This window comes from Neoarius graeffei, chromosome 24, assembly GCF_027579695.1.
Source record: "Neoarius graeffei isolate fNeoGra1 chromosome 24, fNeoGra1.pri, whole genome shotgun sequence".
Lineage (NCBI taxonomy): Eukaryota > Metazoa > Chordata > Actinopteri > Siluriformes > Ariidae > Neoarius > Neoarius graeffei.
Window position 1 is genome coordinate 3,671,001 of NC_083592.1, and position 72,089 is coordinate 3,743,089.

At 42.9% G+C, this 72,089-nt stretch overlaps 1 protein-coding gene across 3 annotated transcripts; it reads left to right on the forward strand.

Moving 5' to 3' along the window:
• Positions 1-4,076: 4,076 nt before the first annotated feature.
• LOC132872765 (major histocompatibility complex class I-related gene protein-like) lies at positions 4,077-54,854 on the forward strand. 3 transcript variants are annotated; one of them, XR_009651486.1, is made up of 8 exons: positions 4,077-4,260; positions 49,017-49,280; positions 51,914-52,189; positions 53,112-53,396; positions 53,480-53,602; positions 53,812-53,838; positions 53,938-54,051; positions 54,145-54,854. XR_009651486.1 is itself a non-coding variant. In XM_060907829.1 (8 exons), the coding sequence occupies exons 1-7, from the start codon at positions 4,200-4,202 to the stop codon at positions 53,970-53,972; spliced, it is 1,071 nt and encodes a 356-aa protein (XP_060763812.1). In that variant the 5' UTR covers positions 4,077-4,199; the 3' UTR covers positions 53,973-54,007; positions 54,145-54,854. The 3 variants fall into 3 exon arrangements, 2 of the variants coding, with proteins under 2 accessions (XP_060763812.1, XP_060763813.1); XM_060907829.1 differs by having other exon boundaries at positions 53,938-54,007; XM_060907830.1 differs by lacking the exon at positions 54,145-54,854 and having other exon boundaries at positions 53,492-53,602; positions 53,938-54,138.
• Positions 54,855-72,089: the final 17,235 nt, after the last annotated feature.

Sequence of the window (72,089 nt, forward strand, 5' to 3'; positions counted from 1 at the left end):
CCAATTTTTAAAATTTGACGTGACGAGATGCATTGCTTAATCAATGGTGGAACTATTGTTATGTCACGTGAGCCATCCTTGGCCAATCCCTGCATGGGAAATTTTTGATGAGGGATATAATTCTCGATAATCACCTCGAGCGACTCGGCAAAATGGCGGCCGATCGCTTCGTCACCGTAAGTGAGGAAGAATTACAAATGATGAAAGAAAATGCTGATCCTAAAAGCACGAAAGATGCTATGAAGTTTGGTCTAAAACAATTCAATGGTAAGGTGGGATTGTGATTTGTTTTATTGATTTCAAAAGTATTTTGTCACTCGGCGTAGATAAGTGACATGTCTGCGCTGTTATTACATCTGCATACCGCTTTTGAAGTTTGAAATAATTTTTTTTAATAAAACATGATTTTTTAATTTCTTTTGAAAATCACCTGTGTATTTATACTAAAACAATTATCCACCTCAGGCTTGGTGAATAATAACTTAATAATTTCATCTCGGTTATTATTCAACGATATTCACTTCACCTTTGGTGAATAATTGTTAAATATAAACTCTTTGTAGAAAGAATAAATGTTTGCCAATTGAGACTGTATCTTCCATTATGTAATTACGAAGATAAAATATGCTAATTGCTTTTTTCACCTGTTTGTCCAGATTAAAGAAAATTTTTCTCACCCTCTTCAATCCATTTATCTTTGAACTGTATCACTGCACCATTGGCCCTTTTAGTACAAGTCATCCAGTTCTGATTGCAGCTAATGAAATTATTTTACATCACCTTGATTTATTTGATGAACTATTTGAACACCTTGTTCTCCTTTCATTAGCTTTTTTTACTCACCTTTACAGCACTTTTCTGACATTGTATTGAAACCATTCTGAACCTGGAGAGCTGCCTCGTGAATATTAAATGTAATAATATTAATAATAAATATATTATTAAGTGGGGGCGGCACGGTGGTGTAGTGGTTAGCGCTGTCGCCTCACAGCAAGAAGGTTCGGGTTCGAGCCCAGTGGCCGGTGAGGGCCTTTCTGTGTGGAGTTTGCATGTTCTCCCCGTGCCCGCGTGGGTTTCCTCTGGGTGCTCTGGTTTCCCCCACAGTCCAAAGACATGCAGGTTAGGTTAACTGGTGACTCTAAATTGACCGTAGGTGTGAATGTGAATGGTTGTCTGTGTCTATGTGTCAGCCCTGTGATGACCTGGCGACTTGTTCAGGGTGTACCCCGCCTCTCGCCCATAGTCAGCTGGGATAGGCTCCAGCTTGCCTGTGACTCTGTAGGACAGGATAAGCGGCTACAGATGATGGATGGATATTATTAAGTGGATTGTTGTTGAGCCAAATATGTACTACTCAGTGGCGGCTCCTGAATTTTTTTTCAGGGGGGGCAATTTTCCCCCGTTATGTCTACACGGACCGTAAATGTCCACAGGACTGAAGTAAATTGACCTAGGTAGCAAATCAATTGGCCGAACTTGTTTTTGCCTGGTAAATTCAGATATCAATAAAGACAATATCTCTTCTCTCCACTAGGTGGCAACACTAAACAAGTTAAAGGTGGCAAACTAAGGTAGCCTAGTAAACTAGACCCACCCGCCTAGCGCCAAAAATATTTTTGCCTACGAGTGGCAAATATTCACATTTAGTCTGGCTTGCCAGGCTAAAACTAAGGAAGATTCATTGTGAAGCCTTCAAAGCAAAACATTTGGCATCACAATCAATTAATATTACATTACTCATTTTCTCATTTTTCCAGTATTCTATAATAAGTAGACACAAATTCTTAATTATAAACATATTCTAATTTCTTCAATTCTAAAGAATGCAATTCAAGTGGCAGGATATAAATCCAAAACAAGTGTTTATTTAAGTTTTGAAAAAGATGAAGAAAAGCATAACCATCAAACAAACATGTGTAGCTTGTGTTTTTTTTTTATATGGAATTGCACCATTTTAACAACAAATAATTCTAAATAAATTCTGCATTTTTTTCCCCAAGAATTCCTCCAGAAAGCCATGCCTTAAAAGGAAATTTAAAGTATTACAAGCATGTCAATGAACACAAAAGGCTTTAGTTATTTAGCTATATACACACAAGGTTACACAAGGTTTTGTAGTCAGTGCAACTTGGCTTAACAAGTTGGAAAAAAGGTAAGGTGCTGCTGGCTCCAATGAACACATATACTGTACAATATATAAAAACTGAAAATATGCTAATTTACACCAAGTCAGAGAGAACTTGAGGCTACTGAAATATTCCAAGCATGGCAATGTTAAACTGCCATTGGTAAAACAAAAACATGGCAATGTTAAACTGCCATTGGTAAAACACACACAAAAACAACTTTTGCCTAGTAAATTCAAATATCAGATATCACTGTACCGTCTGCTGTGCTACTTCCAGGGTGGAAGAGAACGCAACGGTAGCAAAAAAGAGCATTGACTACATCACAGTCAGCTAGCCAAGTTTTCCAGTGGTACCAGTTCTTGTTAAAACCTCTTGAGTAGGTCTTCTCCCCCTTCGTAGACGCTTGATGTTTAAATTCGGTCTAGGAGGTCCTAGCTGTTTGATTGCCGTTTTCTCCTCATTGGTACGACGACTAAAGGGAACTTCTTTCAGAGACACTATCGTATTGTTGCACTCAACACTCGCCGCCATCTTCATAGAATGTTCACACATTTCCTGCGCAAGTTGCGTTTTCCAGCCCAAAATTATGTTCAAAACCCGCCAAAATGCACTTAAAACCAATCTGGCAACACTTGCGCGGCGCAACAGGCGTATGACGTAAGCACGCTGCTTGTGCGAGCACATAAAACCTAAGGCTGCTGGGCCATAGAAGGTTCACGCTGCACGCTACATGCGTGTAAAGAAAAGTGGACAAACGTAGCATGACTTGCTCTGGGCCATAGAACGGCGTTCACGTTGCACGCTGCACGCTGCACACTTCACGCGTGAAGCGTGAAATGAACATGCACACTTTTTTCTAGGCGTGAAGATGGAAATTCCAGTCAATGCATGCGGTCACCGCCGCGCCAGCCAATCAGAACGGGTCTAGGGAGATAACGCTATGCTTTCAGGGGAATACTTCAGAAAAAATATAATTGAATGGTATAATTGAAAAATAGTTCTTCATCGGGATTGTCAAGCAGATTATAGAATGTTCGGTGAAATTCACCACGGGTTTCTCTCAGAAGGAAGTGTTCTCGGCTCCAAATTCTGTTCCTTTTTCTCTTCCTCTGTCTCAGTAAAAGCAGAATGAGGCAATCGTCGTCATCCGAAGAGTCCATATTGTTGGTTACTCGGTCAAAGTAGAACAGACGCAACACGTGAACATCCAAGCATGAAGTTTAATGGCCCAGGGTCCGGTTCTTCACGTGAACGTGTAGCGTGCAGCATGCAGCGTGAACCTTCTATGGCCCAGCAGCCTAATAGAAAATGCATTGGGAGCATGATTTTCGAAAAAAACGTACGTACCATTAGTGTCAATGGGAGATTTTGGGGCAAATCTGAACCTGACAGAAATCGCCCCAAAAGGGCGTGGCTACACCAGGCGCGACCTTAGCCTGACTGGACAATGACATTACTGTTGGTAGTAGGAGTAGATAAAAAAAAAAAAAAAATCTCCCTCCCTGTTTGGGAGTGCGTCGCCCAAATCGCCCCTATTAACGAGCCGCCAGTGGTCCTACTGGTCCTACTAGGTCAAGTGATTGTGTAAATTTCGCAAGTTGGGGATTCAAAGAAAGGAAATCTCATCTGAAAATATATTAAAAACCCATCCAATAATAATCTTATAATAAAGACAATTGCTTTTCCAATCATCAGTCATTCTGCTCAGTCTATATATATATGTTTTGTTTTTAGTTTAGTTCCTGTGGATAAGCCAAGGCCAGTATAGTAGGCTAAATGACAGTAGGCCTACATGTTTCTTGACTCATTGACTCATATATGACTGCGTTGGAGGCACAACAACACTGCTGCTACTTCCCGACTCAAACTGTAATATTCACTTCCTCTTAGCAAATGATGACGCGCCTGAATCCTGGATTCTTATTGGTCCGAATGTGGCTTCCTGTTGGAATGTTTATTTCTGGAGAGCGCCCAATCCCTGCTCCTGTTTAAACGACCGTAAAGAACTTTTTAAAACTAAAACTATTTAAGTTTCTTCCGTCGCTTTCTGCATCAGGATTACAATGTCAGATGGGACACGGACTGGAAGTTTTACTTTTTCTCACAGTTTCTCTTCATCTTTCATCAGCAGGTAAAGTTCAGAAACATAAACTAAAGCTGTGTTGTGTAAATGTTTATTATTTACAGCAGATTATCAGCATGTAAATGATTTATGGAACAGTGCGCTCTGATAAAGTGCACTACCGCCATCTGATAGTACTCTGAATGAATGAATGAATCCTTTATTGTCACTTAGTCACAAGTAGCAGCGAAATTAGCCGTCAACCCGTCCGTACATATACAGATTGTGTTTTAAGTGAAAAGTGTTTATTTTCTGTGATTGTAGGAACTTAACTGTGTTAATCTAAACTCTATTTTTATCTAATCGGTAATTAGAGAAGACCTTTTTAGTTGTAACCAGGCTAGGCTGACCACCGACATGAGTCTGTAAGTTAGGACACTTGTGTCCAAAAGTGAGGACAAAGGCCTTAAAGTTAGGACCCCGTCGCGTTACGGGGGGGGGGGAGAAAAACATAAAAAAAAGTATGAAGTGAATATATATTTATTAACTTGGAACACCTATCAAAAAGAGAAAATGTGGAAAATGATGGTCAAGACCATGTCAACAAGAAACAAAACATCACTGTAAAGTCACTGTAAAGAGTTGTGTCCATCTATAGACACTGAAAAAACAGTCTTTGCCATGCCATAGGCCAACATATTTATTCACTTCTGAAAATGACCATCAAAAAGAAAAAAAAATAAAAAGGAAAAATGAGTCAAGAAACATGTAGGCCTCCTGTCATTTAGCCTCCTATACTGGCCTCGGCTTATCCACAGGAACTAAACTAAAAACAAAACATCGTTGTGTTCATTTATGCTCATCCAAAAAAATATCAAAAAGAAAAACATGAAAAATGACAGTCAACCATGTCATTTACATTTGGCCTATAACCTTACCTGTCAGCTTTTGCAGAGCAGTCTAAACTCCTGTACGAGTGATGGTGTTTAATGGTGTGGAACAGTTTAGTCAGCTCAGCAGCAGTGGGTTTGTCATCGATTGGGGTTGGTAGAGCTGCTGGGGCAAAAAATGATGCTAAAGATGACTGTCCAGCACTGCTGGCATTCTCTCTGTGGCGGTCTGTGTCCGCGTGTCTGTCTATCGCACCTTTACCTCTGCTCCCCACAGCAATGTCAATGCGGCAGAGCTTGCAGAAGGCCAAGTGTTCTCCTTTTTGGCTCTTGCTGACAAAACGATGCTCTAAGCACCAAGCATTTTTAAAGGATGTCTTTCGGTTCGGCATGAGTATTGTTCAACAGCATGCGCGCCAACATTCATAGGTTTTTCTGTACAAACATTCGCACTGCGCGCGCAGCTCGGAGGAGCAAAAATCAGCCAATCGCGTGAGCGCAGCTTCTGAGTGACAGCAGCTTCCAGACAATCAGGGGCTGCAGAGGCTCCATCAGCTGCGTGCGCAGCGCGAATGTTTGTATAGAGATCTTGCAGTCACGTGACCGGAAAGTACACAACCGCCATCTTGTCGGTCAAAAACACAGCTGAATACTGCTGCACTCGTGTACAGAATGGATCAATTTCAACTGACGGACTACACGGCTCATTTTTCTAATGAACAGATAACTAGATATTAGGGGTGTGCAAAAATATCGATACGGCGATATATCGCGATACTTTGTCTTCTGATTCAATATCGATACTCAAAATTTGAATATCGATATTTTTTCAAATAATAAATCATGTTTCAGACGGGTTGTAAATCCAGTATGACCTCCGCTCCGTGAGGTGTCGCTGTGCCGCTCCCTCACTGCAAGGCACTCTTCGTCTTCTCTTTTTTCCCCGGCGGTTGCAGTGAGGAAAAAAAACAAGCAAGCATGGCTGTTAACGTAAACCTAGAGACGCCGCCGAACTTTAAGGCAGATGTTTGGAGGCACTTTGGATTCCAAAGGAAAGGAGAAAAAAAACAGTGAGCCGGTGTTCTGTAAAGTTGTCCTACCAAGCCTACTGCGCATGCGCGAAATCCAGGCGGGTAGGAAAATTCAACAGTAGTTTTGTCCTACCGATCAGCTGGGCTGATAGAAAATCGGTGAGTATTTCACGCATTTGCCGATTTTTATGTTTTGTGCGTATTGGTCGAGTCTTTGGCCGAGTCAAATAATTTGTAATGCCTTGTTTTGAATAATAAACCGGTCTGTATAAGAACTTGCTAATTCATCTGTTCTGCGCATGCGCAGTAGGCTTCGCGCATGCGCAGTAGGAGACTAAGATGCCCACTGCACTTTTCAATGTGTTTCAGACAGTGTGTTGTTCCTGCAAAATAAGCACAAGTTAAATGTTCTCAGGTATATGTTCTCAAGTTTACAAAGAACAAATTGATGTTAGTGTTAGCACTGAAATGTATGTGCAGTCTGCAGTGCAAGTTTTAAGTTTTCATAAAACAATTTGATTCTGCTTGTTAAGCAGCACTGATGTGTCCATGCTTACAGAAAAGTTGATAATACTAGCACAGAAATGGGAATTTTCTGTATGTTGTAGTGAAGCAACTCTTGGTTTTGCCAGCAGTGGAATAGAGACAAATATATGTCTGGCAAGAGTGTGTAGTTATGTATGTGAAATGTAATTTTACAGTGGTCAATAAATTCTGATTTTCTTCAGTGACACAGATATCGTGATGTGGTTGAAATTTCTTGCAATATATCGATTATCGCAGAATCGCTGTACCGTGATATTATCGTTATCGTGGGCAAAATATCGCCATAGTATCGTATCGTGAGGTATCTGGTGATACCCAGCTCTACTAGATATATGTCTAAAATAAACAATCTACAGATTAGTGACCCTTATGGCTTACCGGACGGAGTTTTCACGACCGGATTTTGAACTGCCAGCGGAATACCCGGACGTGTATAATTACCTCATTAACTTTCCTTCGCTGTTCAGTGGTGAAGCACTGCGTGCTTATAAATCTCTGCACAGTTATCTTTACAGAAATTCAGGATTTGTCAGCGACTCAGATGTGGCATCTTGTAAACAAGAATCCTCATTGGATGGGTAAGTCACTTAAGTATTACTAGTACTGATACTAGATGCACTGACCAGCCGATTATAGAATAAGGTAATTCCAGCTGTAATTCCAAATCGTCCGTCTTGTTTACATGGATCTGGCGTTGGAGAGAGAGAGGCTTAGCAGTGGAGGTTTGAGTGGCTGTTTTCTGAGCTTAGTCAACAGGCCAGCTCTGCAGCCTCGCTTTTGCTTCCACTCCCGGCGCTGCCTCCTTCGCTTTGCTTCCAATAACAATCCACGGAGACCCCACTGGTCTCGCTATCTCGTCCGGAATTTTTTTTTTTCTCGTCCGGAATGTTGTGCATGCGATGGAAATCGCTACAAACCGTCATTTTCTGCTGGAAACCAATGTCCAGTAAGTCCATACGGTTGTAGTGGATACTGAAGTCTGATACAGATGAACAACACGCAAAAATACACACAAAAAACATAAAAAATGTGCACAGATAGGGAGAGCTTGTAGCCGCAGCCGTTGTAGTAGAATTGTATATAGTAGGGTTTTCCAGGGGGCGGCACGGTGGTGTAGTGGTTAGCGCTGTCGCCTCACAGCAAGAAGGTCCTGGGTTCGAGCCCCGGGGCCGGCGAGGGCCTTTCTGTGCGGAGTTTGCATGTTCTCCCCGTGTCCGCGTGGGTTTCCTCCGGGTGCTCCGGTTTCCCCCACAGTCCAAAGACATGCAGGTTAGGTTAACTGGTGACTCTAAATTGACCGTAGGTGTGAATGTGAGTGTGAATGGTTGTCTGTGTCTATGTGTCAGCCCTGTGATGACCTGGCAACTTGTCCGGCTAGAGATGATGAGATGAGATGATGAGAGGGTTTTCCAGAAGAAAAGGTAGAAGTAAAAGCAGAAGTAGAACCAGAAGTAGAAGTAGAAGGCAGAATATGGCGTTTGACCGACAAGATGGCGTCTGTCACAATCTGGATCGGCTGTGACGTCACATGCAAGTGCTCCATACGAGAAATCCCTGTAGGCTATCTTTGCCTGTATGTCATCGCAGAATAGCAAGTGTAAATAATGGGCGGGAATTTGTGACGATTGATGCAACGGTGGCGGCTGAGGGTCCAAAATGAGGACAAAATGTACAAAGTGAGGATGCGTGACAGACGTCCGGACAGACGGCTCTAAAACCGGACTGTCCGGACGAAATCCGGACGAATGGTCACCCTAAACCAGGCCCGCCGACGGGGGGGGACAAACGGGTATGTTGTCCCGGGCCCAGGAATGGGGAGGGCCCAGAACTGGGCTCTCATGAAGTTGCGATTATTTTATTTCATTTCAAAATGTGTTGATTTGGGGGAGAAATGTGCTATATTTGCATTCAATAAATGATTTCTAGATCTTTTGCCTTTATTGTCTTTGAAAAAGGCGTCAAGAACCCCCTACTAGTCTGGCTAACGCGACTTCAAAGCTCTACGAGCTATTGGTCTGGCCAAGATATTCAGCCCAACCGTTTCCCAGAGCCCGTGGTTGACCCGCCTCCCTGAAATGCCTCAGTTTGCTACTGGTCGAAGCCAGAAAAGGCTGTGACGAAGCTTAAACCAATCACATCACTCTTTCCTCTGACGGATGTGACGCGACGATAGGATTCTCGCTGAGCCCCATTGATTTGGCTATTAGCGGGGCTAACTGGTAGATTAAACTCTTACCGAAGCCGGTCGGGAGCAAGGAGAAAACGTCCTTCCTTTCAATAAATACCTCCAGGGTTGCTCTTTGCTCCGTTTTCAATGAGAACTTCCCGTTGAATGCTTTCAATACAGCATGATTCTGTAAACAATCTATGGCTTCCAGCCGCAGTTCTACTACGTCACTGCCTTGAACACGCCTCTACCCAGGGCCGTTGGAGATGCTCAAAGTTGATTGGCTCCCGATTTTTCCGGAGCTTGGAAGAGCTGGAGATAGCTTGCCTGGCCAGACTAAGCTCGCAACAGGCCCTCGTGTTGCGTCACGATTAGGATGGGCGGGCCCAGGCTAACCCCCTACCACCCCTAATGCAAAAATGGTTTGGTCTGACTCTTTGATTAAGGGGAAAAACTGACATCGTTCGATCATAGCGCTTCGACAATCAGCGTGCGTGCCATTTGCCAACATGCACAAGTCAGGATAGGGTGACCATTCGTTCGGATTTCGTCCGGACAGTCCGGTTTTAGAGCCGTCTGTCCGGACGTTTGTCACGCGTCCTCACTTTTTACATTTTGTCCTCATTTCGGACCCTCAGCCGCCACCGTTGCATCAATCGTCACAAATTCCCGCCCATTATTTACACTTGCTATTCTGCGATGACATACAGGCAAAGATAGCCTACAGGGATTTCTCGTATACAAACATTCGCGCTGCGCACGCAGCTGATGGAGCCTCTGCAGCCCCTGATTGTCTGGAAGCTGCTGTCACTCAGAAGCTGCGCTCACGCGATTGGCTGATTTTTGCTCCTCCGAGCTGCGCACGCAGTGCGAATGTTTGTACAGAAAAACCTATGAATGTTGGCACGCATGCTGTTGAACAATACTCATGCCGAAACGAAAGACATCCTTTAAAAATGCTTGGTGCTTAGAGCATCGTTTTGTGGGCAAGAGCCAAAAAGGAGAACACTTCGCCTTCTGCAAGCTCTGCCGCATTGACATTGATGTGGGGAGCAGAGGGAAAGGTGCGATAGACAGACACGCAGACACAGACCGCCACAGAGAGAATGCCAGCAGTGCTGGACAGTCATCTTTAGCATCATTTTTTGCCCCAGCAGCTCTACCAACCCCAATCGATGACAAAACCACTGCTGCTGAGCTGACTAAACTGTTCCACACCATTAAACACCATCACTCGTACAGGAGTTTAGACTGCTCTGCAAAAGCTGACAGGTAAGGTTATAGGCCAAATGTAAATGACATGGTTGACTGTCATTTTTCATGTTTTTCTTTTTGATATTTTTTTGGATGAGCATAAATGAACACAACGATGTGTTTTTAGTTTAGTTCCTGTGGATAAGCCAAGGCCAGTATAGTAGGCTAAATGACAGGAGGCCTACATGTTTCTTGACTCATTTTTCGATTTTTCATTTTTTTTTTCTTTTTGATGGTCATTTTCAAGTGAATAAATATGTTGGCCTATGGCATGGCAAAGACTGTTTTTCTTTTTCAGTGTCTATAGATGGACACAACTCTTTACAGTGACTTTACAGTGATGTTTTGTTTCTTGTTGACATGGTCTTGACCATCATTTTCCACATTTCTCTTTTTGATAGGTGTTCCAAGTTAATATCCAATCCAATCCACTTTATTTATATAGCACAATTTTAACAAACACAGGGTTTCCAAAGTGCTGTACACCACAACAGTAAACAGTAGACAAAAATAAATAAATGAATAAAATCAGTAATAAGTAAAATAAGTATAAATATATATTGACTTCATACGTTTTTTTAAATGTTTTTCTCCCCCCCCCCCGTAACACGACGGTGTCCTAACTTTAGGGCCTTTGTCCTCACTTTTGGACACAAGTGTCCTAACTTACAGACTCATGTCGGTGGTCACCCTACAGGAGCACAGAAAAGAAAAGAGAAAAAGAGAGGAAGAAACCAAGAGACTCAGGGGCTCACTGCATAAATATTTTAAAAAAAGATTGGGATGATGCAGCAGGTACTAGCAAAGGCAGTGGGGCAGCTGAGCCAGGTAAGACAGCCAACTTTTTCCAGCCCCGTAAAGTAACCCCAACCAAGGCAGGCGCGGCACGCAATTCATGTTACAAACGAGGGGAGAGCAAGTCACACTGAACACCATATCAAATGCACAGGGCATTGAATCATTTCATAACCACAACGGCTTAATAACATTGTTTCATATATCTGATTGAAGCTAAGAATATTCACATTAGCCCGCAATCATATCCCGCCGTTTCTCGAGCGGTGTGTTCTTCTCTGCTTTTCACACTGGACAGTATGCACGCACAGTATACTGTGTTCGCCCCCAGCCCTGCCCGAAATCCCCCGTCCATCGCTGCTTCTTCAAGAGCACCCCAATCGCGTGATTATAGTAGACTATCCATGAGTTTAGGAAGGCACTGCGGGGGCTGTCGCATGCAGGCTTGGGGCGTAACGGAATACATTTAATGGCGTTCGGTTAAAGGATGTGTGTGTGGGTTGGCCCCCCGGGGGGGGCCCATTCAGAGCATTTTGTCCCGGGCCCAGCCAAAGCTGTCAGCGGCCCTGTGCCCAACATTGGGCCAAGCAAAAGCCAAGGAGAATTAATCTGCTTTAAAGGAGTAGAAAACTTAATTCATTAGTTTGGGTTTGCAGAAAGATTATGTACTTATAAACACTCTCACCAAGTGAAGTTGTCCAAATGTGTCAAATATAGCATAATTTCAAATAATAATCATAAGCATTTTTGGCAGTGTGATGTCACTGGGATCCATTTAACAAAAGGCGGCTCCGGATTATTCTTTTGTTAAAGGCTCACAGTGACATCACACTGCCAAATACGCTTATCATTATTATTATTATTATTCAAAATTATGCTACATTTGACACTTAACAAATTCTCTTCATGAATGTTTTTATAAATACATAATCTTTTTGCAAATTTAAATGTATGAATTAAGTTTTCTTTTCCTTTAAATATATGTTTTAATCTTAATCTAGTCCATTTAATAAAGTGCCAAAATTTAAACTTTATAATATGCAGTTGCCTTACTTTTCTTTTCAGTGCATCTTAGTTATACATATATTATGGTAATTGCATCAGAAAAATTCTAAATCATTAGTTATAGTAATACAGCAACTTATTTTAAGGTGGCAGTTCTTATGTTCAGATCCCTTTGTGATCAACAGGAGGTCATGATGATCGATTCTCTTCACTGGATTGCATAAGATGGAGCAAACCACTGGTCATATTTTCATGCACATTTTTGTTACAACGCTAAGTGCAAGGTATCCCTGTAGATTTTCAAATCTATCGTATACCTCAGTAATCTATAACAAAACAGTTTAACTTGCATGTTGAACTTTTAAGGTGAAATTTCAAATGTGTATAAATTACTATTTAGGTCAGAAATCATTGAAACACTGGTAAAATCTATCCTATAATCATGTATCTAAAACCTCTCAGAGACCCTGAAAATACACCTGAGAGCATCGATTTTCAAAAAATTTTCCAGAGGGGCATGCCCCCGGACCCCCCTAGTTTCGCTTTGCGCCGTTGGTGCTCAGTTGTCTGTGTTTTATCATGCCAGAATTTAGGGCTTTAATTTTTTTCTGGGGAAAACACTGAACTTGATCTAAGTCCTGTTTGGAAAGTTGTAAATTAAATTGTAATGACTGGCTGTTGCTGATGTGGTTTGATGTTGTGACATTTCAGTAAGTTTAGCAAACAATTGATTTGATTGATATAGATTTCAAGGATTCAAGGAGCTTTATTGTCATACCAGCTCACATTCACATGTTTATGGTACGAAATTAGGACTCAGGTCCCGAGAGCAGTAAATGGACTATAAAATATAAAAATATAAAGTACAAAGTAAAACTAACAGAAAATAAAATAAAAGAATATAAAACTAAACATTTAAATAAGCTAAACAAACTTAAATAAGAAGCCGGTTTTAACATATAGCAGCCTAAGTATGCATGTGCAAATGTGTGCAAGTATGAAGTAATACAAAAAGTAGTCCTTACTATTGCACTTGTGAGTCCTTAATATTGCAATTGCACTTATAGGATAAAGTGTTTGTAGTGCGGGGGGGGGGGGGGGGTCCAAGGGTGTGTGTGTGTGTGTGTGTGTGTGTGTGTGTGTGTGTGTGTATGGATATAGGGGGGTGGGGGGGGAACTACAGGGCATGGCTGGAGTTCAGCAGTCTGACCGCTTCGGGGAAGAAGCTGTTCCTGAGCCTGGTGGTCTTGCTCCAGATGCTCCTCAGCTGCCTGCCTGAGGGGAGGGGTTGGAAGAGTCCATGTGCTGGATGGGTGGAGTCCTTCATGATGCGGAGGGCCCTCCCCCTGCATCGTGCTGTGTAGAGGTCTGAGGTGGTGGGGAGGCAGCCCCCCATGGTCCTCTGTGCAGCCTTTACCACCCTCTGCAGAACCTTCCTCTCAGCAGCGGTGCAGCTGCCATGCCACACAGTAATGCAGGTGCAGAGGACGCTCTCCACCACGCAGTGGTAGAAACTCCTCAGGACTGAGCTCCCAAGCCCAGCTCGCCGCAGCTTCCTGAGGAAGTAGAGACACTGGTGGGCCTTCCTGACCAGCCGGAAAGTGTTGGTGTTCCAGGTAAGGTCCTCAGTTAGGTGCACACCAAGGTACCTGTAGCTGGAGACCACTTCCACAGCTACTCCTCCGATGTGCAGGGGAGGGATGGGGCGCCTGTCCTTTCTGAAGTCCACCACCATCTCTTTGGTCTTCGTCACATTGATGCAGAGGTTGTTTTCTCTGCACCACTGCACCAGGTGTTCCACCTCCTCTCTGTATCCCGACTCATCGTTGTTGTTGATGCGTCCCACCACTGCTGTGTCGTCTGCAAACTTCACTACGTGACAGCTGGGATGCCTTGCTGAGCAGTCGTACGTCAGCAGAGTGAACAGGAGGGGGCTCAGCACACAGCCCTGGGGGGAGCCAGTGCTGAGGGTGATGGAGGAGGAGGTGAAGTTGTGGATCCTGACAGTCTGAGGTCTGTTGGTCAGGAAGTCCAGGACCCAGTTCCCAAGTGTGTGACTCAGACCAAGGGTGGAGAGTTTCTGTACCAGGGTCTGTGGGACGATGGTGTTAAAAGCAGAGGAAAAGTCCAGGAAGAGCAGGCGGACGTAGGAGTTTCTGCTCTCCAGGTGGGTGAGGGCTGTATAGGCCACTGATGAGATGGCGTCATCCGTAGAGCGGTTTTTCCTGTAGGCGTACTGGTGGGGGTCCACAGTGACGTCGATAGTCTCTCTGATATGTGCCATGACCAGCCTCTCGAAGCACTTCATGACTACCGGGGTCAGAGCTATGGGTCGGTAGTCATTCAGGCCTGTCACTGTGGAACACTTTGGAACGGGGACAATAGTGGCAGTCTTTAGGCAAGTGGGGACGGACGCCAGTGACAGTGAGGTGTTGAAGATGTCTGTCAGCACCTCAGACAATTGGTGTGCGCATTCCCTCAGTACACGCCCTGGGATGTTGTCTGGGCCAGCAGCTTTGCGGAGGTTGATACCTTTGAGTGTCTTCCTCACATCCGCTGTGGACACACAGAGGGGCGCGTCACCGGGTAGTGGTGTAAGTCTAGTGCGGGGGGGGTCAGGATCCTCAAAGCGAGCGTAGAACCTGTTGAGTTTGTCCGGCAGGGAGGGGTCCCTTGGGCATTATGCATCTCTGATGCTATAGTCCGTGATGCACTTTATGCCCATCCACATGCTCCGGGGGTCGTTGGAGGTGAGGTGCCCCTGAATTTTACGAGCATATGTGGCTTTGGCCCTGTTGATGCCTGCCATCAGTTCTTTTCTCACCACTCTCAGTGCTGATGCCTCACCTGCCCTGAACGCAGCATCCCTAGCTTTCAGGAGAGCTCTCACCTCAGCATTCAGCCAGGGTTTCTGGTTGGGAAAGCAGGTTACTGTCCTGGTGGTGGCGACATCATCAGCGCACTTGGAGATAAAGCCGAGGACGGAGGAGGTGTATTCCTCCAGGTCCACCTCTCCCTCATATGTAGCTGCTTCTCTGAAGACCTGCCAGTCTGTGCACTGGAAGCAGTCCTGAAGCATAGAGGCTGCATCACTAGGCCACACAGTGACAGTCTTCTTTGTTGGCCTGATCCGTCTCAGCAAGGGGCAATAAACTGGCGCCAGCAGGATGGAGATGTGGTCGGAGAGGCCAAGGTGGGGGCGAGGAAGAGCTCTATATGCATCGCGGATGTTGGTGTATACACAGTCCAGAATGTTGTTTCCCCGTGTGGGTACGGTGACATGCTGATAAAACCTGGGCAAAGTGTCCGTCAGTTTCACGTGATTAAAGTCCCCCGCAACCACGTAAAACGCCTCTGGGTGCCTAGTCTGCAGCGAGCTAATAGTTTCATATAGCTCCTGTAGCGCTTCATTAGCATTAGCACCCGATGGGATGTAAACAATGGTGACGAACACCGCGGTGAACTCCCGAGGCAGATAGTGCGGCCGACATTTCACTGTCATAAGTTCTATCGCCTCAGAGCAGTAGGCTTTTATCAGTCCACAATTTGTACACCAACCTTCATTCACGTACACACAGAGCCCTCCTCCTCGTAACTTCCCCGACCGGTGGTCGCGATCCGCCCGGAAGAGCTGCAGGCCGTCAATCTGGAACGCTGAGTCCGGCATGTTGTGATTTAGCCAGGTTTCCATGAGGCAAAGGATAGCACAGTTCCTCATCTCTGTGGAAACACTCAGCCTCAGACGTAACAAGTCCACCTTGTTGTCCAGGGAGTGGACGTTGGCCAGGAAGAGAGTTGGAATTGGTGGCCTGCTAGCTTTCAGCTGGGCAAGCGCGCCTGCCCGTTTTCCTCGCTTTTGTTTTCGGGCACATCGTTTCCTCTTGCCGGCCGCTCCTCGTACTCTTCTGCGCCACTCTGTTGTCCTCAGGAGCCCCTGTCTTCCAAGTGCGGATTTCAGCTTCGGTGAGATCGTAGTAATCGAACTATCTCTGATGAGCATAAGTTCGGTTGGGCTGTACTTCACACGCTGAATTAGCTCTAAACTAGCGCTACAAACGGCCTCTGAGTAGCTAAAAAAGGGCTTAGTCCCGGGAGCTCGAGAAGCTGCTGCTCTACTGTGCGCCGCCATCTTTCACTTATGGTGTGAGATGTAAAAAACTATTGTTAATATGTGAATTGATGGTGTGAGATGTAAACGAGTAATGCAAATAGTGTAGATTGATGAGATGTAAATAACTATTGCTAATATGTGAATTGGTGGTGTATATTGTGAATAAGTTTTACAAATTACAGTGTAGATTGATGGTAAAACATAGGCTAAATAAGTTACCAGTATGTGCATTGATGTGAGATATTAAGTAGGCCATAAGTTGATCAAATATGTATTAAACCAATGGTGCGATAAATAAAAATGTTTTGAGAGATATTGACCACTGTGAGTGAAGAAGGGCTCCCCCTCCTTACAAAAGCCAATTTAACCACTGTATATAACTCTCACGTTCTCCCTGTCAGACTCCTTTAGACCATGAAGTTTCAAAAACCATTTCCAGCCATAACGGCGGGGTTCATCCAGTGCAGTTTTTAGGCTGTGATTTTCCATTTTCAAAGCTTGAACCTCTTTGTCCATTCGATGCAGTTCTTTCTTATTCTCTCCCACATCTACCACAAGTTGTTTCACCGTAACAGAGAGGCTCTCTATTTCTCTCGAGGTAGCATGAGTCATTTTCTCAATTGTGGAAATCTTTTGAAACGTTGCATCATGCTTAACCGAGAGTTCACGGATAGCAGCTAAAATGTCCATATTACTTTCAGTGTTAGTCATAGCCGGCATCCCTGTTTCCTCGCACTTACTTTTCTTACTCGCGGGTTTCACAGGAGTGTCTGGCTCGGTAGCTACAGTAAAATTACAGTCAAATGATTGACTTGAGTCGAACCTAGTTTTACCGTCTTCCTCACCCGAATCCACCAGTGAATGCACAGCACTGGAACTAGCTGATTGCACTATATCCATATCCTGCAGCATCATCATCTTAGATTTTCCCTTCCCTTGTTTCTTTTCTTTTTTGCCCATATACTCAACTATGTGTTAAATACATATTATACACTATTATTACTCAAAATTGTAGTTAAACTAGTTGTCAGTCCACTTCACTTGAAGTTGTTAACGAGCGTAAATTCACGTCTATCCACGACGACGCCATCTTGGCTCGTCGAGGACAGAGGTTGTTCTGCTTATTATGTGAAAATGTTTGATTTGATTAAAAGGTGTCTGGGCCTCGAACAATGTCCACATCACCATCGGGTTGTTGTTGTTTACATGTGTCCTGTTACCCGAACTCGGTCAGGGCTCTGCAGGTCTTAACTGAAGCGCTTCAGATTCAGGGTTAGCGGGCTGCTAAAGTTTGCAGGCACTTCACAAGCAAGACTCGGTTCAATATTAGCCAACATTAGCACAATCTGATAGGATTTAATAATGTCTTTGTGACCCTTAATGAACACCAGTTGTTGTCGGTATTAAGTGGGATTGTTATTTACATGCCACACAAACTTAAACAGTCATATTCGTATGTTGTCATTTTTACACACTGAATCCGAACTGTTGTTAACTGATTAATTTTACGAGTTAATCTAACGCTACATTCCTCAAGGACAGTTTGCTAGCTAGCAGCCGCTCACTGCACTGCAACCGCACTTGCTTGCTGTTTTCATGCTGTTTTTATTCCCCCAGAGCGAATATTCATGAGTGAATTTTGCCTGGTTTTGCCCAGTGGAAACCTACAGTAACCATTTGTGTACCACCCATGGAGCGGGATTTTTTAATTTTTCTTCAATCGGAAATATTGGTAGGGACATGCCCATACCCAATTCGACGCTTATGGTCTGTACAATGGAGCACCGTGTTGTCTTTTCCCCATTCAGTGGATACTCTGGCTGGGTAACTGTTGCATGCTGGGAAGCCCCGCCTCTGACGGAGAGCTGTGTGAGACGACAGAAAACAGCGCGATGTTTTATTCAGTGGGTCAAGCTAATACTCTGGCATCTTCCCTATGTAGATGTACAGCACATAAATGCCAAAATCGCGGAAAAAAGAATTACCGAGTTCATTTTCATTTACCGTATGATAAGTCGGTATATCGAATATCGCAACAGGCCTAGTAACGACTGTACATAGTAACAGCTCACTTGTGACCCCCATGTCTCCAGTGGAGTAAAGTGACCCCGTGTTTATCCCCTTCAGACACAAGGAAGTAAGTAATGGAACTTCAGGTGTACAGTTGTACACATCATGTCTGAAGGGGTTAAGGAAACGCACCATTTCACTTTGACACTATGAAAACCTGCAAGTGGGGCTGATGGGGTGAAAGTGTGTATTTAAAAGCAGGATTGTTGCACTAAATGAGTCTTCAGCAAAATGCACGTGTCTCAAAGAAATTTAAACCCAGAGATCAGTACAGGCTGCATATTGTGTCCTAAACTGTCCAAAGCTGAAATGAAACCAACACCATTTGCATTTTTTAATGTTCGTTTAGACTCACACTTGGCCAAAACACCAGCTTTCTTCTATTTAAGTCATTCTATTACTGGTTTAACACATTTTGGCTCAGTATCTTTTGCATCTTCCAACATCTATTACGCATCAGGCAATGTAGCACTACTCCGATGTTCTGTAAAATTTCTTATTGCTGTATAACCTTAAGCTCATTGTTTCCTTAATGATTTAAGAGCAGTGGTTTCGTCTGTAACGTCATTCCAATAACACCATTCCTGTTCAATGGACATGTTTTAGCAAGTTCTAAACATTTCTGCGGGTTGTTATTTTGTTGTTCTCATGGGGATCTTTTTCACTTTAGCAGTAATTTCAGCACTGGATCCATGCGAGATGTTCCATTCCAGGGTAAAGTAGCAACAGCATGAAATTTCCTCTGTTTGTAGGCAGTTTGTCTTGCTGTCAATGATGTGTTGATAACACACACCTGCACCCTTACTCACAAAATAGTTTTTTTTTTTTGGTGTGTGTGAGTGTGTGTGAGAGAGAGAGAGAGAGCGCGTGCATACCTGGATTCCTGGCTAGGTTTCTGCTTAACGGTACCTGATCCAAGTTAACTGTAGTTAATTTATTAACACTCATTAGGAACTTTGTTTAAAGCTGGCTTGACAGAAAATCAGCCTAGATTTAATCCGTGTGGGTCAAACAAACAATACTGAGAATTTTCTGTCATAGGACAAGAATTCCACCAAAATAAATGTAAACATGTTCAGCAATAATGCCAGCAAGAGCAATCCTCCGTTTGGATGGCTAAGCTGTCTCTTCATAATTTATTCTTTAGTTGCAGTACAAGCAGTGTAAAGCAGTCTAGAATACTACAGTTAATATTTTCTATTCATGTCTTAATTTTATCAGTACTATAAAAATCAGAGCTAATTGCAGTAAATGAAAAGGACTGGGGTAAGTCTGTCTTTTTCATACAGAACATAAAGCTGTGCCTAATAGTGAGTGGTAGTGCAGGCCTTTCAATTACATGAAACCTGCGACAGATAAACTGTGGGTGGTAAAAGAGAGCAACTTGACTTGCTTGAAGATTCTTGAAGACGTTTCACCTCTCATCCGAAAGGCTTCTTCAATTCTGTCTGACTGGTAGGGAGCATCAGGTATTTATCCTCTCATGGATGAAAAGCTCATCTAAGGTGTCGTTGAGTCATCCTGTTGGTGTGGGTCACTGGGGGCTGAATGTGAATGGCCTCGAGAGTCGTTAGGATGATCAATGGATTGCCTGCTAGGGTGATCAATGGAATGCTGATTCTCTCTGTCCTCCTGTGAGTCAGTGACTACGTTTACATGCACGTCCAAATCGAGCTGCTGTTGGTAATCGAGCAAAGGGTCCCAGCAGGGGTGCCAGAGAAATCCAATCCTACATGCACAAGTGAAATCGGGCTATTGTGCAAGGTGCATTGTGCACCCGAGCCACACGTGGCGCTACACGCCCCATCGTGTTGGTACACTTCCGGTTGTCGTCATGAAGAAGAGCTATAGTGTTGCCAGATATTGCTGACGTTTTCCATCCCAAAACATGTTCAAATCCGCTAAAATGCACTTAAAAACCCCAATCTGGCAACACTAGGTTCCGTGCTCAAGCGGTTAGGCTTTCTCTAACAGACTATGGCTACAAACTGTCCGGCACAGACCACTGTTTTGTAAGACAACTTATTTTGCACAATAATATTTTTCTAAAGTCCATTTTTTGCTTACAATTTAACTTATGTCTTAATAAACACACAAAAAGTTCAATTGTTTTGTTTTTATTGACATTCTTCAGATGTTGGACATATATATATATATATATATATATATATATATATATATATATATACACACACACACACACACACACACACACACACACACAAATACAATGACTTGTTTATGTACACAATTCACAGCTGTGCAACAGCTGTACAGATGTATTTGGTGATACAGTAAGTGAGCTAAATTTGAACAGTGCAAACAATGCCACAAAAAGAAAAGATTCATGCCGTTGTCATGATTCGTTGTCATGCCGACCGAGGCTGTTGTGTTTCCCACTTGTGGTCTCGTCACTCGTCACTAGCTCGACAACTAGCTCGATAGGGTATACATGCACAAAATAGCTCGGCAGAAATCGCATAAACTAGGTCGTGTAGCTCGATTCCGAGAAATCAAGTTCGGTTCAATTTCAGCCGAATTAAGGTGTATACATGGCACTTTTGAACTTCGATTTCAGTCGAGCAACGGCAGAAATTCGATTCTCTCTATGTGCATGTAAACGTAGTGACTGAAAACAGCTGGGTTTTGGTGTGCATTCAGGCCAAGTTTACATTAGACCGTATCTGTCTCGTTTTCTTCGCGGATGCACTGTCCGTTTACATTAAACCGCCTGGAAACGCCGGGAAACGGGAATCCGCCAGGGTCCAAGTATTCAATCTAGATCGTGTCTGGTCCGGTGCTGTGTAAACATTGAGGATATGCGGATACGCTTGTGCTGAGCTCTAGCTGGCGTCGTCATTGGACAACGTCACTGTGACCTCCACCTTCCTGATTCGCTGGCGTTGGTCATGTGACGCGACTGCTGAAAAACGGCGCGGACTTCCGCCTTGTATCACCTTTCATTAAAGAGTATAAAAGTATGAAAATACTGCAAATACTGATGCAAATACTGCCCATTGTGTAGTTATGATTGTCTTTAGGCTTGCCATCCTTCCACTTGCAAGTGGTAAGTGATATGCGCTGGGATCACACACACAGCGGCTCAGTCCCGAATCGTGGCTTGTGCGCTTTACTCGCGCGCTCTGTGAGCTGCGCAGGGCCGGAGTGTGCACCCTCCAGAGGGCACTCGCTGTTCAGGGCGGAGTGATTTGGAGCACAGGATGCCTGTGGAGCCGAGTGTATCCGTGTATTGGTGTTGCTGTGTGCACGCGAATCGTGTATTGGTGTTGCTGTGTGCACACTAATCGTTTTAAAAACGTTAATCTGATGATCCGCTGATACGGTCTAATGTAAACTTGGCCTCAGTGGTCTGGGAAGTGTGCCAAGGACTGCATTGTAAGTGGTCGATAAATTATGTCTTAGGCTACATCCACACGACAACGGCAACGAGATTTTTTTTTTTTTTTTAGCAGATAAAAAAAATATCGCGTCCACATGGGCAACGGATCAGTAAAATATCAGGTACATATGGCAACGCAACGCTTGCTGAAAACGATGCAATACATATGCCACACCTCTACGTGCGCTGTAAGACGGTCCCATCAGAGACACCAGAACAATAGAAGTATGGCGCATGCGCATAAGCCCCTTCTTCTACCCGGCGTGAAGCACTCACAGGAACAAACACACAACAACAAGAAGAAGATGGCTGCGACTACGCGAGGAAGTCGTGCCTTCTGTGTGTACAAATTAGTTTTATTAGTGTGCATAGTTTTATATAACTTAATTTTCTTATTGTGTCTTAATGTGTGAACATTTTGAAAAGCAGTCTTATCCAATAAAAAAAGAAATTCAAGAAATTGTTCAGTTACTTGTTTATTTAAAAGAATTTAAAATTATTTAAAAGCCATTGTTGCTGCTGTTGTTACGAATGATGCGCGCGAGAGTGATGCTTGTTCTATGGCCCTTTTCCACTACCCTTTTTCAGCTCACTTCAGCTTGCTTCAGCTCACTTCAGCCCAACACGGCTCGCGTTTCGACTACCTCAGAACAGCACGACTCGGCTCGCTTCAGCCCTGCTTAGCACCCAAAACTCGCACGGTTTTGGAGTGGGGCTGAAGCGAGCCAAACCGAGCTGAGTGAGGCTGGGGGCGTGAGCAGACACTCCCCTGTGCACTGATTAGTGAGGAGGAGTGTCCTCACATGCCCACACGCCCCGCGAGCACTCTGGGATCTGTAAACACCGTAAACACGGAAGAATTACGAATTACGAGAATTTTTGAAGCCTTATGCGCCTCGCCTCATCTATATGCTCTTGCCAGTATCTGTTGGCGTTGTCGGTGACAACAAGCCACAGAACCAAGACCAGCAACACTAACGACTCCATGTCCTCCATGTTTATTGTTTACTATCCGGGTCGTGAGACTACCGCTTAAAAGCTCACTGATGTCACTGTTTGCGCCGGTTAACGACATCACGTGACGTCCACCCACTTTCGCTAACTCCACCCACTTCCAGCCAGCACGGTTCAGCGCGGTTGTAGTCGAAATGCAACTCCAACAGCCCCACTCAGCACGGCACGGCTCAGCCCAACTCAGCCGCGTTGGTAGTGGAAAAGCGGCACTAGTCATGTGGTTGTGACGTCATCGTAAACAAATCCGTTCTACTCATCCAGACGACTTCGCAACGGCGCCGTTGCCAGATTTTTCCACTCTGGAACCCATTCTCAAAAAATATCCCCAAAACGCAGGTGCCGTGTGGACGCCAGGCCGAAACCATGGCCGTAACTACCATTGAGGACACAGAGGTCATGTCCTCTGTATTTTTTTTCAGAAATTTAAGATTGGTCTACGCTGAATTCGAGCAGTGATCAATGTATAATGCAGCGTCCACATCCACATGTCATCTGTATTTCCCCCCCAATAAAATTCACATTTGTCTGTCATCTGAAATCTCTCAGCCTCTATCTCTATCGTTGCCGTGTCTAACGCGACGTAGCCTATACTAGTGTCGGCCGGCGAAGTTGGGTTTTGGATAAAACAGGCAGGGTGTAGTCTACACTCTATCACATATGCCTACCTAACCTAACGTAGGCTAATAGTAGGGCTGCACAATTAATTGAATTTAATCGAAAATCGCGATTTTGGCTGCCACGATTAAATTAAATGAAAATCGTGATTTATTTTCATTTAAAATGCAAGCTCTGCTGCATATCTGATCAAGCACTTTTTGACCAGTACTCCGCCAGACCATTAGGGGGCGAACCAACGCATGTAAGGTTTCATTACTCCGCCTAAATAAGCAAGCAAGCCAAGTGCGCAGAGCTTCAGTGCAGCGGTATCTTCAAGGGGTGATAGCGTGATAGTAGGTAACAGATTGAGGTGAGAGAGAAAAGCTAACTATGTTGGAACAACAGACTATTTAGCACTTTCATTCTGCACTGAAAGCTGTGATGAATGAATATTGTTTGTTTGAATATAGTGAAATAAAATTTAAGTGATTTCCCTAACATCAAGAATAATTGTGATTAATAATCGTGATTACAATTTTGATCAAGATAATCGTGATTATCATTTTTTCCATAATCGTGCAGCCCTAGCTAATAGTCACATCGCATTATAGAGCTTTACCTGAGTGCAAAATGAAAACGTTGCAACAAACTAAATTAAGGTTTGGACAGCTATGAAGGTAGGATAGTGCCATATATCCGAAGAAGAGCAGACTATGATTTGCACTTGTAAAACCCGTAATTCGCAACTTGTGAATGCGCATCTCAGAGTTTGTAAGTGTAACTTCAGATCCACACATCTGCAAAAAGCAAACTGCCAAGCATATTTCACAACTTGTGAAAGCGCATCTTCAAATTTACAACTTGTGAAAGCGCATCTTCGAATTTGCACTTGTAACTTCAGATCTGCAAAGCTGCACAACAGGATTTGCATGTGCAGGTTCCTACTGACAGCCAACAGAAGAGCAGGGAAAGAGAAGGAGGGAAGGTGAGAAAATATCGTCAGTGCAGTGGCAGACCGTTCAGCGGTATCATGCCAACTTTCCAAGGGGAAACGTTTCATTGTCATTGCCTATTACATTTTAGTTAGCATTTCGAGAAACATTCAAAACTACGTTATCACAGGCAGCCCTGTGCAGGGCTGAGTAAACGGGCTTGTTCGAGTAACTCTCTCTCTCTCATAACTCTCTCTTTCTCTCTCACTCACACACACACACACACACACACACACACACACACACACACACACACATAATACGCTCTCACACACTCTCTCTAATACATAGTCTTCACACAGAACTAATAGCCCTACATTCTAATGTAATTTAAGATAATGAAATGTAAATAATGCCAATACTTCAGGTAGCTGAGCAATACACTCAGTTCAGTTTTGACTTTTATGTCAGACAAAACTCCACAGTTCTGATGGCACAGTTTTAGAATTGTTGAAGTAAATGTGTTGTGAGCCAAACTTACATTACAGGCAATGGTGAGAACACTGTGTGTCAGAGAATGCATGCAAATGGATCTCAATTCAAGACAGCCAGATAGACTGATGCCTTTACATTACTGCTCAGAATGTCTCTACACATACAGACACCCACAAATAACACACAAACTCTCTCTCTCTCACTCACACACACACACACACACACACACTATTATTATAAGGTGTAATACTAAAGCTTACAATTCAGCAGTTCACACCCTTTCTGTCATGTGTATGCTGCAATGTAAATAATGCCAATACTTTAGGTAACTGGTACTTTAGGTATGTATACTCGGTTCAAGAGTTCACTACCTTTCTACTTTTATGTCAGATAAAATACCACAGTTATGGTGCCACAGTTGTAGAATTGTTAAAATAAATGTGTCCACCACCAAATCTATCCTTGGTTTGTTATTTATTTATTTAAGTTGTGCCGGGGGGGGGCTTCGGTGCTGTCAGCCATGCTTGACCTCGGTATTTGAAAAATCCTGGTTACGGCCCTGGCCGAAACGATAAAAAATTTTTTTATCAGATTCACCTGAATCCGTTGCCGTGTGGACAGGGCCTTAGACCCCCACCTCTGTTCAGTGATGGCCGTTCCAGGTTGACAAAAATGGCTTCTTTCACTCCTCGCTCATACCAACGATCCTCTCTGGCTAAAACGCGTACGTTGCAATCCTGAAATGAGTATCCTTTGTTGTTAAGATGAAGGTAGACAGCAGAGTCCTGGCCTGAGGAACTGGCTCTCCTGTGTTGAGCCATGCACCTGTGAAGCGGTTGTTTTGTTACCCCAATATACGAGTCGGTGCATTCCTCACTGCACTGAATGGCATACACTACGTTGTCCTGTTTGTGTCTGGGTATTCTGTCCTTAGGGTGGACCATTCCATTGATCACCCTAACGGGCAATCCATTGATCACCCTAACGACTCTCGAGGCCGTTCACAACCAGCCCCCAGTGACCCACACCAACAGGATGACTCAGTGACACCTTAGATGAGCTTTTCATCCATGAGAGGATAAATACCTGATACTCCCTACCAGTCAGACAGAACTGAAGAAGCCTTTCGGATGAGAGGTGAAACGTCTTCAAGAATCTTCAAGCAAGTCCAGTTGCTCTCTTTTACCATCCACAGTTTACCATGACCTGGATGACTGAGAATCTTCACAGACCTGCGACCGATAACGTTGTAGGTGCCCAAATTAAGGTCAAGCGCCCAAAATATGCTACCAAAAGTAGTAAAAAAAAAAAAACCCAAAAATGTTGATTAAATAAACTTGGTTGCATAAAATCCAATGTCTTGACTTTCTTCTTTAAAAACACCGAAATTGGTGAGAAATAGCATGTATTTCTCGTAATTGACGTGAAATCCGCACCATTCCCATGTTTGTTCTGCGTTCATTGAACTAGCTGTAAGCCTTCCGCAGAGCACGGATTCTCCATCAATGGCAATCGACACGCCATGATTTCGTGGAGGAGCGAGACTCGCGTACCAGTGACCAGGATTTCCACATTAGGTAAATCATCTTTCTTCTTATTTTATGGTGGCTGGCAAACATCTTTTAGGTGCATTACCGCCACCTTCTAGACTGGAGTGTGAACCAGAATGTTTACTACCCTATTGTGCGAAATTCGCCTAATAATTCCTGTATCATTTAAAAACCTAAAAATAGCCCGATATCCCACATTATATGACCTCAACTGCAACATCTCTCTGATACTGAGTGTCATATGATTTAAATCAGGTAAAAGACTGAATAAAAGGGAGCTATTCAGGGCACAACTGTGTGTTTGTTTAAGATCCAGCTTGCATCTTAAATCCACATCGTTGTGTAAGTATGGGTGGAATCAGTGACTTGGAGTGTGGTCCTCTTGTTGATGATGGTCTTCGACACTGGCCTTTCATTTAAACTCCGATCTTTAACCGGACTACAGACTGTGAACTGCAGGGCCAATTCTTGTGATGTGACTGAAAAACCTTTTGTGTCGCAGGTCGACTACAGCTTTGTCTCTTTTGGCACTTTTCCACTACCCTTTTTCAGCTCGCTTCAGCTCACTTCAGCCTGACACGGCTCGCGTTTCGACTATCTCAGAACAGCACGACTCAGCTCGCTTCAGCCCTGCTCAGCACCCAAAACTCACACGGTTTTGGAGTAGGGCTGAAGCGAGCCAAACTGAGCTGAGTGGGGCTAGGGGCATGAGCAGACACTCCCCTGTGCACTGATTGGTGAGGAGGAGTGTCCTCACATGCCCACACACGCCCCGCGAGCACGCTGGGATCTGTAAACACCGTAAACCCGGAAGAAGAAGAATTACGAATTACAAGAATTTCTGAAGCCTTGTGTGCCTCGCCTCATCTATACGCGCTTGCCAGTATCTGTTGGCGTTGTCGGTGACAACAAGCCACAGCACCAAGACCAGCAACACTAACGACTCCATGTCCTCCATGTTTATTGTTTACTATCCGGGTCGTGAGACTACCGCTTAAAAGATCACTGATGTCACTGTTTGCGCCGCCTAACGACATCACGTGACGTCCACCCACTTTCACTAACTCCACCTAATGTGTCCACCCACTTCCAGTCAGCACGGTTGTAGTCGAAATGCAACTCCAACAGCCCCGCTCAGCTCGACTCAGCCCGGCACGGCTCAGCCCAACTCAGCCGCGTTGGTAGTGGAAAAGTGGCATTTGATGGTAACAGTGCAGAACTTGCTTTTTCATTCCCAGGCTGCTTTCCTCCAGGCTCTCCTCAGGCCCCCAGGGGCGCCGCTGGGGGGGAAGTTAGGACGATTCTAAGGGCCTGGCACTGACAGGGGGGCCTGTGAGGGATATTAATATTATTTTAATAGTTTTGCCTTGTGTCAGTTTTTGAAATAAAATATTTCATTTCATCTGTTAAAATATCCAAATTATACATGGTTATGATTTTGCTATCACATTTTCTTTGAATTATTTATGATATTGTCATTTCACCCCTCCTCCCTTTTTACTAATGGTACAGTCTGATTGTGGGCGGGGACAGTGAACTGTGTCCAGAAGTTGCTAAGCAGGAGCAGGTGTGATGGTGGTGAGATAAATTATGAAGTCCGGATTTCAAAAACGGAAGGGGAAGCAGCAGAAAGCTGAAAGGGAGAAAAAGGGTCGACAATTGGTGACTCAGTTTTTCCCAGAGAAAGCTCGCCTATTATTCACTGACACTCGATGCCATTACAGCATGCTAGCTAATGACAGACTAGCAGATTTCATTTTAACCGAGTTGGAATATCAAGACAACACTTTTCAATCAGCAGTGCAGTGTCATTTTATCTAAATACTTCACGTTTATTGCCATGGAAGATCAGATGAATGTAATGTAGGTCTGCACAGAACTAGCTAAACTTGTGCAGTAAACTAGCCTACTGGGCTAATACGTGAGGTAAAATATTAGGCTAGCCTACATGATACTGGGGCTAATAACTGGTTTCAAAACTAATGAGGTGCCCTCAACATCCACAGATTCAGCCTCAGGAACAGGACCCCAGCCCTCAACCCAAATCCTAGGAGAGGGAGGTGAGCAATACAATCCATGAATAAAGGATTTAGGGTTAAAAACTATTTTAATTGCTAGGCTATAGTAAGCAGCATTAGACTATTAAGACTTGCATTAAAATGAAAAGACATTTTCTTTTTTTTATGAGCAACTAATTCTTAGGTAACTTAGTATGGAGTTCATTCAATCAAAATGTTCATGTGTTAAATCTCGCTGGGGTACACGCTGCAGGATCAAGTGAGGAAGTGTCAGTTATTTTTGGTTTCATCAATTGTCTTTACAAATTTGTAAGTGCCAGTCCAGAACGATGGGCCATATACAAAGAAACTACCGGCTGCTCTCTCCACAGCTTGTCTGACACTCGCTGGAGTGCAAGAATTGATGCTGTTAAACCGGCAACAGTCTATTCAGTCTAATTCTGACAGTTCTGCATTTAAAATGTTCATATACCAAATAATTGTATCACCTAAACTTGCTCGGCAGCTGATCACATGCATAGTAAAGTAGAAGTGCCAGCCAAAAACAGACTTCAAATTCAGTTGCTTGCGCTTGAAAATTTTACCGGGGGGCCCTAAATTGTAATCTTTCATAGGGCCCAAGATTTCTAGCGGCGATCCTGCAGGCCCCAACACATCTTTTGAATACTAACTAACTGTATTCTCATTATTTTTGTCATGTACATCAAGAGGGATTAATGCTGTAGACATTTTGCAAGAAAGGTAAAAATAATTCATAGATTTCTTTATTTATTCATAACTTTGTAGCTAAAAAAGAGGCAGCAGTAGGTTTAAACCCAGAGCGCTGGGAAAACAGCACTTTGCGCGTGCAGAAAAGCCCAAATTACCCTGTATCACGACGGAAAAAGCCCAAATTTAGAAATACATGGTGTAGCCCGAATTATGTAATTGAAAGCCCTTGTAGTGGTAATATCACAGTGAGGGTGGGCAGTCTCAGTCTCTAGCAGGTCCATATATATATATATATATATATATATATATATATATATATATATATATATATATATGTATGTGTATATATATATATATATATATATATATATATATATATATATATATGTATGTATTTTTTTTTTTTTTTAGGCCTATCAAAAAGAGTTTGCTTCTGGTCATCCACCCACCCTGCATAAATATGCCCAACCCTGAAATTTCTGGTGTTGAAAAAATACAAGCAATCATTTAAGAGAAAATTTCATGTATTGCAAACGATGGAAAATGTTTACCGCTGCTCAAATGATTGTGGCTACAGGCGCAGTCATATTTGATGTGCCACATGACTACAGCGATAACATACAGGAGTTCAACGTGAGTTCAGCAGGAAAGCAGCTCAGCAAAATTACAACAAACGTAACGAAGACACATGCAATATTTAACATCCACTTCACCTGCATGAAAAACTTTTCAGTCACAGCCAATACAAAAACCGATCAAATAATATGAGAATTACACCGTACTCCTCCCTCCAGGCAAAATCCCAGTCAAAATCACACATCAGTGTTCATGTACGCCTGAAATTATACTGTGATTGAAAAAGGCGCTCAAGTCAGTGCAGACATCTGACTTGAAGATCTGCTGGAAAGGTTTGGACATTGATCAAGTAAAACTGTCATGTACAGTAAGTGGCGGTAGAAGGATATGATCGCTGGAAGAGTGTGTTTATTATAAAAACAATAAGCAGGAATAGAAGTCCAAAACATTAGGCAGAATCAAATTCGGAAGACATGCAAGGGTTATGTGATGTCCAGACAGAAGGCAGAGACAAAAGGCAAATCCAAACATTAGTCAAAAACTAGCGTAATGTTAGCGCCGCTCCTAAGTCCGGGTAAACTGGAGAGGGTTGCGTCAGGAAGGACATCTGGTGTAAAACCCTATGCCAAATCAAAGATGCGGAACCGAGCTGCTGTGGTGGCTAGGTGTTCTCTAGAGACCTGTTGACCTGTCTTTCTGACGTCCGATGCTAGAAGTCAACGGGTAATTTTCAGAAGTGACGGGCTTCAAAATTCCCATTCGGGGATCCTTTGGTGCACGTTGTGTGAGTGCTTTAGAGCCAGTCATTATGGGAAACACCTGATGCTGATTTGAGTGCAGTCAGCACATGCATGTAAGGACAATTCACAGATTTTGTGAAGTATTCAGAAGAAGCCGCCTTTTTGTCACATGTACACTCAAGCACAGTGAAATTCATCCTCTGCATTTAACCCATCTGAAACAGTGAACACACACATGCATACCCAGAGCAGTGGGCAGCTATGCTACAGCGTCTGGGGAGCAGTTGGGGGTTAGGGGCCTTGCTCAAGGGCACTTCAGCCCAAGGCTACCCCATGTTAACCTAACCTGCATGTATTTGGACTGTGGGGGAAACCGGAGCACCCGGGGGAAATCCACACAGACATGGGGAGAACATGCAAACTCCGCACAGAAAGGCCCTTGCCGGCCCCGGGGCTCGAACCCAGAAAGTGACACAAGTGGTGGAACAGGTTAGTTGTAGAGCTGAGTTTCACAGCGACAGTTTTTCGGCATATCTTGCATATAGCCATATTTTGACCTACAGTACGTCAGTCTTGTCAAAACTGAACCACTTCCGCGCTAAAGAGGTAGACCCACGTCTCGCCACTAAATCATCTGATGAGGTCGTTGCGGGGGGGGCAGAGATTCCTGCATGTTTCCTCCGAATTAGCATAACCATGCGCTAGTTTAATCTGTGTGTTGCCACCAAGGCTGCTGGTGAATGATCACTAAGCCCATGTGACTGTGAATCCTGCCTGCTGTATGGCTTCTGCAGCACACATTTGGCGAATGAGGAGTTTCAGTGCGCCTTTCATTGTTTATTCCAAAATAATTTAAATACTCGATAATGTCAAATTGCACATCGTCAAAACAACATTTAAGATATTAAGATATATATCGCCCACCTCTATTTAACAATAGACATTGTCGCAGAGCAGCTTTACAGAAAATTGAAGACTTTAAACATGAGCTAATTTGTGCTCCGAGTGTTGCAAGGATTAAGTACTACTGTACCATATGTACCTGTTCCTGATCAGAGTGCAATCTCGGTGCATGCCTATAAGGACTCTCATAGCGTACAGGCTTTGTGAAGTATACACTCTGTACCTTGTGTCTGATGTCACCAAGCCTTGAGTGCTGTTTTGTTACTCTGGTTTTCGACTTTTTCTGTTTTCCCGATCACACCTTGCTGAGTCTATGGGTGTTTTCACACTTGGTCCCTTTCAGCCATCTAACCGAACTCGGATCGATGACTCAGCATTTTTTGCGCATATGTGAACACTCCAACCGTACCCAGACCCCTTTAAAGCGAACCGAACTGAGACCACCTCAGGAGGTGGTCTCAGTACGGTTCGCTAAAAATCAATGGTACGGTTCGCCTAATCTGCACATTGTGAACAAAAAGCGCACCGGGTTCACTTCGCCTTTTTCACTGGAGTTTAACCTTCTTCGTTTGCCGTAGTTGGTCACGTGACTGTAGCAGGGAAACTTAACTTCCTTTTGGAACTTACCACAGCCGCTTTACAGTTCTCTGAACTTACTGACTGATGAGTCGGCCACAATATATATAAAATATTTTTTATATATATATATATATATATATATATATATATATATATATATATATATATATAAAATATATATATATATATATATATATATATATATATATATATATATATATAAAATATATATAATATATATTATTTTATATATATATGTAAGATTGTATGTGTGTTCTCGTGCATAGCTGTACTGAACTTATGACCCTTTCACACCCTGGTAAACGTGCATAATCGCGAGAACATACTCTTTTATTTTCTCTGTACCTTCTAGTTTCGCTGAAACCACATTCCTGGTTCCTCCTGTTCTAGGGGGTGTATGGTCTGCTCTTTCATGTATAATAAAAACGACTCCTTATCTGGCGAGTTGACCTTGTGCCCCCGAGCCCCTTACTTATCTTGTCACGCAAGCTTCTGATGTATATAAACCCTGCTCTCTGTGTGTATCACTGAGCAGTGCCTGAATAAACCAGATTGATTTAACTCGTGTGGTTTGCTTTAACCCTGCTCCAGAGCGCTCTTACGTCAACGCATCTGAACTGAGACAGACACAGGTTCTAACAATTTGGTGACCCCGACGTGATACTCTCAATCAGGTAAGACATGTTTGATTGACTACCTGGTTGGCAGTAGTTTCGTAGTGTCCTACGGAGGACAGTTTTCCCTGGTTCGAGTCCAGGAAGAGCGCGCTATACAAATTTGTACTATATTTGTTGTCTGTTCCTCTTCAGATCCGTTTGTTGTCATTGTACGATGGGAAGCTCGTTCCCTAAGCCTGCGCCAGGGGAAACCCCGGCCGAATGGATGACTAGGTGCGGTTTTGCTTATTATGTTTCTCCCTGGCTCGATAATTTGGCAGGTTGGACCGAGGCCAACCCTCAAATTCCTTCATATCCTCGCCGAGGTACTTTCGATCCTGGTTATCTTGCATCGGCCCATCGCATGATTTATGAGGGATTAGGGGACCCCGGATGGGATCGCCCGTATATGCGGGAAGGATATGCCAAATGGTATGATATGAAGAAGATTTGGGATAATTTTAAACAGGCTTATACTCCCCGTTCAGTCCTGAAATCCATCCCGAAGCCTCGGGCTGCACCTGTCACCAAGGAAACGGAGGAGGCGGCGCTAGGAAAATCCAAATCTCATTCTGCTCCTCCAGCCTCGTTAGACAGTAAACCTCCGCCTTATAGTAAGGCTGGAAAAATTACTGGTAAATCGTCGTCATCTGTAAAAACAATTCCTAAAATTTATCCGTCCTTGGCTGCTGTGTCTGCGTGCCCCCCCCCCCCCACGGTTGACAGAGGGCAGCGTCCCGGAGGGATAAAGGGTGCGCCTGCATCAGCCAAGAACGGCAAAGACGAAGAAAGTAGTGACGATACCGATGATGACACTGATGATGACGATTGGGATAATCCCGACGATGTGGGACCAGACGCCGGCTCGCGTCCTTATCCGCCACAAAACGCTGCTTGTGTATGGGTTGCAAAGCGCAGTGGTATTGATATAACTCCTCCGTCCCCGTCGGCTCTTAAGGACATCATCTCGCTTCTTCCGTCACCCGATAAGCCCTTGCTTTTTGTTGATCAGTTAATTAATGTTTCTCGTAATTGTCAGCTTACGGGAGCTGATTACCGGTTTATTCTGCAAAATAAATTAGGAGGCGCATATGATGAGACAGCCCTGTTAGAAAACGTTCAGGTTCTCGCCCCCGTCAATGATCAAGCTGAAAATATTAAGGAAGAGTATGAAGGGGATGACGGTCGCCCGCGTCGGCGCACCGTGACTACCTTCTTTTGGAAGGACACGCCGAACGCACTGCAGCAGCTTCGTGAGCAATTGACGCGATACCTGCTCGCCTTAAAACAAGCAAATAGAGACCTGTCACAGGTCACTAATTGCAAACAGGAGCGTTCTGAGCTGACGTCGGCTTTCTGGAAGCGCTTTGGGGAAGTTTGGCAACATTTGGGAGGTCTTGAACTTAATTTGGCAAACCCGAACCCAATGTTCTTGTCCACCTTTCTGTCTAATTGTCGCCCCGAAATACAGAGCGTTTTAAAACATCACTGGAGTGACCGGAATAATCTGGTCCTCCGTCAGGCCGGGGAGCGGGTGCGCACGCTGGAGAGCGATGGTCTTTTAGACTGTAAAACGAATAAAGCATGTTTATCCGTCGTGCCGGGCGGACGAGCGGATGGCCGACAGGAGAGGGGTCGCCGAATGGGGCCGCGCGGTGGGGGAGGGAGGAGAAATGGAAAGTGCCACTATTGTGGAAAAGAGGGGCACTGGATAAGAGAATGTCATGCGAAACAGCGAGATGAGCAGGAACGCGAGAAACCCGTCATGCGCGCCGGTTCAAGCCCCACAGGGCAGAGAGATCCTGCCCGCCCATAGGGCTGCCCTCAGAGCGATGAAACCCCGACCGTTGCTATGTTAAATCTTTTATTCAGCTCCCCTCTTAACGAAGATCTTCCCACTATTGTTTTATGCCTGGCAGGGACTGAATATCCTTTTTTACTCGACACCGGGGCTACCATGTCCTCAGTGGGGAGGGAATATGCGGGTCCTTTATCTACACGGTCTGTAAGCTCTGTGGGAATAGAAGGGGTTCCTTTCCATTCCAGTTGCACGCCCCCCCTTTCTGTTACTTGTGCCCTTGATCCTTTACTGAAGTTTTCTCACTCCTTTGTTTGCATGCCTGATTGCCCTTTTAACCTGCTTGGACGGGACCTCATGAGCCTCCTAGGGCTCTCTATTTCTTTTAGTGGTTCACACATGGTTGTTGACATACCAGACGACACTTCGTCGGCTGCTCTTGCCCTCACCTCTCTTTCTCTCCCCCATAACCTTCTCAATGCTGCTTGTGCCGTTACCTGCCTCACACCCTCTCTTTCTGATCTCCCAGCTTCTCTTTGGGCGAAACATAAGGACGAGGTGGGCTTTGTTAACTGTACCCCTTACGAGGCGGTCATTAAACACTCTTCGCCAGTATATGTAAAACAGTACCCCCTTTCCCCAGCTAAACTGTCTGGCATTGATGATGTTCTGTGTTCTCTCCTAGAGCAAGGTGTGGTTGTTCCCTGTGTCAGCCCTTATAACACTCCAGTGAACCCGGTGCAGAAGCCCAACGGCACGTGGCGTTTCACCCAGGATTTGCGTAAGATTAATGAGTTAATTATCCCAGTCGCCCCATTAGTTCCAGACGTTCCCTCTCTTATGGCCTCGATTCCGTGTGAACATGCGTTTTTCTCTGTGATTGACCTCTGTTCTGCCTTTTTCAGCGTCCCTGTGGGCCACGACACGCAGCCCCTGTTCGCTTTTACGCACAGGGGAAAGCAGTACACATGGACCAGGTTACCCCAAGGATATGTCGATTCCCCCGCGGTTTTTACAGCCGTAGTGAGGGACGCCTTGGCCGGTTTGTGCCTCCCCTCGGGCTCCTCCGTGCTCCAATACGCGGATGATCTTCTGGTAACGGCGGAGGACGAGGACCTTTGCGCTAAAGCCACACTCGCTCTCCTCTCTCTTCTGGCGCAAGAAGGTTTCAAGGTCTCACGAACTAAGCTTCAGTTCTGCCTCCCCAATGTTCGATATCTGGGTCACGATCTCTCCCAGGGCTCCCGCAGGCTCAGCCCCGAGCGTGTGCAGGTCATCCTAGACACTCAGGTGCCTGCCACCAAACACGCCCTCATGGCTTTTCTGGGACTTATCAATTACTGCCGCCAGTGGATTCCTGACTGTTCCACCTATGACAAGTGTCTGCGCTCTGCAATTCTGCACTCGGACCCTTTGACTCAGCCCCTGGTGTGGTCTGATGAGATGCTGACGGCCTTTAGGGCCTTGAAACAGGCTTTATGCTCGGCCCCTGCTCTCGGACTTCCGAATTACCGTTTGCCGTTTCATTTATATGTGTGCAACCAGCAGGGAACTGCGTCTGGGGTTTTGGCGCAGGAGCACGGGGGGGGTATGCGGCCTTGTGCGTTCCTCTCTAAAACTCTTGATTCTGTGGCACAGGGCCTCCCTGCTTGCCTCAGGGCGGTGGCTGCATGTGCTGTCATGGTCACGGACGCTGAACGGCTGGTTTTGTCTCACCCGCTCGTTCTCCACACCTCACATGATGTAGTGCACGTTTTAAAGAACCTCAGTACCCAGCATTTATCTGCGCAGCGTCGCTCTGGATACGAGTCTATTCTTTTGGCCACCGAAAACCTTACTGTTAAGCCCTCCTCCTCCTTTGATTCTCTCGCGCACGCGCTTCAGCGCCTCCTCAATTCACAGGATGATTTTCTTCCTTCTGAAACACACGACTGCATTTCTAGCATTCTTTTCGAGACAAGTATCCGCCCCGACTTACGCTCCACCCCGTTACTTTCAGGTGATTCGCTGTTTGTGGACGGCTCGTGCTCACGCCCCTCTGACGGCGTTTTCGTGTGTGGTTATTCTGTGTGCCGCCTTCCTGATGAAACTGTTGAAGCTTTTTCTCTTCCTTTCTCCTCGGCTCAGGCTGCCGAACTATACGCTCTAACCCGTGCATGTGTTATTGCCCAGGACACAGACGTCACTATCTACACTGATTCACGTTACGCTTTCGGCGTTGCTCACGACTTTGGTCGGATTTGGGCTTCGCGTGGGTTCACCACTGCAGACGGTAAGCCCATTTCTCATTCTTCGCTTGTTACTGATTTAATCACCGCCTGTCTTCTCCCGCGCTCTTTAGCCATTGTTAAGACTCGTGCTCATTGTATTGGGGACTCTTTTGAGATCAGGGGAAACTCTCTCGCCGATCGCATTGCCAAAGCCGCGGCTGCCTCCGGTGTTTTTCCGCCTTCGCTTACTCTCTCCCTGGTCTCATCCAGTCGCATGATTAGTGCCGTTCTTCCGGACATTGACTTGATCTCCCTCCAGGCCTCCGCTTCGGCCTCAGACAACCATTTCTGGGACTCATGCGGCGCGCAGCCGTCTGACGGCGTTCGGATCGATGCTCAGGGCCGCCTTTGTTTGCCTAGACATTGCACTCCATTTCTCGTCCGCGAGTTTCATGGTCCCACTCACCGCGGACGAAGGGGGGTAGTGGAGGATTTATCCAAAATATTTTGCATCGACAAAATACACACCGATGTACATCACATTCTAGACAGATGTTTAACGTGCGCCCAGAATAATCCATCTAAACCAGGCGCGGTACATCAGCACCTTCCCATACCTGACACGCCGTTCCAGGAATGGCAGATTGACTTTACTCACATGCCAAAACAGGGCCCCTTTAAGTATCTCTTGGTCATGGTCGACAAATTTTCACGATGGGTGGAGGCTTTCCCTTGCGGGAAAGAAGACGCTCGCACGGCGGTAAACAAATTGACGCAAGAAATCATTCCGCGTTATGGTCTCCCGGTAGGGATAGACTCTGACAAAGGTACGCCGTTCACCTCTAAGGTGACACAAGAACTGTGTAAAGACTTAAAAATCCTTTGGCGATTCCACATCCCGTACCATCCACAATCCTCCGGCATTGTGGAGCGCGCAAATAGAACAATCAAGGGTAAGCTGCGTAAAGCCATGCAAGAAACCGGCACTAAAAACTGGGTACAAATTTTACCCTTAGTCCTCGCTGACATGCGAATGACCGCTCAAGTGGCCCTCGACAACCTGTCTCCGTATGAGCTCGTGATGGGCCGGCCTTTTCCTACACCCTGGCGCAGAGGTATGCAGGCTATAGGAACGAGTGATCTTGATGTACATCTCAGTGAGTACGCCGTGGGTCTCATGCGGGTGTTGGATGAGTACTGGACGAGACTAAATTCCAAAAAGCCTCCCATTCCTGAGGCACCCACTCACCCCTTTGAGGTAGGGGATAAAGTGTTGGTAAAGAAATTTGCGAAATTAGGCGCTCCTTTGGAGGAACCGCCCTACAGTGAACCCACGGATGTGCTCGCTGTAACTCGAACGGCTGTACTAACTGACCTTTTTCCACAGTGGATTCATGCCAGTCGAATAAAGAAGGCTCCAATGTAATAGAAATCTATATTGTTGATGCTTAACAGGTTTTTGTGTTTCAGAAAGTTGCTGTGACAATAGCTGACGGCCTTTTCAGGGATCCCCTTTCCAGCATCCGGAGTGATCCGGTTTCGGCTGATCTACAAAGAGGGGATGGTCGGTGCGTCCCGCAGACTTCTGAACTGAGGAATCTGGAAGACACGTGAGCCTGGGCTACCTTCAACTATCTACATCCTGTGGACACAGAAAGAACAAAGTCAGTGACCAGTATGACTTTCCTTCTGGTATTGGTCTTAGTGCTTGGAGCAGGGAATCCCGCTCAAGCCAGCCACGAGGACAACGTTTTTTGGCGATTTGCCAATTGGACTGCTAAACAACATACTAATCAGTCTTGTTATGTCTGTCAATACGTTAGAGTCTAAACTGTAGTTATACTCTGTAAACAAAGTATAAAAGAGGGGATTGTAAGATTGTATGTGTGTTCTCGTGCATAGCTGTACTGAACTTATGACCCTTTCACACCCTGGTAAACGTGCATAATCGCGAGAACATACTCTTTTATTTTCTCTGTACCTTCTAGTTTCGCTGAAACCACATTCCTGGTTCCTCCTGTTCTAGGGGGTGTATGGTCTGCTCTTTCATGTATAATAAAAACGACTCCTTATCTGGCGAGTTGACCTTGTGCCCCCGAGCCCCTTACTTATCTTGTCACGCAAGCTTCTGATGTATATAAACCCTGCTCTCTGTGTGTATCACTGAGCAGTGCCTGAATAAACCAGATTGATTTAACTCGTGTGGTTTGCTTTAACCCTGCTCCAGAGCGCTCTTACGTCAACGCATCTGAACTGAGACAGACACAGGTTCTAACAATATATATATATATATATATATATATATATATATATATATATATATATATATATATATATATATATATATATAAAATATATATTATTTTATATATATATATATATAATATAATTTATTTTCCTTAATCCGCACTATTTTGATCAAAGAATACAGCAGGGCAAGCATGGCAGCAGACATTTTGATTCAAGAGAAAATTACCCAGAATTCCGTGCACTGGGGGTCTGAGGTAGAGTTCTGCGCGGGCCGGATTTTTCAGTCCCGCGCCCGCATTGTGCAGTCACGCTCCCGCCCGCGCCCGCAAAGAATTATGATTTTCAGTCCCGCTCCCGCCCGCGCCTGCCATATTTTGTCCCGCTCCCGCCCGCAAATCCCGCATGATGCAGACATTCGCGTTATTTCTCAGGAAAGTTCTTGTCTTGACACAGCGTGATGGTGCCCCGCCCCCTACTTTGAGTGGATTTGAGCATAAGTATCTACAGCTCACGTTCATTATTATTTACCTTGTTTCTGAATTCAGCATGTAGTGTTTCTAATAATAATAATAATAATAATTAGTGCTGTCAAGCGATTAAAATATTTAATCGCGAATCACACATTTTTATCACATGAGAAACCATTGTAATTCTCTGATCAGCATAAAAAAGTGAATGGGCTTGCTTTGTACCAAGGGTGGTTTTTTTTTTTGGTTTTTTTTTGTTTTTGTTTTTTTTTAATTGCAAAGCAAAGCTAGCAAGAGGAGTGAACTTCACTCTTCTTCCACTTCACTCAGTGAAGTGATTTACTGCTTGAGTTAGTCTACAGCTCTATCAGAGAGACACTGTAGGTTACACAGTGACGGTAGGCTTGACATGCTTGATTATAATATAAAGTACACTATTATATTAAGTTTAAGTTGTTCGTTGATAAATATTGCATAGAATCTGATCTTTACTGTTTCATCTCACTTAACACATTTCGTACTTTTACACTTTTTCTGCCTGTTGATGCGTCGCGCTGTCCAATCAGAGGCAGCCAAATTTGCATATTACAGGAAGGATTTCTGGGATAGCATTGAGTTTACAGATGCTATCTTCTTAAAACTGAATAAATATTTAAAAAGAGCCAAATGAGCCAGTCTTTTGAACTGCTCTTTTCAAAGAACGGATCACAAAGATGCGGATCCCATCAAAGAGCCATAAATCCCATCTCTACTAGTTTCAAAAGCTTATGAAAAACCTACATCACGTCACAGAGCGTTAATCTCGCGATAAAAAAAATTATCGCCGTTAAAATTGAGTCAAGTTAATGCGATAATAACACGACATTTTTTACAGCACTAATAATAATAATAATAATAATAATAACTTTTGAAGCACTGTGAGATTCAGTAAAGGAGCTCTGCTCTTCTGCCATGATCGGAGATCTCAAACACGGAAGAGGAAAAGAATCGAGAAACGAACGAGAGATATTTAGTCTCTCCAGAATCAGAATCATAATTCTGATGACCAGCTCATCTAAGGTGTCATTGAGGCATCATGTTAGTGTGGGTCACTGGAGGCTGGGTGTGAACTGCGAGTCATTAGAGTGATCAAAGGATTTCCTGTTAGGCAAGGCAAGTGATCAATGGCAAATTTAAGATGCCATTCCTCACTCAATCTGGCAATCTGACTCTGCAAATTTAGGCATCTTAAAATGTTTTTATTAATGCCAAATAAAATATCCAGCACAAATTATATATGATAGACATAAATTAATAATTTATAAATTTTATTTCAAACACGTTTTTAGTTAGCGGGATTGCAGCTTATCACGGCTCCTGCCCGCGCCGCATATGTGCACTCCCGCTCCCGCCCGTGCGCGCATATGTGCACTTCCGGTCCCGCCCGCGCCCGCAATGAGCTTTCAAAAATTTGTCCCGCGCCGCACTGCTTTGCGGCGGGTCCTGCGGGACTCCCACGGGAGTGCAGGGCTCTAGTCTGAGGGCTCTAGAGGACCTGGTGTGAACAGAAAAAGGACTGAGGCCCCATCAAAGCTTAACTGGACCAGAAAGAGAACCCAGTCCTCTTTGTAATAAATTCACAGTGTGAACACAAAAAGAACTGAGTTCTTTTTCTGTTGGTCCACTTTTTGGTCCACTTAAAGAGGACTGAGTCTGGTTCCTTTAAAGGGGACCAGGTGTGAAAACACTCTATATTCTCCTGTCTGTGCCTTGCTTGACCAATCGCCTGCTTTTCGACTCATGTTTTGGAACTGTTTGCCAGCGTTCTTTTCAATAAACTCTTTCAGCACTTGCATCCGTCGATTGCTCATTAACATGACAGTCTGATGTTAGTTAATGCTAACACTATTAGTATTACTATTATTCATTAACTATATTATTTTAGTCTGGGATATTAGTGTTGGATTAGATATTAGTCGAACATGTTAATGTTAGTGACTAGGTTTTATATAGCTCATTTGGCGGGTAATTCCTGTCACTAGGCAGCCCGGCTGGCTAGTTGAAAATAAAAAATATATATGAAGCGAAGATTCAGACACGCTGTTCGGTTCTTCCTGATTTTCCCACCGAACGGGGCATCAAAAGAGCACACTGGAAGGTTATAACTCGTCTTTGGTTTATTTTATTTTATTTTTGTCCACAATTTGCTTCAGTAGCTGTACATGCAACAGTATTTGGCAGTACAGTACATTAGTGGCAGTACAGCAGCAGCGTTTGGCAGGTTATAAACCTGTAAAACAGAAGGCTGTGTTGTAAACCAGCAATACTGACGCATATGAAGATAACAATGTAAACTGCATAATACACAGTCAAATAAAACCACAATACAATTGATAAATACCAGTATAACCCACAACATATAAATCAAGTGTTCATACAAACATCCATAAACAGCAGCACTTTACTATAAATACAACAATTATTAATTTAATTGATGGCTCCTAAATATGTTTAACATCAAGACATCAATAAATAAATGTCTATGCACAAACTACTAAGCATACATTTCATTCTGACAAGTCAAGTCAAAGCAGCATAACAAATGTATAGGGCCAAATGCTGATTTCATTTCTTCACAATAAAGCCAAAGCCACACTGAGTAAGTCAGTGTCTCAACTGGACTACATTACCAGCTTACTCAACACAGGTAAGTATTTGCCAACAAGCGACTACACTACCCAGCATGCACCGCTTGCTCTGCAACCAGGAAATGTTTTAAACATATGATGCGAGTGGAAGCACAGGACAACAAACAGTCACTATTAAGCCACCGTTACACGCACAGTGTCACAAAAACTAAGGAGAGGACTTAACTAAGCAAACAATACATGTCATGCACAGCGGCAGACCAAACCCAAGCAGCGCAATGAATAAAACCAGCAGCTTACCGGTGCCGTGTAGCTCTCTTGACAAGGTGGCAATACCGACTTTGTGCGCACTCCAACTTTTATACATTCTAAATTTCATTGGATACAAACCAGCCTATGAGGATTTACCAGCTCCAAACACTTTAACAAGGTAAGTAAAAAAGTCCTCTCCACTCATTGCATCCAATTGCTTTAATTGATTGCCCAACTTGACTCCTCCTACTCACTAGTGACTTAACAGACGCAACACACGCCATCAACTAAAGCCACCACATATTAAGCGTGTGCTGTGTCTGTGTTCATCAATGTGTTTATCGGCAGGACGGAAACTACCGAAGAGTTCCGAATCATATCGTGTACGAGTCAGGCTGTCGGTTTTTTCGCTACTGCGCATGCATATAACGCATCTCGTTGAATATCGCGGTAATCACAAGTAGTATTGGACCAGGTGGGTGGAGCACAGAAGCACGGCAGGCCAGGACTGAGTTCTCAATGAACTATTTATTGCGAGGACATTGTGGATGAATTCACCAATCAAGCTGGCCAAAATGTGAGTACAGAAAGCTGGCAAAAAATGGGTGGTAAGCCCAAAAATAAAAACAGAAGAGTGATTACTTCAACACCAGCTCGTTCTAAAAATTACAATAGGATCTACAATCCTATGGAAAATCCACAGCCCATAAGGATTCAGAACAAATTTGAATGCCTCAGGGATGTGGAAGAGGATTTTTCAAGTAGACAAACACATAGTAAAAGGAGATCGCACCAAGATCGAAGAGCTGTGAGAAGAGGCAAAAATCAGCTCGTAACACCACCTGATCCCACAACCCTTGTTCTTGGTGATTCCACTGTAAGACAATTAAAAGGTTATGGGATGATTATTTGTTGTCTCCCAAATGCATCCATCTCTGACACCAAAGACAGCATTTTGAAGCTCATGTCCGAGCATAAAACTATTAAACGTATTGTTGTGCATGTGGGAGCAAATGATGTTTTCAGAGAACAGCTGTTTGTCCAAGAGGATTTCAGAAAACTTTTTTCTGAGCTCTATAAGACTGGAATTCAATCTTTTATCAGTGGCCCACTCCCAGCGAGAGGAAGTTTTGCTTTTTCTTGACTCTTCAGTCTTAACACCTGGCTTGGAAAAACTTGTTCTTCATTTGGTATGAACTTCATAGACAATTTTAACCTTTTCTGGAATCGCAGAGAATTTTACAAGCCAAATAGCACTGAACTCAGCTGGATTGGAGCTAAAGTCTTAGCAGACCATTACAAACTTGCAATCTTTTCTCAGCCAGCACCGAGGAAAAGTTGATAAGATGTCGCAGACTGACATAGTTACAAAGCCTAAACAATCATCTTTGCAAGTCGTCATCAAGGACACACAAACATCTGACTTGCTAGACTCCCAACATTCAAGGACAGACGATTCCACTTCTCAGATGGATTACCCAAATAGCATGAAAAAATTGCTCCCAATGGCTACACTCTCTTTTTCCAGCCCAAATCTGTCGCGACAAGCAGCGTACCCAGTTCGCCCAGGACTTTCAGCTGGCTACAAATCTTTTTCACCATCCAAAAGATACATGTCATCTCCAATCCTTTCACCCTCAAACCAAATGGAACATTTAGAAAGTCTTGTTTGATGTACTCTGGGTCCCTGCAAATGGGTGTAGTGTTGAAAATGTGCCTATGCCATCCAGCTCATCCAGCTCTATTCCTGTGTTGATAAGAAACAGAACACGTGGAGCACATCTAACCCTGTGGGTGAACCAATCTAATCTCCTTCCTGTTTTAAAACAACATCAGAGTGCAAAAGCAGATTCTAGACTTTCTGTAAAGCTAGCTCTTCTGAATGTTAGATCACTTTTAAACAAGTCATTTTTAATTAATGATCTTATTTGCAAACAGAATCTTGATTTTTTTTGCTTCTAACTGAAACCTGGCTGGATCAAGCAAATAGTGCTTCCACCCTTATTGAAGTAGCTCCCCCAAATTTTAATTTTTTGAATGTTACTCGACAAGGGAAAGGTGGAGGGATCGCAAATATATTCAAAGTCTCTTTTCAATGTAAACAATCCTCACTTGGTGATTTTATGTCCTTTGAACACTTATGTGCACTTGTTACATGCTCTCCTAACATATTATTATTAACTATTTATAGGCCTCCGAGACATTCAGCCAAAGTCTTTCTTGAAGAGTTTGGTGAACTGTTATCAGTCATTTGCTTAGAGTTTGATTGTCTTATTATATCTGGGGATTTTAACTTGCATGTAGATAATACTGATAACATTTATGCCAAAGAACTACTTGCAATTATTGACAACTTTAACCTAGTACAACATGTACAGGGGCCGACCCACTCTCGTGGTCATACTCTTGACCTCGTCATCACAAAGGGTCTTACTGTTTCTAATACTGTTGTTGACCTGGCCTTATCCGATCATTTCTGTGTTTTCTTTGATGTTTCTATGTCTCCTCACATTCAGAATAGCTCAACGACTATAGGTAGGAGAGTCATAAAAGACAACACGTGCTCTCTTTGAGCAAGCTCTCTCGCAGAAATCAACCAAAATGTCAGACTCTGTAGATGATTTACTGGAATTTTTTAATTTAAATATGACCCAAATTATGGATGATATTGCTCCATTCAAAATCAAAAGAGTCAATGATAAGCAGAAAGCACCATGGAAGCAGTACCCGGCTGTTAAACTGCTAAAGAGAGAATGTAGAAAGACTGAAAGAAAATGGCGCAAATCTAAACTTCACATCCATCAGGAGATGCTTTGTAATTATAATTATGAAATTCGTAAAGCAAGACAGTCTTTCTTCTCCAACATCATCAGCAGGAATATGAACAATGCCCGTGTGCTATTTTCAACAGTAGAGAAGCTAACTAATCCCCCACCACAATTAGCACCTGAACTTCTCTCCGTTAATAAATGCAATGAGTTTGCATCCTTTTTCAAAGGTAAAATTGATAAAATACGGCAGAATATTCCTCATAATATATCTCAGTTGCAAAAAATTGAAAAACTGCAATCACCAATGACACAGATAGATAACTTCAACACAATGTCAGAATTTTGTTTAATTGATTGAGACTCTTGAAAAAACTGTACAAAATCTCAGTTCCTCAACATCTGAATTGGACATTCTGCCCACCAACTTTTTTAAGTCTGTTCTTCATCTTATAATTACAGATGTGCTTCAAATTATAAATACATCCCTGGAGACTGGCGTTGTTCCTGTGTCCCTAAAAAAAAAAAAGCCGTTGTAAAGCCCCTTCTTAAAAAAATAATCTGGATCCTTCAGTATTAAATAACTACAGGCCAATATCAAATGTACCATTCATTGGGAAAATCCTTGAAAAAATTGTCTTCAATCAATTAACTGCCTTCTTGATAGCAAACAGCCGTTTTGATAATTTTCAGTCAGGATTTCGTGCCAATCATAGCACTGAAACAGCGCTGATTAAAGTTATAAATGACATACGTCTTAATACTGATGCAGGCAAAACATCGGTCCTGGTGTTACTGGACCTCAGTGCAGCTTTTGATACTATTGATCACAACATACTGCTATATCGACTTGAACACTGGGTTGGATTGACTGGTAAAGTTATCAATTGGTTAAATTCATACTTAAAAGATAGAAGCTTCTCTGTTACCCTGGGAAATTGTTCCTCAACGTCAATGTCCTTGACCTGTGGTGTCCCCCAGGGGTCGATTCTTGGACCATTACTTTTCAACCTTTATATGCTCCCACTTGGGCAAATTATCAATAAAAATTCAATTTTGTATCACTGCTATGCAGATGACACCCAAATTGATTTCACTCTATCACCTAATGATTATGCCCCCCTTGAATGTCTCTACCAGTGTATCGATCAAATCAATAGCTGGATGTCACAAAATTTTCTTCAGCTGAACACAGATAAAACAGAAGTAATTCTATTTGGAAAAAAAGATGAAAGACTCAAGATTACCACTATTCTTGACACAAAAGGAATGAAAACTAAAGAAATGGTTAAAAATCTTGGTGTTTTCATTGACAGCGAGCTAAACTTTGATAGTCACATGAAAGCAATCACTAAAACGGCATTTTATCACCTAAAAACATTTCCAAACTAAGAGGACTTATGTCAAAAAATGATCTGGAAAAACTGATACATGCCTTCATCTCTAGTAGGGTTGATTACTGCAATGGCCTTTTCACAGGCCTGCCAAAAAAGACCATCAAACGACTTCAGCTGGTGCAAAATGCAGCGGCGAGGGTTCTCACACGAACAAAAAGAACAGAGCACATTACTCCAATTCTAAGGTCCCTTCACTGGCTTCCAGTAAGCTACAGAATTGACTTTAAAGTATTGCTGCTGGTGTACAAATCTCTAAATGGTACAGGGCCCAATTACCTCTCTGATATGTTGCAGCGGCCTAACCCAATCAGATCTACCAGATCAAAACAGGAAAATTTACTATTAAAATCAGTTGTTAAAGTGTGGTGAAGCAGCTTTTAGCTACTATGCAGTACAGCTATGGAACCAACTGCCAGAGGACATTAAAAATGCTCCTGCTGTTGGCAGCTTCAAATCTAGGTTAAAGACCAAGCTGTTTTCGGATGCTTTCTGTTAAATAATTAATATTGTCTTTTTTTTTTATTTATAATTTTTACTTTCGCTGCATGTTTTAAATTTACTTTAATTTTAACTCTATTCTATTTTATTCTTTATTCTATTCTGCTGGTTTCCTTTTTTTTCTCCTCCTACTATTTCTACTTTATTTTATTATTTTATTTCTACTATTGTTTAATTCTTATTTTCTTTTAATTCTTTTAATTAATTGTTTTAGAATAAAAATAAAATTATTTTATGTAATTTTATTTCTCTATTGTTTACTGTTTTTGTTTTTACTTCTGTAAAGCACATTGAACTGCCATTGTGTATGAAATGTGCTATATAAATAAACTTGCCTTGCCTAGCTTTTCAGCCTTTTATCACTTCCCAGCCGCTCGCACGCGCACACGTGTTCTAGTTGGGGAGAGAGAGCTCCCTTTCTCTCCCTTTCTTTTTTTTCAAATTGATTCCTAGTCAATATGAAGCTCCTAATGCTTTCTCTCTCATAAATGGTTAAATACAGAAAGCATGTTGGACATATTTTGGGTGCTATAGTCATGATAGTAAGGATATTTGTTTTCAGTACTCACACACCAAGTTGCCAAGTTTTCCAATATATTATTATTTGTTGATATTATATTATGGTGCTCTGTGTTGTTCTCATTTATGTATTTAACAACAGTATCAAAATACTCGGGTCTTGAAATAAATGCACATTAGTCATGAACAATGGGAACTACTCTCTTTTGCGTTATTTTTGACAGAAGTAAAATTCATACATGAACAAATTTTGGCGAGTTGATTTTCTGTTTGGTGAGTTACTCTGGAAGGGAACTAGTCCGGCTGGCTGGGGAAAAAAATATATGAATTTCTAGGCCTGTAGTGTGTTGGGATTGGTTAACGTGTTACTTTCAACGCAAGTCAGCAACACTAATTGGGGTACAATGTCTTTCTGTGGTGGAACATATGTGCCGGGTGCTTGGAAAGTTCTGGAAATGGAGTAGGGCCCATATAAATTTGGGCGTGGTGCACGTTCTGGAGGGCAGAGTGTGACACCCTGGTAAAATATACTAGCTGGAACACTGTCAATGGAAAGGGATTTTCTTCAACTGTATGTGGGTATAATTCAGTTTCTGATTAAGCAGACATTTGGGAAGTGGTGCTAATATGAAGTTGACCAAATTCAGCTAATTGCACAAGCGGTGAAACAATTCCACTGCTGGTACCTACGGTATTTTTACACTTGTGTTTTACTTTGCCTCACTGACTTGTGAGAAGACCAAATGGTGGATTGAGCACACTTTGTTTGTGTGGCAGAACATGTGTCAAGGGCGCTTTTATGAAGAGGGTGCATATAAATCTGGGCAGGGTGTAAGTTCTGGAGGACAGGCTGTGGTGCCCTGGTAAAATAAACTGGCTGGACACTGTATTTACCTGAATAATCACGCTTGAATGTTGTCGAACTTCCTGTATTGTTTTTCACATGGGGTTACACAGGTCCAGTTAAAACAAGAAAGTGGCTGGTAGATTTTGGAATCCACCGGACACAAAACGTTAATTTCCATGACTGTAAAGCATGTTAAAGCTTTTCTTCAGGAACGGCATATTGACTCAATGACACGGCCAACAAACAGTCCAGATCTCAATTCCTTTTTCATTTTCCCTGTTGGGGTGTTGTTGTTTTTTTTAATTGATCACTTGGAGCTGTCAGTCAGCTGGCTGTGGGTGGGCTTTCCTGCCCAGGTTGAGTAGTCAGTTCCTGCACACATGAATCCTGCGTTGCTCAGTGTGAATGTGATGGTGGTTTGAATTGGGAGGGAAGGATACGGTTTGCTTCCTCTAGGACCCTCGTACTTGGCAAGTAAACTTTTTCCAATGGAGCACCTTGTCTATGCTATTATTTAATAATTAATTCAAGTTTTGGGTTTGCCTCCTTATCTCATCTTATCTCATTATCTCTAGCCGCTTTATCCTTCTACAGGGTCGCAGGCAAGCTGGAGCCTATCCCAGCTGACTATGGGCGAAAGGCGGGGTACACCCTGGACAAGTCGCCAGGTCATCACAGGGCTGACACATAGACACAGACAACCATTCACACTCACATTCACACCTACGGTCAATTTAGAGTCACCAGTTAACCTAACCTGCATGTCTTTGGACTGTGGGGGAAACCGGAGCACCCGGAGGAAACCCACGCGGACACGGGGAGAACATGCAAACTCCACACAGAAAGGCCCTCGCCGGCCCCGGGGCTCGAACCCAGGACCTTCTTGCTGTGAGGCGACAGCGCTAACTACTACACCACCGTGCCGCCGTTTGCCTCCTTATGCCCCCCATATTTATTTATTTATTTTTATCAGGTTATTCGCACATTTTAAAAATAAGAAAAAAAAAAGACTATTGTATCTTCAAGAATTTCACATGAATGAAAACATGTTTTTGTCTTTTTAATTAAAGAGTTTTTCTGGTTTGTTTATTTAAATATGATGAGTTACTAAAACTATTTAAACTTTTACAGTCACACACTCTCTGCAGTACCTCTACACTGGAGTTACAGGAATAAATTTCCCAGAATTCACTGAAGTTGGTCTGGTGGATGGAGAGCAGATCAGTTACTACGACAGTATCATCAGGAGGGTGATCCCAAAGGCAGAGTGGATACAGAAGGTCGACACTGATGATCCAGATTACTGGAACACACAGACACAGGTTGCGCAGGGAACACAGGAGGTCTTCAAAGCCAATGTGGCTACAGCGATGCAGCGCTTTAATCACACTGCAGGTAAACACACACACACACACACACACACACACTGCTCTCTCTACAGACTTATTACTTACAGGTTCTTATTGCACCCTCTTATTCACACTCACATTCTCTCACCTGTGGGGGATTTAGAGGAGCCAGTTGACACCAGAGGTGAGAATTTTTCACAGATTCGTGGATTTGACATCAAAACAGGTTATTCTTTATCGACACAAATCCAGTGAGATTTTTTTTTGGGGGGGGGGAATTGTCAGGACCTCTCGTATATCAGGCAAGCTTACCAGCTGTGACCAGAGTTTAATGTTTGCTTACAGAAATCATAGCGAGCGATTTTGTAAGAAGCATTTTGATTGGCCGTCTCCCTCACTTCCGCTTGAATCAGAATCACAGTATGCGTACAACGAAGTTACAATTTCCCAGCCATATTTGTGAAGGGGCGGCACGGTGGTGTAGTGGTTAGCGCCGTTGCCTCACAGCAAGAAGGTCCTGGGTTCGAGCCCCGGGGCCGGCGAGGGCCTTTCTGTGCGGAGTTTGCATGTTCTCCCCGTGTCCGCGTGGGTTTCCTCCGGGTGCTCCGGTTTCCCCCACAGTCCAAAGACATGCAGGTTAGGTTAACTGGTGACTCTAAATTGACCGTAGGTGTGAATGTGAGTGTGAATGGTTGTCTGTGTCTATGTGTCAGCCCTGTGATGACCTGGCGACTTGTCCAGGGTGTACCCCGCCTTTCGCCTGTAGTCAGCTGGGATAGGCTCCAGCTTGCCTGCGACCCTGTAGAAGGATAAAGCGGCTAGAGATAATGAGATGAGATGAGATATTTGTGAAGACCAGGATGATGCTTATAGCTCATAGGCAACGGTTTTAATTTTATGCACATTTGAAACTTTATATGTTAAACCCTCTGTAATTTTCTTCTGGTCCCAAGAAGTATTGTTAATAAGTAATAATTAAAATAAGTTAGTGCGGATTGTGGCGAATTTCTGTTGGCTATTTTTGTGACCGCTCGGTGCGTGACGTCATTTAAGCCAAACAAACCGCTTGAGTTGAGTCCACTTCCGTTTACTTACATTGCCGTTCGGGTTGAGTGCAGACGTGCGTTCAGGAATTTCCAAAGAAAAACCTCCATGCCTTATTGTTGTGCAGCGAACTGTAACAACAGGACCGGTTCAGGAAGAAGCTTTTACCTTTTTCCGAGAGGAGAAGAGGCAGAGCGAGAGGGTTGGCTTTTACCGAAAAAGGAGAAGAGGTGGAGCGAGAGGGTTGCCTTTTTCCGAAAAAGGAGAAGAGGCAGATCGAGTGGGTTGTGCGCGTGAAGCCAGAGGGTTGTTTTTTTCCGGAAGAGGCAGAGAGAGTGGATTGCGCGCGTGAAACAAAATCAAGCAGTCAAAGAAGAAACGGAGCAGCAACGCTCAAGCAAAAAGGAGAAGATTGGAGGTGAACATTTTTACTTTTGCTTGCAATTGACAAGTCAAGAATCCTGAGGGATCCTGTACAATCACTGTGGAAATGAGACAAAGGGATATTTCCTCGCTTAGAGTCGGCTATAAATAGTTTAATGCCGCGGATGGCAGGCTAATGTGGCCTACCGGCACACTGTCCAGTAATCGTTTCCTATATCCACTAGGGAGGCGGTTTAATTATTCTTCAAAAGGGCTCTTATTTAGTATTACGACGAAAGTAGGAATTTATCATAACTACTAGGATGAATCGTTTGGACGCGAGTCTTGTTGAGGTCCGGGGTCACCGCGATCAGAGTCGGCCGAGTTGCTGTCTGATTCCGAGGCTGCGCGGTCAAACCAGTGAGCAACGGCCATAGGGTCATACATATATGGTTTCACCTCTTGATATTTAATTTGGAGAGTTCCGACTTCAAAATCACTATCGCTTTCAGACATTTTACACAACCTCTCACGACCAGAGTCCGTACCCGTGTGCTCGGTTCGCAGGTAAACCCAGAGCTGCTCCCGGTCTGTTTGGCTTAAATGACGTCACGGCGACGGTCCCCTGGCGGTGAAAGTGTGCATAAGTGAGATGTAAACAAACCTTCGGAAATTGGGCAAACCAGTATATTTTAACCGTTTTATTCAATTTTAGGGTGCAAATTAGACACCGGGAAGATTGAATTTGCTTTTTGGGGCGTTCTTCTAGACAATAAAGTTGATATTCTATGTTTCTATGACCTTTAAGTGACGAGTAAATGCAGTTTGCTCTCTGACCTCGTTTTGTCTTTATCGTGAATCCACAAACAAGTACAGAACAATGCTGAGGTGCAAAATAAAGTGTTTCATTCATAATGTTTCTGTAATACTATAATGGGCTTTGTCCCAATCAGCATACTATCATACTGAATAGTCTGTCAGGACATTCGTGTTATTTAGGGAAGCTCTTTAGTGTGCATTCTGTAGTTTGTCGCAGCCTAAAATGATCTGAATGTGTCCAGCTTTGCACTCGGATCTGTGAGATTAATCAGTGTAATACAGGACACAAGCACACACTGAAAATGCTGTTTTGCAAGTCGGCTGCAATAGAATTTTTCTACTAGAAAGGATGAAATAAATGATGAGGAGAAAAGAAAGAGTAGAAAAATATAGTGTAATGTTTTGAGTAATGAATGGTTTTCATTTAACGTGTGTGCGTGTGTGTGCATGCAGGAGTTCACACAGTGCAGGAGATGGTCGGCTGTGAGCTGGATGATGACGGCACCACTAGAGGATACAGTCAGTTCGGTTATGATGGAGAAGATTTCATCAGTTTGGATCTGAAAACTCTCACCTGGATCGCTCCGACACCTCAAGCTGAGATCACCAAACACAAGTGGAATAATGATCCTGGTGACACTGTGGGCCTGAAGAACTACCTGGAGAACATCTGTATCGAGTGGTTAAAGAAGTACGTGTCTTACGGCAGAGAGACTCTGGAGAGGAAAGGTAAAGTGTGTGACCTGTTACTGTAACACACACACACACCCCTGTGCTTTTCATGTTTAAATCTCCATGAAAAATGACTTTATTCTTTATAAACTCCACATTTACAGATTTTGTGTGTTTCTAAATGTTTTTCTGTCCAACACTAAACCGTCTTCAACGTTTTTGTTGACAAAGACATGAATCACATGACGAGTAACATTTAATTTGACTGTGAGGGAAAATCCTGTTCCACTTCTGTCTCAATAGTTTTGTGTAAAACGAGTTTTTCTCGTGTTCTTTACAGACTTTTACACATTTTCTGTCCTCGCTCCCCACTGTAAGATCAGAGTACGCTGCTGTGAGTTTTCTCTCTCACACACACAAAACCCCTTTTCCCCTTCAACACAAATGAAACCTGAGAGAATCCAGATACGAATCGGGAATGATTGACAGGTGTGAGGCTCTGGAAGCTCCGCCCCCTTCCCTCCATGTCCCATGAGTGTGTGTTGATTTTTCTGACTGAACGATGCGGCACTTCGACGTCTCTCTCAGTAAATGAGGAACGTTTTGAGTTCATTAAAGTGAAATAAACTCTATCGGTGTGTGTTTGACTCACAGAGACGCCACACAACTTTACTAACGATTAGAGCTCGTTATATTTATTAAGGAAGACATGAAAAACATTAAAGCAAAAAAAGGGGGACGTTTTTCCGGAAATATGAAGAAAGAAAGTAAACATTTGTGCTGAAAACTTTCCTCCTTTCCTGCAGAAACCGTTCTATTGTTTCCATCTTCACTAAAACACACAGACTGGTGTTAAGGACGACACTGAAAATGTCCTCACCGGGGATACAAACTTTTCCTCATCAGGGTCACATGAGGCGTTTATAAATGAAGGGAAAAAGAAGAATGCTGTAATATTTGTGTCTGTGTGTCTCTGCAGTTCGTCCCGAGGTGTCAGTGTTCCACAAACACTCTCCTTCTCCAGAGGTGGTGTGTCACGCTACAGGTTTCTTCCCCAAAGCAGTGATCATCACCTGGCAGAAGGACGGAGAGGACCTGATTGAGGACGTGGAGCTCAGCAAGACGTTACCCAACCAGGATGGAAGTTTCCAGAAGAGGAGCATTCTGAAAGTCCCAGCTGAGGAGCTGCAGAAACACAAATACACCTGCGTGGTTCAGCACAGCAGCTTGGGGGAGGGGAAGATAGTCCTAGAAGTACCGAAAGGTCCGAATAAAACTCCAGATTTACAGAGTGAAAGCTGATTTACTGCTGCAGCAGAGAATAAAGACTCTGTGTTCATTTATCAGATGGAGAATCAGATGGAGGGCAGATTGGAGTCGTCATTGGTGTCGTCGTGGCCGTCATCGCTCTCGCTGCTGTTGTCGCTGCTGTTGTCGCTGCTGTTGTCTTCTGGAAGAAGAGGAACTCTGGTGAGAGGAGGAAGGAGGCAGATGTGAAGTTTTCAGAGAACAGATTTACACTTTCTCATTCTGAGAGGATTTGATGAATATTTTATATATTTTTAATCTTCATTAATAAATTAGACGAGACAATAAACTGATATGAACTCATTATCTCATGAAGCCAAACACAGCACTGAGATTTTATAATAACTGTCTGTCCATCATCTGTGTTTCAGGATTCAAACCTGTTCCCCTCAAACCCTGTAAGTGAACCTTTATGATCCATAAATGATGTTTAAAACCACTACATTATTTATTAGCAGTGTTTAGTTCACTTTGTGACGGATTTGAATGTTTTACAGCCTCTGAAGGAGATTCTTCCTCCAACAACTCTTAAACTGTGGCTGTGTGTCTTCCTGCTGGAGTGAGAGAGAGAAAGACATGATGATGTTTACAGTGTAATATGGAATAAAAATGTGTGTGTGGAGTGAAAATCCAGCAGAAAAGCCTGAGCTCACATTAAATCTCAGATCAGAGCTGATCCTGTTTCTGTCTGTGTGTTTTTCTAGGAGAGAGGAGGAGATGGAGATGAGGAACACACACACACACACACACACACACACACACACACACACACACACACACACACGTGACTCCAGTGGGTAATCTGCTCTCGGTGTGGGATTTTTATTTTATGGCTTTTTATTGTGAATCTGTTATTGCTGTAAAATGGGATTATTAGATTGTTCGGGTTTTTTCGGTGTAAATTCTCATAATTTGTGTTTGGGTTAGATGTGAGTGTGTATGAGCTTCTTTCCTCTGTTCATTTATCCCCTGATTTACTGCAGAATTTAATCCCGTCATAACGTCAGGACACGACAGGTTTGATTTCCGTCTTTGACCTTTTAATCCAGTGCGATTTTCCTCAGCAGCTGTTTGTGGAGCTGATTTGTGCGTCTCAGACAGGAAGTGTGTGAAGCTCCAGATGTGATGCGTGTTGAACAGATTTGACTAAAGTGTAAAAGATGAGGAGTGACGCAGCAGAAGCAGGAGTTCATGCTGGATGATCAGCGCTCAAAGCTTTTATTTTCTCCACAAGTGGAAAACACAAAGCAGCTAAATGACACGGCACTGATTCCATTATTGATTATTTAACTCCATTTAAAGCAAAAACCAATCCGTTCAACACGCTGACGCATCTGTACGACCCGAATCTCTCCCACAATCCCTCTGTTCTGTCTGTGGAACTCTGAGTGAATAATAAAGTGTATTTTCTTCACTCTGAGCGCTGAGTTTTATTTATAACTCTCTTCTTTTAAAGCCCGTGATCTCAGTGTCCGTTCTGTATTTACTCTCGTCATCTCCACACATCAGACTGCAGAGTTCTGTGTCAATAATTCAGCTTGAAAATGTTCTGAAGTGAAGCTGGTGAATTCTGTTTAGAAGTTGCAGCTGAAGCGTAATAAAGAAGAGAGAAATGAGAATATTGTGTGTGTTTGTTAAAATCTACACCGAGCCGTTACAGTCACACTGCTGGATATTAAAAGGTTTTTTGATTGATTGATTGATTGATTGATTGATTACTTTATTCTGAACAATAAAGAAAGATATAAAAATTTAAATAAAAAATACAATAATCAAAACATCATCATAAACAAACAGAATAGCGTAGCCACATGGCAATAACATAATGTTCAGAAAGGATTAGGAAGAAGTAATAACTTATCCAATCCTAACCCTCTATACCACTGCTAATCAAATGTCACTTTCCACCATAATAAACTATATATACAAAAGAAAACAAAAGCAATAAACAAAAAAGAAAACATACCAACATATCAAAACATACCGACATGGTATAATATCGACCAAATCAAATCATATATACAGATACTTATGTTATGCATATAGACACACATACAATATATATATACAGTACATACAGTACATACACATAACTATACACTAAATACAAGAAGACCAGTCACAGACTTACTCTCAATTTCATCATCACCTATATAGTCTGCCTGTCCTCATTCTCATATATTTTTATTAACATGTTTTTATATAATTTTTTAAACAGTTTTATGTTGGTGCTATTTTTGAGCTCATTATCCAGACCATTCCACAATTTCACCCCACAGACTGTTCTGCACATACTTTTCATAGTTGTTCTAACATTTACTCTCTTAAAATTCATTTCCCCTCTCAGGTTATACCCACCCTGCCTTTCCATAAACGTATTTCGTACCTCACCCGGAAGAAGGTTATGTCTTGCTTTATACATAAGTTGTGCAGTCTTGTGTTTAACCAGATCCGTGAATTTCAGAGTGTGTGCTTTTACGAATAATGCGTTTGTATGCTCAAGATATCCCGTATTATTGACAATTCTTATTGCTCTTTTTTGTAATGTGCATAACGGCTGCAGGTTAGATTTGTAGGTATTACCCCATATCTCCACACAGTAGCTCAGATATGGAAGTATGAGTGCATTATACAGAGTATGTAGTGATTTATAGTCCAGAATGTGTCTTGATTTCCCCAAAATTGCAGTAATCTTTGCTATTTTTGCTTTAACATGATTAATATGCGGTTTCCAGCAGACTTTATGATCAACAATCACACCCAGAAATTTTATTTCATAAACTCTTTCTATGGTTATGTTGTCAATTTTCAATTCAACTTGAGGGTTCGACTTATATTTTCCAAATAACATAATCTTTGTTTTACTCAAATTCAATGACAATTTGTTTACGTTAAACCACCTTTTTAATTTATTCATTTCGGTTGTGATTGTTTCCATAAGCTGCTGTGCATTGTCCCCGGCGCAAAAGATGTTTGTATCATCAGCAAATAATATGCATTTCATTATACTTGATACATTACATAAATCATTAATGTACAATATAAACAGTTTAGGACCTAAGACAGACCCTTGCGGTACTCCACATGTTATGGGCAAATACTCAGATGTGTGATCTCCAATTTTTACAAATTGTTGCCTGTTACTTAAGTAGCTCCTCACCCAGTCCAAACCAACCCCTCTGATACCATACCTCTCTAATTTTTTGAATAGAATGTCGTGATTTATTGTATCAAATGCTTTCTTTAGATCTATGAAAATTCCCATAACATGTTTTTTATTGTCTATACCATTTGTGATTTTCTCGATAAGTTCCATTAATGCCAGGGTTGTTGATCTGTCTTTCCGGAATCCGTATTGACTGTCAGCTAAAAGTTTATATTTTTCAATGAAATTGTCTAGTTTTGCTGTGAACAGTTTTTCGAGGATCTTGGAGAACTGAGAGAGTAAAGAAACTGGCCTGTAATTTGTGTAATGGTGTCTATCTCCACATTTATATAAAGGTATAACTTTAGCTATTTTCATGTTGTTTGGAAATTTACCAGATTGAAAAGACATATTACATATGTGAGTAAATGGTTCTGCAATTTCTTCAATAACTTTTTTTTATTAAACTCATATCAATATCATTCCAGTCAGTGGAGGTTTTACTTTCACTTCTCCTTACAATGTCTATGACCTCTTTTATGCCAACTGCACCAAGGAATATAGATTTAGGATTTCTCTCCCATCGAGCAGCCTCCGCCCCTCCAGGTGTGTCTGTATCTTGAATCTTTTCTGCCAAATCTGATCCCACATTTACAAAGAATCTATTAAAACCATTTACCACTTCCTCCATATTATTTATTGATCTGTCATTCTCAATATAATGATCAGGGTAGCTTGTGTTTTTGTTTTTAGCTCTATTCCTAATAATACTATTCAGTACATTCCATAGCCCCTTCATATTATTTTTATTACTATCTAATAATTTATTATAATATTCCTTCTTACATGTCCTCATAATGCTGGTTAATTTATTCTTGTATTTTTTATATTTAATTTCTGCCTCCAAAGTTCTTTTTTTTATGAATTGTCTATACAGCGTGTTCTTTTTTTTACAGGCATTTTTTAATCCTTTGGTGATCCATGGACCATTTGCTTGTTTTTGTCCATCATTGTATTTCCTTACAGGACAGGTTTTATCATAGTGTTTTAAAGATATTTAGGAATCCACTGTATGCTTTGTCAATATCTTCTTCCTCATATACGACTCTCCAGTTCTGTTTAAGTAATTCACTCTTAAGTATCCTTATGTTTTCTTCGGTTCTTATCCGTTTGTATTTCAGCTGATTCATATCCTTAGGTTTCCAGTAATTACAGTGATAGACAATAAATACAGGCAAATGGTCACTGATGTCGTTATATAAAAGCCCACTTTCTGTATTATTTTCCATACTGTTTGTAAATATATTATCTATTAATGTGACACAATGAGAAGTAATTCTACTAGGTTGATGAATTATTGTGCTGTGTTTCCTGCACATGTCCTTTTTCACTAAACTCTGGTGTTGATCTCTAAATTCAGTGTGTGTTCAGGATCTTCATGACCAGCTGCATCGACACTCTGTCACAAAACCCCTCTGAAACAGAAAAGTCACCTGCTGTCTGTTCCCAAGCCGGAGGATTTCCCCTGAACACTCCAGAAATCTCACTCTTCCATGACGTCATCCAGATGTGTTTATTTTACTTTCGTTTCACTCTCAGAGGCTCAGTGACAGAAAGTCACGTGATTAACAGTGATTAACAGAGCACGCTGTGACTAATCACTAAACAGCCTTCTGGTCACGTGACTTCACTCCTGACTCTGTGTGAAAGGCATTTCTCAGCCCCTGACTCTGTAAACCTGGTGTTTATTAGATGTTTCTGCTGCTCCACATCCACAAAGTTACACTCAACACTCATCTGTCTGTGGAAAGCTGGGTTTCAGATACATTTGTTAAAGCGCCACCTGGTGTTAGTGTTAATTCATTACACTTTATCACCTGATTTCTATTTCTGATTTTATGGAAGTTCTGAGCTAGAATAATAGTTGAGCTATAATCATCTCAGTTTACTGTAAACATCTAATAGGCTTTAGATCATGAATCAGTGCGTGAACTTCTCCGTTTCACCTGGTGAGATATATCCAGGCCTCATGCTGCAGACAGGAAGTGACCCATAAACCAGTAATGACATCATAATGCTTTTCCTCAGCACCATGAGAACTAAGTGGAAAGCTGTGTGTAAGATTTCTGTGCCTTGTAAAGTTATTAAAGCTCTTCAGTCATGGTGTAAATCCTGGGACTCGGCTGATCTGATCTCAGCCGGTGAGAGAGAATCACAGGTTCAGGAAAAACTCACAGTTGTCCCTCAGGGACTCAGAGTCCTGTTTTCACTCCTCTCAAGAAACTTCACTGGAGAAATGTTCCACTGAAATCCTAAGATATTCCTCTTACACTCTTGTGCAGTGGTTCTTTTCAGCAGTGAACTTGAAGTGAAAGAACAAAACCTTATCAGTGGCATGGGAGCAAATATTTATGAGCACAGGGGAAAGAATTGTAAAAAGAATTTTAAAAAGAAAGGAAGAAAGCAGCTGAACCCTGAAACTGTGGAACAAATTCAGTTTCTAAACAGAAACTTTCACTAAAGAACCACAAAACCTCCTCCATTACACACTAAATAAAACACAATTATTAGTTCATATCACACATTTGCCAATGAATTAAAAAGTGGATTAGAGCTAAACTGATGGTGAATAAATAAGTTATTTTTGTATAAATAATAGATGCAGGGTGCACTACTAGAATGCAGTGGTTAGCGCTGTCGCCTCACAGCAAGAAGGTCCAGGTTCGAGCCCCGTGGCCGGCGAGGGCCTTTCTGTGCGGAGTTTGCATGTTCTCCCTGTGTCCGCATGGGTTTCCTCCGGGTGCTCCGGTTTCCTCCACAGTCTAAAGACATGCAGATGATGAGATGAGAAATACTAGATGCAAACTATTCTAAATATCAAGTGTGGAGATACATCTATTCACTGAGTTATCTCATCTCATCTCCTTATAGCCGCTTTATCCTGTTCTACAGGGTCACAGGCAAGCTGGAGCCTATCCCAGCTGACTACGGGCGAAAGGCGGGGTACACCCTGGACAAGTCGCCAGGTCATCACAGGGCTGACACATAGACACAGAGTGTGGTTATTCACACTCACATTCGCACCTACAGTCAATTTAGAGTCACCAGTTAACCTAACCTGCATGTCTTTGGACTGTGGGGGAAACCGGAGCACCCAGAGGAAACCCACGCGGACACGGGGAGAACATGCAAACTCCACACAGAAAGGCCCTCGCCGGCCACGGGGCTCGAACCCGGACCTTCTTGCTGTGAGGTGACAGCGCTAACCACTACACCACCGTGCCGCCCCATTTGATCATTCATTTTCTCTAATTAATATAATGCCGTTCATGCCTCTAATTTTTTTAAACATCTTGATAATTAATAGTTTGGACAACAGCAAAAACTCAAGAACCTTTGGTATAAGTTGGCCATATAGTGGTACATAGCAGGTTAAGAGGTTCAGGGTAAGGGCCCGGTCCCACAACATCGATAACTCTGACTCTCCCTCTGCCTGAATTTAGTTCCAGTCTGGAGCAGAAACACCACAACTATAATCCCCGCTATAATATCACTCGGTCCTGACACTCAGGGAAATAAACGCATGCAATTTAGGAATGGTCATGGAAGTTTTTCCCAAGTAGTTTCACATTATTCCAGGTCATACTGTACAGCTTGGACTCCAAAACGACCCATGCACACACTCTGGTGGCTGATAAAATACGGATAGGTCACGGCATACAGGGATATAAGAAAAAAGGATACAGAATACGGAGTGGTTACAGATTTTAATATGGATCGGATGCTAATAATTTATGGATTGGTCACGGACGTTTCAGTATATTACAGATTGGTTTCTGATTTCATACAGATGACGCATCAAGGATAAAATATTAAGAAGTCTAAAACAAATGTTTGGACTGCTGAAGTTCATAATTAAAATATCTTGCCTGCATTTATATGTTTACTTCATTAATTTACTATTGATATTTCATGGAAAATCACATCCGTGAATAAAATATCTGTGAGTTTTATTATATTTTTTATTTCCCGTGAATCCGTATTCCGGGACTTCATGATGCAACAAGGATGCACAAAGATTAATCTCATCTCATCTCATTATCTGTAGCCGCTTTATCCTGTTCTACAGGGTCGCAGGCAAGCTGGAGCCTATCCCAGCTGACTACGGGCGAAAGGCGGGGTACACCCTGGACAAGTGTACAAAGATTCCTGGGGGAAAATATCACGTGCTCAGACAACGTCACACGTAAACAATGACCTGATTGGTCAGATGTTTATCAGATCAGGTGCAGGCCTGGAAAAATGGCTCCAGAAGCAAATCTCACCGATACCGATAAACCCAGGCCTGGGCTAGAGGGATCGTTATCACTCTGGTGTGAGCACCGACCACATCAACTGCAGGGGACCCATTGATAGTTTATTTATTTATAGTTATCAGTATTGTGGGACCGGGCCTTAAAATAGACCATGTGAAAATATCTGATACTGAGGGAATCTGATAGACTGCTGCACTGTGTTTCATGGTGATGGGCAGATGAAAGCTTGTGAGGCTTTTGAGGTTTTTCCTGATTGCACCAGTAGGAAACGTTGGAGCTTTTAAAACCAAGAGCACAACGACATCTGTTGGTGCTCAGTAATTATTACAACCATACATTTGAGCCATAAATATTCTTGATTATCCGTTATGTGCCTGAGAAAGCCACGTGCTCGTTGTTATCTGCTGATAAATTTCTGTTTAGTGCTTCAGTAAATGTGCTATGTATGTGGAAACCAGGGCTTTGAACCGGTTCAAGGAACGAAAACGAAAACCGGGAACTTTTTCTATTTCACATGGAACAGAAACGAAACCAGAAACTTTATTATTTTTTATGTTCCGGAACAGAAACGCTTATTAAAAATAATGGTAACCGGTTAATACCGGTTTTTATTTCGTTCCTCAAAGTTTCTGTAGCCTACAAATAAAAAAATTCATTCTTCTCCTGCGCAAGTTTCTATGACCCGCTGGGGTTCACTTCCTGTGTGACGTTCGCTGACTGAATGGAGAGAGCGGGAAGGTGGACTACTATCACGTCCAGCGGCGCGGGAAGACATTGTCGGCAGGGGGTGCTGTGACGTGACCTGGGACATTTTTTTTGAAGGGGGGTCTGGGGGTCCTCCCCCAGAAAATTTTGTATTTCTTAGATGCAATTTCCTGCATTTTAACCAATCAGGCGTCCGAAATCCTTTTAAGCTTGCAATTGCAATATTTCGTTAAACTGCCTACTACTTATAGGCCTAATCCGTAAAAACGACTTTTTTTTTTTGAGTGATGACGGAAGAATCTGAAGCCTGTCTGTCAATGACAATTCTCAGTTAACACGATTACGAAGGACAGGTTATTTTAGAAGCAGAAGCGCACAGCTGTGGTTTAACAGTCGCAGGTTTTACATCTGCTCTAGATAAACTGAAGGAGACGCGGATTCCACCCGATTACAGCCTTACATACCCAGATCCAGTCAAGCGAGCGTGCATTTCAAATACAGTAGTTAGTCGCACGCACACACACACACACACACACACACGAAACAGAACAGCACAAACACCATGGTTCTCTCAATCAACAGACCGAAATCCATGAACCCACTTATGGGTTAGTGACACTAACTTAGTGTTCTATTGCAAAAATCACTCATAAAAGTGATGCAGCGGTATTTCACACTCTCCATTAAGAAAAGTAAAAGTAAAACATGATGAGCATGGACACACCGTTTTAAACGAACATTTTTTAAGACTGTAGTTACATCTGAGTCAACTTCAAAGCACGATGCTAGCAACACCTGCACTTGTTCAAGGCATACCAAATAGGCTCAAGTGAACACGACACAGCGGGCAAAATTAATAACCAAATGGCCTTACCTTAAAACGCTGTCTTGATCATATGACTTCTCGCAATAATTCCACTTAAATCCACACGGTTCTCTTCTGAGACATAGTAACTATTAAGTATCAACTAACTAACTAACTAACTAACTAACTCTTACTTTTCTCTACAGACGGTCGACTCGTACTCGCTTCCTGTTGTAATTTCGCGCGCTGAAAAGCTGAACGTCAACGTCACGACAAAAAAAATTCTGATGGTCCACTAGGCTACATATTAAGTTATAAGTTTTAATTAAATCCTTTTTTAAATAACTAAAATGTAGCCCTCATCATCCTACATCTAAAACATGACATATAAAATCAGCAGAGCCAAATGAAAACAAATAAATAAACAAATATATTTTCACGTAAGTTTTGTTTTATGTTCATGTCAGTTTTGAGGGTCCACCACCAGGGGGTGCTGCCGCACCCCCCGCACCCGCGCCGGTGATCACGTCTCCATGTGATAATAAGTAAGTGCATTACTGAGTGTCTGAGCAAAGAAGAGCCTGAACGTTGCAACCTCCCTGCTGGCTGTTTGTAAAAATGTATCAATTGTTGCCCTTCCCACGGGAATCATCGCGGACTCGAGAGACGAGACCTGATGAGTTAGTTCGTTGGTAGCAGAGCAAAATGTCTGGACACAAATCGGGTTTTCAGAAAACGAAATAAAATAAGCGGAGGGTCGAAAATACAAAAAAGGAGGCAGAAAATGCAAAACGAGTTTTAAGGTAGGACAAATGGTTACTTTTTAAGGCAGCCCGCTGTGGCTGCCTGCAGGCTTATTTATTATAGCCCATTTAGTTAAAATAGTTGATATAAAATGTTTATAGTTATAGTTATGTGATGGTTGTCCTGATTTAGACTGGTGTTTTTTTTTTGGGGGGGGGGGGGTTGCGCGATGTTGCACCCGGGTCCAGATTAGGGCAGAACCGGCCCTGGCTACATTTCAGGTGTAGTTTGTTTTATGAATGTATGTACTTGCATAGATGTGTACTTGGTCTTCCAATATGGCGCCTAACAAAATCTCGCGGCGCGGTGACGTCATGCGGTAGCCCTCTATAGGGCCTGACTAGCCTTTGGTAACACACTAAACGAATTATCTTTCATTTTTGGCACTTTTTCTGTTTGTGTAGATGGGAAGACATACTGAGAATCCAAATCGCCAACATTTGAAATAATAATTGTTTTGAATTATTTCTTGTCTTATTTAATGAAGGTTGTAATAGAATTAGCCTACATTTGGCTTAAGCTGGAAGAGACAGAGACATAATTTTATAGCCATTTGTTAAACAGCTGACAGGGAACGTAATTAACCGTTCCGGGAACGAAATTTTTTTGTTCTAACCGGTTCGGGAACGTCTATTTAATGGTGGAACCCAAAACCGGAAACGTTAAAATTCCGTTTCTGTTCGGAATGAACCAATAGGAAAAAAAATTCTGGTTCAAAGCCCTGGTGGAAACTTTATGGATATGATAATGCTCCTATATATTTTTCACATATGTAGGAGCTCAGCCGACTACTGAGATGTGAGGTGACAGCGCTAACCACTACACCACCATGCCGCCCCCTGATTATTATTATTATTATTATTATTATTATTATTATTATTATTATCTTCCCTGTGTAATTTAGTGAGTTACTTTTAAAATCAACATCGACAGCTCCACACGACGGAGCGACCAGGCAGCCAAAATTCTCTCAAAATCTTCTGCTTTTAAAGAAGCAAACCTGGCGGCCATGTTTGTTTACAAACTGTCACAGTCACTCACTAACATGGAAGTTTTATGTCTCCGATGCGTGACATTGTGTTGTCTGGACAACGTGCACTATTGTAACTATATTGCACGCTCATTCCCCATTGGATAGAGTGACATAACACACAGAGGATAAGCGATATGATAACAATATTGCATGCTATCAATAAACCCACTAGAAGGAATAGAACACGTTTTTATTCCATGGAAAAAGTGTATAATAATTTGTCATATTGAATCTTTTTTTGTTAATTTACATGGAAAATATAGTTTATCCAGAAAAGCAAATGGTAAAAAAAAATTAAAAGAGGTAAAATAATAATAATAATAATAATAATAAAGAAATGGCTTTTTAAAACACAGAGAAACAAGACATCTACAAACACGATATATTTATACCACAGCTTGAAAAGAGAAAGCAGGGTAAGGCAGAGTAACGCCGTGTATTCATCGTTCAGTGTGTAGAATTAACGTCCCCACCTCTATACTGATTCTGAATTGGCTTCTACACTACCTTGATATTCACAGTCCAGATTTCTCTTGTAGAAGAGCCTTTAAATCAGACACTGACAGCACCGTATCCCTCTTTCTCTTAGCGTTGCTCCTCCATTCTTCCTTCAGTTCCTCCTCAATCTGCTCCCTGTCTCCACAGAGCACCTCAATGCCCAGCTCCTGAAGCACTGCTGTTGCGCTCGTTAGCGTTGTGAAGGTCTTCTCTCCGGGGTCCAGGTTTACTTTTAGTTGTGCTGGGTACAGGCATTTTGCCTGCATGTCCTTCTTCTTAAGTTGTCTGATAATCCCGTGGACTTTCACTCGTCTCTTTTGTAGATCTGGAGAGTAATCCTGATATAAAAAAAAATCCTCTTGTCTTGGAAGGAAACTTGTCCTTGGCTCCATGCTCGCTGTATTATCTCGTCTTTTGTCGCTGCATTGAGGAATCTCATGATCAGTGACCTCGGGGGAGCTGTTGGATCCTTAGGCTTGGGTCCGAGTGAGCGATGTGCCCTCTCGATCTCAATATCCATTTCTGGTGGTAGTCTGAGTACCTTCTGAAGCAACTCTTTCACAAATCCCACCGTATCTTTTCCTTCGTTTCCCTCTGGGATCTGGAAAATCCGTATGTTGTTTTGTCTTAGTCTGTTCTGGAGGTCATGATATTTCGATGAAAGCTCCATATCACGGTGAACCAGATATCGTAGCGCTCTCTGGTGCCACATCATTGTGTCTTTCACCCCGCTGACTCTGTCCTCCAGTCGTTCAATTCATTCTTCCATTTGTTTTTTTATATCTGCAACAGCTTGTTCTTTCGAGGGATAGTTTAGTATGATTATGTCCATCCTGGTTTTCTTTTTGAAGTTTCTTCAGCTCCTCTAATACTTCCATGTCTGACTGACACTTATTGCTAGCCGTGGTGGCTAAGCTAGTGGGACTTGTCGGTCTCTGTTTCTCCTCCTTCTCTTTGCAGTGATACTTTCTGCTGAAAATGTTTTGGCTCATAGTCGCACTCATCTTATAGGGGGACTCTTTTTTTTGCATTTTAACATCTATTCTACATCAATTTCTATTCTCTGTTTATCTGTAATGATGCTACTGGAATTTTAATTTCCCTGAGGGAACCCACCCAAAGGGATCAATAAAGTTCTATCTAATCTAATCTAATCTAATCTAATCTAATCTAATCTAATCTAATCTAATCTAATCTAATCTAATGCCTTTAGCTGTCACTCATTTTCCGTTTCATTTGACGGAGCTGGGCGGCACGGTGGTGTAGTGGTTAGCGCTGTCGCCTCACAGCAAGAAGGTCCTGGGTTCGAGCCCCCGGGCCGGCGAGGGCCTTTTGTGCGGAGTTTGCATGTTCTCCCCGTGTCCGCGTGGGTTTCCTCCGGGTGCTCCGGTTTCCCCCACAGTCCAAAGACATGCAGGTTAGGTTAACTGGTGACTCTAAATTGACCGTAGGTGTGAGTGTGAATGGTTGTCTGTGTCTATGTGTCAGCCCTGTGATGACCTGGCGACTTGTCCAGGGTGTACCCCGCCTTTCGCCCGTAGTCAGCTGGGATAGGCTCCAGCTTGCCTGCGACCCTGTAGAAGGATAAAGCGGCTAGAGATAATGAGATGAGATGAGATTTGACGGAGCTCTGTTTCTATACTGCTTCTCTGATCATGACATCACCGGAAGCCTTTACAGGGAATTTATGTGGAGTTGAGGTGAATAAGTGAAGCTGGTTAGGTTTGGAGTTTATTATTAATGTTTATTACAGTTTCAGGGTGACTACAATGTGTTCTGTGTGAAATTCAGTAAGATTAGTTTGTGTATTTGTAACTGATTGTCTTTGACTTAAATTATCTGAATGTAAGTTTATGATCGCTAAAGTTAGCTTGAGGCTAATGTCTGTCATATTAGCTTTAGCTATTGTTGTTTGTTTGTTTGTTTGTTTGTAGTAGATGTAAATGAACAGCAGTAAAAGACTTGCTGAAGGTTTTATCTTGGCGAATGAATATTTCTGTCCAAATGAACTGTCCACATGCTAATTTAGCTGCAGTTTACAGTCAGTGAGTGCACATGTTCACATCCCCCTCAGCAGTGAAATGTTTCCTGCACAGAGAGAACACAGTCCCACACAGCAGGGGAAAGAGTCCACACTTCCTTCAGGCATTATAAAATGAGAAATGATGATAAATCCAGGTTTGTTTCCTGTTAACGAACATGTTGTTGTCCCTAAACAGGATGCTGTGGCTGTGGAATTGAAGGTGTGGACGCATCACTTCATAACATGTCGCTGTAAAATAACACCAGAGCATTTTCCTTTTGACAGATTTGTAATGGTGTTAGTTTTCCTCTCATCTATCAAAACCAGGTTTGTTCACACTGAGGGTTTGGTTTTTATTTTCGCCAAAAATCTCTGCAAATCTTTAAATGTAGGATTAGGGTTAGTCATTTCTAAGTGATTTACAGTTTAATATCTGGAGACAATAAACAAAGCAGGGACAGAACTGCATGTGTGTGTTTTTCAGAACATTGTTAGATGGTGTTTATTACAGTATTTACTGACAGTGAATGAACCGCTAACCGTGTACACTGTCCTCCGTTTGACTGTAATAATGCTGTTTAATTTTATGAGGATAATCTGAATGTTTGTTGAAATGGCTGCATGTTTCTTCAGTTCAGAAACGGTACAAATAAATCTGTTGGGTTGTGGAGACACGTTTCAGTCTGATGGATGATGATGGAGGTGAGAGGCTGTTATCAACATGGCTACGATGGAGATGTCTGGATCTATAACATCTCCTCGACTACAGCTAACGCTAAAGCTCTCTTTTTACCAAACTCCAGAGGGAGATGATGCTTCTTCTCTTTTCAGAATAAATTTTGGAAGAACTCTTTGGAGAACAAGTGTCTCAGGTGGATAAAGAAGTGTGTGTGTGTGTGTGTGTGTGTGTGTGTGTGTTATGGAGTGAAAAGGTAAGACATTCTGCCTTGTCTTTCCTTTTGGAAATATATGTAAAAAGTCTTCAAAAGAGATAATATATTTCTCCTCTATAAAGTCCTTGATGAACATTTGCACAATCATTTCTCCTTCGTGTTTCTTTTTACTCTCCTGTTCTCTCTCCTGTTCTCTCTCTCTTTCTCTCTCTCTCTCTCTCTCTCTCTGCAGTCCATCCTGATATGGAGCTCACAGAGACGTTACCCAACTAGTGCAGTTCTTGATGAACATTTGCACAATCATTTCTCCTTCGTGTTTCTTTTTACTCTCTTGTTCTTCTCTCTCTCTCTCTCTCTCTCTCTCTGCAGTCCATCCTAATCTGGAGCTCACAGAGATGTTACCCAACCAGGATGGAAGCTTCCAGAAGAGGAGCATTCTGAAAGTCCCAGCTGAGGAGCTGCAGAAACACACCGACACCTGCGTGGTTCAGCACAGCAGCTTGGAGAAGGATTTTGATCATATTTCTTGTTTATTTATGGTTTATTTTATATATTTATCTTTGTGCATCCTGTAAAGAAAGAAACTCCTCCCAGTCTGCAGGTACGGTGAACAGTGAATGGATTTTAGTGCACGTTCATCAGCACAGTGTCATTTTTATCTCATTATTGGCTGCTCACTTTCATTCACAGTGAGTCGAGGGTTATAATCTAAACTATAATAATAAGTCTTTTGTTGGATTGTTACTTCTGTTCCACAGTTTCATCAGTGTAGGTGAAGTGGAAATGAAGATACGTGTGGATAAATAGTTATCATGACTGTGGTCAGTGTAATGTAACATTCGGAAAAACTCTCACAAAGTATTTGGAAATATAGCACCGCTGTGGCGTTCACACTGTTCTCATTCTGATATATTTATATTTTACACTCAAAAAAAAAAAAGTGGGGCGGCACGGTGGTGTAGTGGTTAGCGCTGTCGCCTCACAGCAAGAAGGTCCTGGGTTCGAGCCCCGGGGCCGGCAAGGGCCTTTCTGTGTGGAGTTTGCATGTTCTCCCCGTGTCCGCGTGGGTTTCCTCCGGGTGCTCCGGTTTCCCCCACAGTCCAAAGACATGCAGGTTAGGTTAACTGGTGACTCTAAATTGAGCGTAGGTGTGAATGTGAGTGTGAATGGTTGTCTGTGTCTATGTGTCAGCCCTGTGATGACCTGGCGACTTGTCCAGGGTGTACCCCGCCTTTCGCCCGTAGTCAGCTGGGATAGGCTCCAGCTTGCCTGCGACCCTGTAGAAGGATAAAGCGGCTAGAGATAATGAGATGAGATGAGAAAAAAAAAGTGTTGTTGGATTGTCCTTCACATTTTCTGGGAGTGTTTCAGTGAACTTGCATGGCAGGGCAGTAGTTGACCAGTAGGGGGCAGTCAGACATTCCTGATGTTTGAGGTGAACATTAGCTGAAGCTCTTGACCTGGACCTGTCTGACTTTATGCATTGCCCTGCTGCCACATGACTGGCTGTATGGATACCTGCATGAGAGAGCTTAATGAGGCGAACGATGAGTGTGCATTAACTCGGATGTGCCTAACTTACTGTTTCGTTTGGTGCAACACATCAAACCAGGCTCTTGATAAAAGTGCACTTGCTGCGTCCTGAGAAGGTCCAACAGACATTTACTAGACATGAAGACACATTCATGACTAAAATACCTTCTTCATGGCATGTTATTGCAGATCCTTTTGGGAATCGTCCTCCTGAGGTTAAATCCGCCCCTCACATCTGGATAACTCTCTTAACTATATGGCTGATGGTCTGTGGATCAACAGTGTTAGAGACTATTTATCCTGTCAGAGCTTTGTTCTTGCAAACTGTGTGTGTCTGGCACGGGAAGATGTTCAGTCTGGTGTCTCACAGATTTCACTTTGACCTATTTTCAAGTTTCCACTCTGTGGTCGTGCCTTTTCTACAGGGCCTGCTAAAAAGTAGCCATTCAACAAGTACAGCTAATGTGGCTGTGTTTTTCTGCTTTCTGAAAGATATGGATGGATTTTCCATGAGTGCACGTTCATGCTTTCCTGAAACGAAACGCCTTAAACCCCTGTACCAATCTACAGATCTGAAATGCAGTCTGCGCTGAGACTGTTTCTGGCACTAGTAGAGTCACAAGCAGAAGTCAAGCATTGCATTTATCCAGGCATTTACTGCAGCCAAGTCAAAGTGCACACAAGTCTGCGCAAGAGCCGAGCCTGAGATCAGTCCAGTCAGAATTGGTCTCTGTCCAGAGTAATTCTGAAAGTCACTTCATCAGGAGGTCGAAGCAGAAGGCCTGTGCTTGTCACCCTACACATTCTCTAGCTGCTATAAATCAGTGTGATTTACCCTCAGCGCTGTTACTCGGAGGCTTATGCTGTATTCCACTTTCCCTGTAGAAGGTCAGTTGCAGGTTGGAATGATGTCGTGTTCCAGCTCGACATGTTCGACTTGGATTCCTCCATGTTAATTTTTTTGTTAGCAACAAGCTAGCCACCTAACTGTGGTAAGCGATGTATATTTTCCTCCTCAAACAGCGACCTGTATAGCCAGTGTTATTGGTTCAACAAGCAAATATTTAAATAAATATTTTTAAATGAAAAAATATTATTTAATATTGGCGGCATGGTGGTGTAGTGGTTTGCACTGTCATCTAATAGCAAGAAGGTTCTGAGTTCAAGCCCAGTGGCCAACAGGGGCTTTCTGTGTGGAGTTTGCATGTTCTCCCGGTGTCTGTGTGGGTTTCCTCCAGGTGCTTCGGTTCCCCCACAGTCCAAAGACATGCAGGTTAGGATAATTGGTGGCTCTAAATTGACCGTAAGTGTGAATCTGAGTGTGAATGGTTGTGTGTCTCGATGTGTCAGCCCTGTGATGATCTGGCGACTTGTCCAGGGTGAACCCTGCCTCTCACCCATAGTCAGCTGGGATAGGCTCCAGCTCTGCCGTGACCCTGCACAGGATCAGCGGTAATGGATGGATGGAATTTAAATATATGCTTTTTTTTTTATTTAATGTCAGCAACACGTTTCAGAAAAGTTGGGACAGGGGCGTATTTATCACTGTGTAGCATCACCAACATTCTTTTACCAACACTCTGTCAACCAAGTTGAAAAGTTACCAAGTTGGTAACTTTTACCAACACTCTGTAAACGTTTGGGAACTGAGGAGACCAATTGCTGTGGCTTTGAAAGAGAAATGTTTTCCCATTCTTCCCTGATATACAATTTCAGTGACTCAACATTTCAGGGTCTCCTTTGTTGTATTTTGCGCTTCATAATGCACCAAATGTTTCAAATAGGAGACAGGTCTGGACTGCAGCAGGCCAGTTTAGCACCCGGACTCTTTTACTGCAGAGCCGTGCAGTTTTAATATGTGCAGAAAGCGGTTTGGCATTGTCTTGCTGAAAGAAGGAAGGCCTTCCGTGAAAAAGATTTTGTCTGGATGGCAGCATATTGCTCTGAAACGTGTTCATATCATTCAGCATTAATGATGCCTTCCCAGATGTCCAAGCTACCCATGTCATGTGCACTAATGCCCCCTCATACCATCACAGATGCTGCTTTTGAGCTGTGCACTGATAACAAGCCGGATGGTCCCTCTCCTCTTTAGCCTGGAGGACGTGGGGTCCATGATTTCTAAAAAGAATTTCTACTTTTGATTCGTCAGACCTTGGGACAGTTTTCCACTTCGCCTCAGTCCATCGTAAAAGATCTTGGGCCCAGAGAAGGGGGCGGGGTTTCTGGATATTGTTTATATCTGGTTTTAACTTGCGTTTGTGGATGCAGTAATGAAGTGTTTCCACAGACGATGGTTTTCTGAAGTGTTCCTGAGCCCATACAGTGATTTCCACTACATACACGTGTCTGCTTTTAATGCAGTGTCTCCTGAGGGCCTGAAGATCACAGAATCAGAATTTATCATTGTACCAAGTACAACAAAATTAAAAGCTAACCTTAAAGTACAAGACCGCATAAAAATAGAACAAAACATAGGAATAGAACAGACAAAAAAACCCAACATACCCACACAAGACCACATAAAATAGAACAGTACCCAAAACATACAACACAAACAACATACTGTACATCTACAAAAAAAAAACAAAGTCCATACTGTTATTATTGCACTATTGAGGTAGATAACTAATGATAGACAATAAATAATATGAAACAGTCAACAAGGAGTGGGGTTAGTGCATGTTAGCAATCAGCAGGGTTAGTCCTGGACCTGATGCACCTCTAGCGCCTCCCAGAGGGCAGCAGGTCAAACAAATGATGCCTCGGGTGAAAACTGTCCAAAACAATATTTCTTGCTTTGGTGAGGCAGTGAGAGTTGTAGATGTCGTCCAAGGTGGGGAGAGGGTGGTCGATGATTTTCTGCACTGTCTTAACCACTCTCTGCAGCCTCT

What these genes read in the sequence shown, in the direction of transcription:
- LOC132872765 (XM_060907829.1), top strand. Translation starts at nt 4,200, where the DNA reads ATGGGACACGGACTGGAAGTTTTACTTTTTCTCACAGTTTCTCTTCAT. An exon ending in GCGCTTTAATCACACTGCAG is followed by an intron (nt 49,281 to 51,913) that starts GTAAACACACAC and finishes GTGTGCATGCAG; the next exon opens with GAGTTCACACAGTGCAGGAG. An exon ending in CTGGAAGAAGAGGAACTCTG is followed by an intron (nt 53,603 to 53,811) that starts GTGAGAGGAGGA and finishes TCTGTGTTTCAG; the next exon opens with GATTCAAACCTGTTCCCCTC.